This window comes from Carex rostrata, chromosome 13 (assembly GCF_964058835.1).
Source record: "Carex rostrata chromosome 13, lpCarRost1.2, whole genome shotgun sequence".
Lineage (NCBI taxonomy): Eukaryota > Viridiplantae > Streptophyta > Magnoliopsida > Poales > Cyperaceae > Carex > Carex rostrata.
In genome coordinates, this window is record NC_135930.1 from 12268204 (window position 1) to 12340292 (window position 72089).

Here is a 72089-nt window from a genome sequence, read left to right on the forward strand (position 1 = left end):
ATAAATAAAGAGCCGAGACTAATACTTATTAGTGTCAGCTTTTTATTTATAAACCGACACTAATTCTTATACCTTTAGTGTCGGTCTATTATATGTATTAGTATCAGCCCGATTAGTGTCGCATAAAGTCCGATGCTAATACCTAAAAACAACTGATACTAATTCCTAGTTCTCCACTAGTGACATCTAGTTATTTATGAGAGTGACTAAATTATATAAACACTTTGAAAAATGAAAGTTTAATTAAATTTTAATCTACGTAATTAAAATTTTCAAAATTATGAGGTGGCTTGTGAGTACAGTAAAAAACAGACGGCCCGGATTAAATTCGGAAATGCCAAACTGAATCTAGTGAATATGGAAACTATTAGGGTTTTGTTTTAAGATTCGTGCCAGGTTAAAAGAAGGGTTCAAATTTATTTATTGTACCTCAGATTAGAGGTTGGATAACGAGTACCTCAAGTCGGGCACGGGTACAACGGGCACGGATAGACGGGTTTTTTTTTTTTTCAAAAACTCTACCCTACCCGTTTCATACCCGTACCCGTCTCGGGTAGGGGGGGCCGGGTAGGGTTTGATCCGATTTTTTTTTCAGTTTTTTTTTTCTTTGTAAACCAATAAATTATAAATCCAAATTCATTTAAACTAAAATTCATTTGACATAGTTGTATATTTGAACTCAATAATTTTTGTTATAATAAAATATAAATCAAAATTACTAATTATTTTAAAACAAGGTTGCTTAAATCAATTACTTTAAATATAAATCAAAATTACTAATTATTTTAAAACAATGTTGCTTAAATCAATTACTTTAAATTGCATAAATTTAATTAATATATGTATAATATAATGAGTAGAACTAGGGTGTTCTTAAGCTCACCAAAGTGTTTGGTGAGCTTAACTCCAAAATTCATCAAATCGGTTTCAAATAACAAATCTGAATTGTTGAAACCCGCATACCTTACGAGTGATGCGTCTATATGTAAAAATTTTAAACATTTGAATTAATTTAGTATAAAGTCAATTGGTCAAAATTAAAAGGTTAATAAATTAATTTTAGTGTATTCATTTTTTAAATATTTTTTGACCGTTAACGTTGGAGGCCGAATGATATATAGTTCAATTTTAACAATCTCTTGATTTGTTGTGGACTTGACATGCTTCTATCAATTATATATATAACTGTTGGAATCGAATCATTAATTCAGTCTTAGACCGAATCAACGGTTGAGGGCTTGAGGCTCATCAATGCATCATTATTTTTTTCCGCTACTTGAAATGTTTTTAATTTCTAAACAAAAATGATTTGGTACTACTTTGGGCCCGTCCATGCTGCCTTTTGTGAATTAGACAAGATAACGAAATGGGCCCTGGCCCGGTGGGCTCCTCATTGCTTAATTTTGCCTAATTGCATGAATGCCAATTTGCCAAACAAACAAAGCTGACACAACATCTGCTGTACAAACTGAATATTGAATTAGGTGGAGTTGTGCACATCGCATATATCCAACTCAATTATTACAGTACGCATGCAATGTAATATACTAACACTGCTCATCAACTTCTTTAAATATAATTAATTAAATCCATCATATGTTCGCAAAAAAATGGTACATCGTAGTATTGTTGATGATTAATCGAACAGCGGCAGCTGTGGTGATGATGCTCATAAGAGAGAAGAAAATTACAATTGCCATGTGCCATAGTTGTTGTTCCTTTCTACCATCTTTTCCTTTGATCTGCACATGTTATAATAAGTAAGAAACATCCATCTTATTCTCCTTTTAAATTAATCTTGCAGCTACTTTGAACTTTCGAATAGAATAAGAATTGTATGGATTATTTCAGAAATTAATCTTTTCTTAGTCATCATATATACCTTGAGAAAAATCATGCTTGGGAAGACAAATGTTAGTGGAAAAAGTGCGAACGATCCGATGAGGTTGACGAAATCTCCCATAAAAGGAAACAATGCTGCGACAAGTATGTTAACCCCAAAAAATAGCAATCTCACGAAGAAACGACATATCAAATTATATTTGGAGAACATGCCTTCATTCAATCTCTGAAACCTGGTGTCCAGAGCCTCATGTACCGGTGCAACAAACATCTAATATTTGAACCAACAAATTAATTAAGATCATGGAAATTAAGAAACAAATTAAACTTTACAATTGCATGCCACAATTCATATATAACAAAATGGTACGTACATACATAAAAACATAAAACAAACTTACTATAATAATGAAAAATAATTTACTATATATAGCAAGATTGCGACTTACATGTTGAGACATAATACTCTGTAGAAAAGCAGTACCATTGATGAGCACCTTTGCCCATGTGGGCCCGCTGAGCTCTTCGGGTAGATATGTAGAAACAGAGGCCCCGTATGCCCAATAGCCCGCTATGCTGATGCCATAATAGATTGCCAGACCTATTGTGTACTGAGTCGCGAGTGCTTTCCTCATGTTGGTAGTTACAGGCTTGCGCACAGTTGACTACAAATTTACAAGTACTTTCATGAATACTTCTCCTAGCATTAATTTTTCCCTTTTAGTTGTTTTTGTTTTATTTTTGTTTTTAATTTAATTTATCTTGAGGTGCAATAAGTAAAGCTGGACTGTTCTTTTAACTTGGCACGAATCTCAAAGTAGCCTCCTATAGTTTCTATAAATACCAGATTGAGTTTGGCCCGACTAGGATTAATTTTGGTCGTCTGTTTGTTTACATTGCACCTCAGGTACTTGAGGGGATATATACAAACTCATTTGGGGAGGGTGGAGGGGTTCAAACAATGGTTATAAATTTATTCCTTACTATTGATTTCATAAGATACTAATTTATTACTAAAAAGTAAAAACAATGGTTATAACAAAGAGTTGGTTCCCACTTACTTGAATCTCCGGTAAAATGCCTGATGTATTGCAAACAAGAATGGCAGCAATAGCACCAAAAGCATTCAATGCTTTCTCGCCTTTATTCCCAACTATGTTGTAATCCTTCACTTTATTCCTATTACCTTCATTAATTAACAACAAAAACAACAAAAAAAAAAAACTTAATGTCACACTACCTACTTTTTCTAAAAATAACTACACGCTTCCTAGCTATTACAGACCAATTTGCGCATTGCAAAGTACTATATATAGCCTCACTCTAATTATCTCCTTTGGTAAATATACAGATCGATCACTTTCATAATGGTTTACTCATATAGAACTTAGTTAAGAGGTACATACCATCTTTAATTAGGATTACCAGTATAGCTGCATCATAAATGACTGTGAGAATAGCAGAAGAAAATAGCCAATTTCTCATGGAAGATATTGTTGGAACGAAGTATGCGAAGACGAAATAGACAACACCGGTTGCGACAATGTACACTTGTAGCCTCATTGGAGAATCACTGAACTCCGAGTTTATTTCCTTCATCGATGGAAGACTCATATATCATTAATTGCTTATCAACTTGTTTAGTGTTGTAAATGTCAATCAGAAGATTTTAAAGAACATCTTATGTGCTGCGGTTAATTTTCTCTACAAGTATATTTCTTAATTTTTTGGGGAGTAAATTAAGTACTGTTGGAATTTTAAATACATACCTTAAGAGCTCTCCCGCCCAAAAGGATAAACCCCATACTTCCAAGAATTAGGGTTGTAAATTGTAAATACCATGTAACATAGTACATTCTATTTCCTACAAAAGATGCAACAGAAAATAACTTAAGCACCTGAAATATCTATTTCCATTACAAAATTAGCTTAATATAAATGGTGAGGCTCAAATCAGGACTTTCATTATTAAATAAAGCATCAATGATACGGAACTAATTAAATTTCCAACAAATATATTTTGCCATTTTATTCTCTGAAAAAAAAATATTTAGTGAAGAATCCGTAGGGATCACCTGCATGGTTGCATTGTATTTTTTTTTTAAAAAAAGATCACACAAGGCATATTAGAAGATAATTTGGCACCCCTTGTGAAAGGATATTGTCTTTTTCTTCTTTTTAAAAGTCTTTATTGTCAAACAAGTTGGGATATATTAGAAATAAAACTTAACTAGAATCAACAATACAGAGACTTTCTAAGAGGTCACCATCCTAGTAGTACTCCTGCTCAGTTTGTGAGGATTTCATTTCCATAAAGAGACAGTTTTTTACCGTTGGCTCGCTAAAGCCTATTACAAACCCTCATCCTTTTTTCTGTTTTTTGAAAGGATCTTGTTTGTCTTATAAAAAATCATGAACGGATTGTAAATTCTAATTTATTCCCTTCTACTTTATAATAATATTTTTCTTGTGTTTACACCCTAATTAAACCATTTTTTAAGGTTAAGCAGTAGGGACATGATCAAGGCGACTTTTGAACGCCCTCTTTTTTTTTCCTTTTTTATTTTTCTTTTGATGAAGCTACATGGAATTAAAACTGAAATACATGGGAGTTTTAATCAATGTAAACACGTTTTATGTTTAAAATGTATTTATCCTCTGTTTTAATACCATTTTTTCAGAGTACTGATCTGTTTTAATACCCTAATTAGTACCATATTTTCAGAGCACTCTGTTTTATATTTAAACTTTATTTGCTAATTCTATTCTATTGTCCATGGTTTTGTTGCAGATCCACGAGTTTCCAGCCAATGGAGACGTGTCACGTGTCATCCCTTTGATGGAGTTTATTCGATCAAGGTAAATCCATATTTAATTGAAATTAATTTGAACCTGGATTTATATTAAAATACTTAAAGTGCAACGTGAAGTTCTTGACTTGATAACAACAGGAGTTAGCTAGAAACTAACATTTCAATCTCAACCTAGCTAATATACAAATAAATTTTTTTGAAGGTTAATAATATAGAAAATTTTAGTTTTAAGTAAATTACAAGTGTGAATTAATTCTAGATATATATAGAGAGAGAGCTGTCAGATATAGAAATTAATAGAAGAGGATTAACATGACTTTCATTTCATGAGTGCGTGTCAACATACTGAAATTTGCACTGAGATATGAATGGAAAGAAATGAAAGATATGATAATGTAATTGGTTGTCATTCTCAATTCTTGAAAAAGAAGGTATTGGAGATAGATATATATAGAGACATCCAATAATGTATCTGAATAGTGGACTTGTAAAGATTACAATAGCTACATTTGCGGCACCACTTGTTAAAACTTGCTAACTGAGATCATATATATTTTATTCATCAACAAATTAATGTTATGCTAACTGAGATCATATATATTGATATTCTAGCTCTTTTGGTGAGGATAAAGTGATGTACGCGCGTGCACTACACAAAAGAGAGGACTATAAATTTACTTGTATTAATTAAATAAATGATTCTGACTTAATTTTTTAAGTGGAATACGATATTTTGCATTCCGATCCATCGAGTATTAGGTAACTCATTTAATTTTTTTCTAATATTAATTGCGCCAAAACTACAACTCCGATGAATTATATATATTAGTACAACTCTAATATATAAGAGTGAAAGGTAAAATTAAATATATATATATATTCCACAATTTTTCATTCTTCGATCTTTTAGCATCCTAATTAATAATTAAGCTCCTTGCGTAGCTAGGTTTGCACGCTTGCATGCAGCTAGTGTGCATGTACTGTGTGCAATTAATGTATACAATGTTGACATTATGTACAATTAATTAATTAACAAAATAGAAAATAGTAAATTAAAAATGTACATACCGAAGACGTATCCCATGAGGTCCCTGTATCTGATGAAGCGATGGTCACTGATGACATGAAATCCTGCCAGAAGCCAATTGGCGTAAGCCGCAAAAGCTGCAATGATGACTAGGCATGTGAGACCCCAATACCAACCGAGAGGAGCTAACATCAGGCTTGAGAAGCTCAGCACATATGCGCAGTTGAACGATGTTACTAGCAACAGCCCCACCTGTTGCCATGAATCTGCCAATTAAGTAGTAGAGATCTCTCACAACAGTATTATTAGAGCTAGCAATGACCAATATTAATTAATTTGCACCAGTAATTTTACCATTGTCAACTACATGCGCTGTTGCAGCAAAGGTATACTCGTTTTGCTTTTGCTCATGGTCTGATTTACCACCTTCCAGACTCAACACCTCCATTCACTAGAGGAAAATTAATTTTTCTGTGACCGCAAGTGCGACTGTCGTCTTAGCAGGTGATGTACGTACTTTTGTTTTGTTTAAAAAAGTAGCAAACATATATGCTAGCTGGTGACAGGGCACGATTTGCAACCGCAACAGGACCTTTTCTACCGGTACGTTGAGGTAGTAGTAAAGTTTTCTTAGGATCGATCTCAAAGATCGAAGCAACTTCCTTTCTTCGAGTTTCAGCTTCTCTGGAGAGGATTATGAATTTATGATTATGGTGACATATATAGGAAAAGATGAAATAGAAGATGTTACATATATCTATATATAGAGGGAGTGGCGGGGTGGTCCGATGGGGAGCTAGCAGATCAAGATCAAATTCGGTCTGATACCTGATCATAGCTGTATGATCTATTCGCATCAAGATTTGTGTGTACTTAATTCATACAAATCTTAAAGTTGTCCGTGCGAATATTAATGCAAATCAGATGACAAAATATTTGGTCCAACGCCGCTAATTAATTCCTACATATAGAAAATGGTAAAAGGTCTCAACTGAGTCTAATGGTGTCGCTGACCTGGACCAATCACATATGTTGTTATGGCTGCCACGCCGCACCGGCACTGCATAATAATATATATATATATATATACATGTCCCTTATCTACTTCATAATTTATTTGGATTTTACATCATCTTCAACAATGATAATATTTTTGCAATTTTTTTATTTGGATATAAGATTTAAATGCAGTATATGTTGTGGGAAACGTAGATCGTCTATAGTCATATTTCACATCATTGGGATATTGTTTGCAGTATGTATAAATAATTATTAATATTAGACCGTTGAAAAATTCAATTATTTTAATAAATAATAATAAAATACTGTTTTCTATAGTGAAATGAATTGTGTTTAGATTAGACGGTCTGGATCCAAACAAAAATATTCTGTTACCGACAGGCTCTTCCACGCTCAAGTCTTCCCCTGTTGCTATCTTATCCAAAGATGAATTATTCTTGCCGACAAGGCTTTCTTATAATTTACAGTGATAAATTGTGCTGTGTTATTCTCGCAAGGTTGCCGATATAACTTTCTTTTACCTTCTTTTTTTCCCGATTTATCTCCAATTCCGTCAAAAATAATTCCAGATGTTTTGCAACAAAAACTATACAGCCAACTGTGTGGCAATTAAAAACAATTCAAATCTACCCACCAAAGTCCGAGGTAAAACAAAAAATCAAGCTCTGGTAATAAGTAGAACATCTGGTCACGTGTAAAAAATCTGACTAGAAATTCATTATCGAAAATTTTAATTTAAGAGACTTGATTTCATCTTTTACCTCAAAAATAAATAAATGAATATAAACAAGTGGAACAGCTGCTTCCCTTGTAATGTAAAACACCTCAAAAGAATCAAAATATTTTTGATACGTACCAACAAAATTTTTGTACATAAGTTTTGTACTAATATGTATCGGCAATCTCTAAACTATCACATTAAATGACTCATTAATTGAGAATATCTCAAGTAACTATGCACCCACAACCCGGTAAAAGAAATGAAGGTATCTCATATAAAAATTAAAATCCTATTAGTCAGCCTAATACTTTCTTTTTGTATATACCGGAGAAAATTTGCAAAGTTATACGTGAATTAGTAATAAGAGGATGTTACATCAGGTCTTGCTTGCCCTAAGCACCGTCTCGACATAGTAGTAAAGCCTCCATAATGTTGCATTATCCTAAAATGTTTTAACAAGAAAATGAAAATGATAATGAAAAAACATTTATTGTACTACTACTAAACTTCCAATGGTCCATTTTGGTAGACAACCAAGAAATGCCAATATTAGCCTCAAGATATATGTACTGGGAAAATATATCTTACAAACAGGTTTAAGGTCATTTTTTAGAAGTCCACGATGGGAGCAACTGCAAATTAAAGCATGCTCGTCCATCGAGACATCTTGCGAATAACTTCAAAAAAAAACACCCAACCAATACAAATATTTGAATATAATCCGAGAAATCAGCATAAACAAAACTGGCATTCTGACAATCCCATGGGTGTAAAAATTTTACCTAATCAATCATGATTTATTTTTTTTATTATTGAAGGAGCTAAACTCCACTTGCACATGATATATTGTAGGGAAATCGAACCCCAATATCTAATGGCAACCAAAACCAATGAAACCATTTCTTTTAAACAATGCCATCATGATGGATTGACCTGACCTATCTACGTTCTACAGCTTTTCTACAAAAATGATGCAACTTCTAGGAGTATAATCAAGGTAATTCTCTTTTATTTTACCATGCCATAGAACAAGGAGACACACACAACCGTAACCAGACTCTCACAAGTGCACAGAAGGGGGGCACTAGCCCTTCGCTGCTAAAATATTATTGAAAGTATACCTTTAAAACTATACTTCCAAATATGAAAACTTGTAAAATATGCTTAAATTTCAAAGTATTTATGGATTTATGCTTCGTAGCACTAATATTTTGTAAAAATGACTCTATTGTTATACTTTTGTACATAATAAAAATATACTTTATTTACAAAATAATTATCAAATTATGTCCTACCGTAATTTTTTTCTCCCCACTATCCTACGCCCAGCCTCCACCCCTCACACTAAGACAATATTGACAAGCCAGGATCACACAAGCTCAAATTAATTATGCCAAAATAACATTCATAAAATGAACCCAAGACACTGGCCCTAGACCTCACAACACAGGACCTAAACCAATCTCACCTCCAGACCCAATTCAGATGTAAACCAATTTATTAGAGAAGCCACTGATAAAAACCAGACAATATCATATTACAATCAAGTACAACCCAGAGCCAAATGCAACTTGGTGTAAGGTCAACATATCATACAAAGCAACTCAAAACCCATAACAATGACCCTAAAGCCCATCTTGACCCGAAAAAATACGGGAACCCAGATTTAGTTTTTCTAGGGCAATAATCAATATGTTAAAGAGAAGCTTAGGTATAAACCTAACCATAGAACCGAATGATTTAAGACATGGATTCACAACTGAATAAGATGTGGCCTACTCCAGCCAAAATTAAACTGATCTAAGACCCAAAATGACCTGATACAGAGAGTCAGAAACCAACCTAAGCAAACCAATCCAAACCCACCCACCCATCAAATTCCCCAAAAAGCAACCCAAAATCAGACCGATATTAGACCAGAAATGTGCTCATCCAAACAACACAGCATGAACCTGACCTAGTAGCCATCTCTACCAACGAGATACAAACCAACCAAGCCCTGAACATAACCTAACAGGATCCAACCTGCCAAGAGAGAGAGAGAGACCTGTTTTTCCAAGTTGATGAACACAGAATCTGAATTCTGCCTTGAAAAAGGTTTTCGTGACTGGTAAATCTCAATCAAACGACCATAAGCCTTCTCTGGAAGCTTCTGTATCCTCTGGCCAAGCTGTTGCTTCTCAGCACTAGTCATCTCCCTGCATTACATTTATCTTATTTTTAATCTAATCAAATACAGCTGAGAGATAACCTTAACAGAAGCCGAACTGTTTACAACCACCAATCTTTTTTCTTTAGATAATAGACAGCGCTATTTTTTAAAAATATCAATCCTTATGAACTCACATTCATGTTATAGTCTCAAGTAATTTGATCTTGCAAATAACCCTCAACTACACAAATCCAAAAATCCCCAAGGATAATTAAGGGTTATCTATTGCAATCAGCTCATTACATTACCAATTTCATAAGCCAGTTCGCTTATGTCTCTAGTTCAAATAGAGAGTTAGAACGAAACAAGATAGAGTAACAACGTACATTTGGAGTTCAGGTATAGACAACAAGATTGATATTAATACATGTCTTGTTTACTACTGCATGACATAGTTAAAGACAAAACATACCTACAATTAACTACTACTACATTTAGAAACTCTTCCACACCTTGCTCCATCATGCAAAGCTTCCAAAAATATATGAAAAAGATCATTAGCAGTCAGTTGTATTCAATTCAGTATTATACAGCAGTTTGCCGTGAATCCACACTAACAAAGAAATTGCAAAAAATACACCTACAATTCCAATATTTGCAAAAGGAAATAAAAAAATAATAAAATCCACAATGAAAAGAAAAATTAACAATAATCTCTGCAGTCAATTAACCTTTAATCAAGCTTTCAAAAAAAAAAAACACGACTAAGATCCATTTCTGGACTCCCTAGCATTTACTTATTGTAAAATCCATTTCATTAGTCTAACTAGATAAAAAGCTTATATCTAATAATTGCTTAACAAATGTGAAGTAGCCATTTTTCTGATTTATTTACCGCAAACGTGTTTTTGAGTGATTTTAGTAAGTTTTAGAGAAAGTTGCGTATTTAGGCTAAAAACAGAGTAAAAATGTCATATTTCGACGATTCTCAAATAATTGCTGAAATTGGACATCACATGGAGCATGCAACACCCTCCATGTTGTGCGCGACATAGCCCAGAGATCGCACGGTTAGTAGGACGGGCCTTATAGAAGATTTGTTTTTCTGATGGGCCACGCTATTTTAGACAATTCCTGTTAAATCATGGGTGGACCCCACGTCCCCCCATGATCTCCACTACTACTATTATTGTATAGGAAGGCTATAAATACCCCTTTTTCATAGGATTTTGTGTGCTTGTTCAATTGTGTTCAAGTTCATAGTTCTAGCTAGCAATCCTCATTGTTAGGCTAGGTTAGAGAGTTACTTAGAGAGAGAGAGAGAGAGAGAGAGAGAGAGCCATTAGAGGTCAAGTAGTGGAGAAATCAGCTAAGGAGACAAAAGTCAACTCACTAGGAGTGAAGGTTCTTCATCTTCAATTGGGTTGTAATTCATGTTCTCTTTATTTATTTCTTTTGTTGCTATGGCCATGAGAGGCTAAATTTTTTATCTCTAGGGTGAGGGTTGTATTTAAATTCTTAATTATGTTTTAATATATGTTTATGTTTTGTTTTGCATTATGATTTGAATTTCTATTGCACTTTAATATTTTGATAATATCCTTGCATACATAGTTCCGTCCACCATATGCCAATGATCTCTACATGCCTTCGATAAACAATTCAGAGAATGTGTGACGAATTACTAGTAAGTAGTGGTGAGATTATGGCTAACGAGGCTTGGCAGGGGGCTCCCTTGGCAGGATAGTATAAAACGTACTTAGACTAGGTTTAATTCCTCTACGAACAGATTAGGCCTAGTTGGAACAACATTATAAAAGCACTAATTTTAATGGGGTCACTAACTACAGGGTAGTATAGGGAAAACACATATTTCCATACCTAAAATACCTCAGTATTGGTAGCCCAATAGCCGATCAAAAGATCAAAAGATCGAAAAACCTTTCAAAACACATAAACAAACACCCAGTTCACCGTGCGGGTAGTGATAGCGCCGTACGCGGGATACTCGGGGACAGCCTATACCGCACGCGGCCTAGATAAACATCAAAACTTATATTTTACATGATTAAGAAGGATAGGAAACCTGAACCCTAGAGGCTTTCTATCTACTGTTTAACCTTATATTAGCTATATATAATATCTTGATTGCCTTTGTCACTACCAACCCTCATAAAAACTCGATAACCTAGACCAGCAAAAATTGTTAATAACTTAATACACTATCTCTATGGACCGACAACCAAATTATGTTATACGGTAGGATCACGCACTTGTGATCTGAACGCAAGTTGAAATTAGGGTCTATAAATATTTATAAGTAGTCTCATTTCGAGTCATCAACAAGCATAACAATTTTACGTGGAATAAGTTATGACACCATTTCTAACACTACCCCAACTTATCTACCTCAAGATCCATTTTGGTTCAATAGGTTGTGAAGAAGAAGGAAGGTCAAAGAGTAGGAGAGGTTGTAAAGGAATGAAAGGGGAGCTTACCATATTTTTCATTCTTTTATTTGGTTGGTCTTATTTTTTCCATTACACCCCAAATTTGAAAAATATAGTTTTAGGAGGTTACATGAGATTAAAGTATTTACCTCAATTAACCTCAACCCTCTTATTATATTTCCAACCAAACAAGAATAATTTATGAAGCTTCTTTTACTTCTCCTTCCCTCCTTTTCTCTATCCTCCGTACAAACAAGGTGTTAAATATCCATGCTTGGGAGCATAAGAGGAGAAATAAGGGACCTATATTATACTATTGCATTAAAAAAAAATGCAAGGTTAGTACCTTTTGTAATATGTCAGCTGAGTACTGGTCAACCGCTTCCTGATGTACTTCACCGTTGCCTTGTAAGGACTGGATGTCTCTGTACACCTGTCACAAATCAAGAATTTCAATTATATTACAATCTCCAGTTTCAATACCACACTAATCATGTATAACACCACCAAAATTATCTTACAGTATTGAAACTTATCAGTATGGTAAACTAGTCAAATAATACAGAAGTAGAACTGGAAAAAATGGCATCAAATCCAATGCAGCAGGTCAATATTGCAACCCTAACCTTTTCAACAAGCTCTGAACTGTGAAAGCCATTCGCTCTTTGGGAGAAATCAGGGCCACTAGGCATCTTTCTCTTTCTGTTTATAGAAGCTTCTGGAGTGGACTCCTTGTTAGAGTTGCCAGAAAAGAATGGCAACTGTCCCAGATCTGATTCAGCTTCAAGCTTCGCTATGATCTTTTCAAGAAGCTGCATTCAATTTTAGTAAATTGTTAATCACGTTCTCCAAGGACCAAGACATCTAGTTTCTTGCAGAATTGAAACTGCTGCTCATGTTTTTGTTTCTGCTTGTATTTTATGGGGAAGTAAATGGTACCAAGATGTAATTCATGATGCTAATAATTTCATAGGAATCATAAAGGGCTATGGAATGTTTTGGTATGCTTTCCGAAGTATACACCGGTTTGGTTAAAACCAAAATAAAATAGGCAAACCAAAATTTTATTCGGTTTTAAAAAATACAACTGAACCGACCGAAATAAACTTATCAACCGAATTAACTGAACTGAACAACAACAACCACCACCACTAGGGTGTTCAAACGGTTCGGTTTGTTCGGTTTTCAACCGAAACGAAAAATTTCGGTTTAAATGGTTCGGTTTTTCAGTTTAAATGGATCGATTCGTTTGAAATTTTGAATTATTTCGGTTTAAATAGATCGGTTCGGTTTAGACTTTTCAAAACCGACTAAACCGAACCGACCGAATTATATTGGTTCAAGTATGATTTATATTTTGTTTGGTTCAATTATTGCTTCCTTTCTTTCATTTTAGTTTAAATGTTTTAGAACATCTACATATTTTGTATGGAATTCAACTACTTGTGTATGAACATGTATAATTTTCGTTAATAATGGCACCAATAGGTTTACTTCAGTTCAGTTCTTAATCGGTTTATAAGTTTAATCGGTTCGGTTCGGTTTTATTTTTGAAAACTGAAAAAAATATTGGTTTGATTATTTTAGTTCGGTTTCAACCGAACCGACCGTTTGAACACCCGAAACCACCACCAAGACTTTAGTCCCAAACAAGTTGGGGTAGGTTAGAAATGGAACCCATTAGAATTTTGTTCGGTTGAACTGAAATAAGAAGATTAATCATAAAAATAAACATTTTTGTTAATTTTTGAACTTCTTCTATGATGGGTTAAAAAATTTAGTTTGGTTCGATCTAACTTGTTTTAAACCAAATCAAGCAATGTATATTATGTCATAATTTTTTTATTTTTTTTTAAGTTTAGTTCGAACGGAGGACATATTTAAAAATTTTGATCGGTTCAGTCTAATCGGTTTTAAAAATTCTAAACCGAACATAACCAAACAATTTTTCCGGTTTTAAAAAATGAACCAAATCGATCTAATTAATTGGAAAAACCGAACCGTTTAATTTGAACTCTCTCAATGTAGTCGAAACCAATTAAACCAGGCCTGATGAAAAACCCTAATAAGAACCAAATGACTGCATACTATGAAACCTTAAGACTATACTCCACAAACTAAAAAAGAAGGGCATGGGAGGGGAGAAGATGGGTGACTGGATTGCCTAAGCAAATTTACTTGCTCTAGTAATTAAAAATTTGGAGGGGAGCCGAGGGAGAGCAGGGAAAATTTGGAGGGGAACCAAGATAGAAAGATAAAAAAAAACTATTACTCGTTTTAAACATATCACATGGGTGTTGAGTTCTTATTCAATTATTGTTGTCTAGTAAGGAGAGATTAAGCCTCCTTAAGACTCTTTTAGTTTCCTTAGTCGCTTAATCCTTCCAAACATCGGTTCCTTAGGGAGGATTAAGGTCATCATCTCCTTTAGCCTCCTTTTGCCCGAAATCTTAATCCCTTGCCTGAGCCTCAAAGCATCTCTACCCATAGTTTAAGACTCCTTAAGACAACCGAACATGACCTCCTTAGGATGAATTAAAGTTTAATCCTACTATCCTCCGCGAACAACCCGTCAAGCTTAAATTACTAAACAACTTGGTCTCGGAAAATATTGAACATAATGGATCTATGAACAAACCGCCAGATATGAGAATTAAGAATATAAAAGGCAAATGATTGCGTACTTTGGCACTAATAGTTTAAGCTTTTTAAAGCAACTAATGGGTTAACAAAGCCTTTTAATCGATTTAATAAAGACTTTCAATAATGAACTTGTTCCTTCATTTTTAATTTCAAGTCCTATATGGGTCACCACAATACCTCGTTTGTCTCTCTATTGAGAACTGTAGCAGCCTCGTGAAGAACATACCCCAACTTTGCATTATAATCGAAGAAGCCTCCACCGAGACAGTTACTAAAATATCGAACTGACTTTGAAATGGGTTGCTCTTCAATTTTTGAGATTTCCATTGAAAAGAGGTCTCTGTAGTAGCCGATAAAATCAGGTCCATCCTTGTTATTAGATGGATCATTTGACATCTCTTGGGTCTTTGATCCTGCACTTTGAAAGGTAATATTTTAGGCTAAAGCATTTTCTTATATTCTATTTAACATTTAATCAATATTGTCCCGCTCTACTTGGAAAAAAGGTCAATTAATATTGATCCTATTTTGCTATGTGAACAAGCCATCATAAACAAAACAATGGAAGACAACTATAATACGAATTCAAATCATTATTTGTACACTTCTCCGAATCAAGAAAAAAGTTAGTTTAGGATTGACTTGCATAATCACCCCAATGATAGAGCTCAAGTTCAATTTAGGCACAACTAGAAGTCCCCTTTGAGATTGAGAAAAAGAAGGAAGAGATAAAAGAGGGGGACTGTTCCAAGTTCCTCACCTTGTTCTATAACATTAGGATCGTACAAGGAATAATGCAAGATTAGTGTTATTTGGATTAGTGTGTGAAAATTGTGTGAAAAGCATGCTAATTTGAATAGTGTAGAATGAACACTAATTTGTGATATTTGAAATAATGCAGATATTGTTTGGATTGTATTCTCCAAAATAGTGTTAATTCAATCCTATAAAATGTTATGTTAGAAAAATTGCACTAACCTATTCTAAAGAGAAATGTATTTGGATTGCATCCACATGAAAATAACAACATTATTCTCAAGTTAGTGTTATTTAAATGTGTCCAAACAAAACGTAATTAGTTAGTAACATTGAACAGAGAAAGGGGGAGAAGAGAAAAATAGTTCTCCATTCAAATTTGCAAGTTTTTGTGCTTACAGCTTGAGAAGTAACATCCAAAAATCTTCTTTCTTACTCTAGCATCATGTATTACATCTCGCATATACTTTGATATTCGAATCAGACACCATTAAATATTTGAGTTGCTTTTGTAAACCTAATAAAATTGATTTTGGAGTAGCAATTGAATTTGTCATGAAGAAAATCATATTATAAACCATGTTAAGAGGGTTGAAATATTGTGTTGATCGCATTGACTTTGATATTCGAATCCTGTCCAAGATGGTCAACCTTTTAGCGAATCAATTTGATCTACTCATTTTAAGGTAGAGATTAATCGAGTTCAGGCCAGATTTTTTCGGTTAAGTTAAAATTTTCAAATTATCAAATCAAAGGATTTGATGAATTTGGACTTTGAAAAAAATGTTGAAAACACCTATTAATGTCCAAAACCTTAATCCTAAATTAAAGCTAAAAGAAAGACCAATTAGCAAATGAAAGAAAACTAATAACTACTTTTGAAGATAACGCTGGTTCACGAGAAGTTAAAAGACGATAAAAGATAAAAAGAGGAGAAGGCAGGAGTAAGGTTTTGGACAACTAATAACATCTAACCTTGCTTTTGAGTTCAAACTTCACGAAGTAAATGAAAAAGAATGAAGAAAAATAAAGTAAAGGAAAAAAAGACAAGGCAAGAGTACAACAAACATGGGAAACTACAAGCCCATGTTTGGTTCAAGGACTAGATTGTGCAATAATAGGGTTTAGTTCTCACTTTGACCATCAAACGTGAAATAGTTAGGATGCCCTAAGATGGTGTAAACCTAACTTAATATCGGATTAAGTTATATAATTTATCTAAGTGATTTAACTCATTCCACTCAAGGATTCACTTTCAATGATATAAATTTTTTTAATATTTTTCCTTTTATTTAACTTAGGCATCCTTAACATTTAAGCATCCACCAAACGAAATTGATTAGACTGATCTAACTTGGACATCATTAACTATAAACCTCCACCAATCATCCCTTGAAAGGGAGCTACAATACAACAAATATCCAAAAGATTGTTCCCTAAAAAAGGACTAGAGCAAAATATATTAAAGTACATTATTACAATCTTATTATTTTGGTTTAAATGTAAATTTTTCCGGAGGCCACTAAACTCTATCATTTATTACGAATTGGTCACTTAAGTTTAAATTATTCATCTACGGTCATCTAACTTTTCATTTGTTCCAATTAAGCCACTTCATTCCTTTTTTTTTATCCAAAATACTAACATAAAATAAAGTGACATGGAGATAGACAAGCATCTTATGCGTTTGGATGCAACCCCGGGAATAGCAAGAATAATGCTAACCTGAGGTTAGCACTATTCCATCATTTGGATAGGTTAGCAAGAACAACACTAATCCCAGGAACAACTCTATTCTATAGTGGAGACTAACCCAAGAACAGTGCTAACCCCATGCTATTCTTGACGATCCAAATGCATCCAAATACGTTTGGATGAACAAAGAATATAGCAAAAATAGAGCTAATCTCAAGTTTGAGAATAGTAATTAACCTAACTTTTGATTGGGTTAGTAGAATAGTGAGCTAACCCATTAAGACAAACAAAAAAACAAAAAATAGTGGGGTAGTGCTATTCTTGCTCTATCCAAAAAACATTGAATAACTCAAAAGAATAGTGTCATTCTCGGATTAGTGTTATTCTTGCTTGAGTGACTTAATTGAAACAATTAAAAAGTTCAATGACTACATAGGCACAAATCAAACTTGAGTGACCAATTCGTGATAAATGACAAAATTTAGTGACTCCGACAAAATTGACCCTTGATTTAATGAAAAAATAATTATACTTTAAAATCAATTTCATAACAAATATACTTTTAATAATGATGTCTTATAAGGTCCAACAATAAGGTCATGTTTGGTTGTGGAGTAAAATTAAACCGGATTAAATTTCTTACTCCAAGCTAAACCGGAATAAGTTAATCATGTTTGGTGGAGTAAGCTAAACCACCTCTCTAGGTGGTGTAAGTTACTCCGGTTTAGCTCAAATCTTACTCCATCTTAAACCGCCTATGTTACTCCTCGTTTAGACTCCTTAAGCGTGGAGCAAGGGGTTTACTCCACCTCTTACTCCACAACCAAACATGGCCTAAATGTATAATTATATTTACATCTTCCTTTGATTCTATCACGCTCGAACTATATCAAAAAAAAAATGAACAATATATTTAAGAAGAGATTGGAATCAAAGAAATAACTCCCAATAAAAGAAAGTACTATCATTTCAATATTAACAACAACAACCAAGCTTTTATTCTCAAACAAATTAGAGTAGTCTAGAAATGTTGGAGTTACAACTCATTTCATGAAAACAATTTACAAAAATCTGGTTGATTTGAAAAAAAAAATGGATTTGTTCTCATTATCCATTGCCTCTCTCCCACAAACAAAACTTGCATCGAACTAAAAAATTCACAAATTCACAAAAATATACTTCCCCAAATCATAAAGAACAAACTTACATCTAACTCAAAAGGCTAGATCTACTAAATACCAAATATAATAGGCAAGAAATCTACATGTCACTATTTTCTTATTCAACAAATCAAGAAAAAAAATATAAAAAAGAAACGCGAGAAGGTTTACAAATTGAGAAGGAACAAAAAATTTCAACTCAAGAAGGCTAGATCTACTAAACCCTAAACCCTAAAATCAACTCAAGAAGGCTTACAAATTGAGAGGTGTTTTCAAGAAATTGAGCTCACCGATACGAGATGGAGGGAACAAGAAATAACTACAGCAGCACCAAGTTAAGATATCTAGTGAACTTCATGTAATTGGGGCTCCCGCGGATTAGATCGCGCTATGCTGGAGTTCGAGTTCCCGGCCGCTACGACCCTACGACTCGATCTGAGTGAAGAAGTCTCTCTCCGTTTTTTTTCCACCTTTTCGACAATGGTGATGGGGAAGTAGGAAAGATAAAGAGTTAGGGTTTGTTACAACAAAAGTTCTTTAGTTGAAATTTTTATTTTTAGAAAAGGGCTTTGGAGTAGTTGATTTAGTGCTCTCATTATTCATTTTTTTTTTAAATAGATAATTCAAATCACTTAATATTAATATGATTTTTATATTAAAATGTATTTAAAGTTTAAATTTTATATTTAAAAAAAAGTAACTTTTTAAATTAGTATAAAATTATTGTTTTTGAAATAGGCACAAATAGTGTATTTGAATACTCTTTTTAGAAAACAAAAAAAATTATTTATCAAAAAGTAAATTGATTTGTTTTTTAAATTATAAGCACTCAATTAATATTTTAATCGTGTCGACATGGGATCAAAGTAACAATATATGTGAATAATTTGTGTTTTATTTGTTTTACTTTTTTTTTGACGTTTTTAAACCGAACTCCGAATAAAAAGCAAAAAAACGTATAATACGTTTTATTCGCAGATAAAATGCGGCTCACGAATTATTCACGCGAAAAACGTGATTTTTTTAATTTTTTTAGATTTTTTTTATTTCTTTATTGTATCAAACCATTTCCAAATTATAACCGAATCACGAATTTTTGACTCCACCAAACAGAACCTGAACTATTTATTTGTCACTATGCATGGGATAACTTTTTTCTAATTATAACAACACACGATATGGAATACATAAAATCTCATTTAAAGATTTACTTTTCAGTCATAGAATCTTTTATTTTTTTAGTAGAATTATTATTAAATAATTTAAGAAAACAGAAAATGTGGTTGAAATTATTGATTATAATAAATAGATTCTAAAAAAAATCTGCTCCAAACTTCAAAGAGTCGATTTCTTTTCGAATCCAAAGTTTATTGAAGAGTGGTTCATATTTCTAGAATAGAAAAAGTGGCTACAATTTTTAAAATAGTGGTTAGAATTTTTAAAACAGAAACAATGGCTAATTTTTTTTTAAAAATAAAAGGAGTGAGGGTGGGGGAAAAAAACAACATTTTCCAGATCCATTTATACCGTCGAAAATTCAAATTACCCTTTCTAACTTCTATATTATTTAATAATCAATTCAATAAATAAAAACAATTGTTCGGTCATCCTCCAAAATTTTGTTCTAATCACTGTTCAAACGGATCGGATATTACGTATCCGGATTTGATTTTAAATTTGTATCTGAAAATTAAATACAGATATTTAATATTTGAAAATCTGTACCAATACGGATACGAATATAATTTTAAATTTTTACATCTTTATCTAAATAGTAAATATACCATATAATTAATATATATTATGAAAATATGTATGTACATATCTGCGAATACCCGTATTCATCAAATATTTAATCTGTATCTCAAGAATGAAAACAGATACATACATCTGACTCGTATCTAATCGGTTTGCACTCCTATAATCAGATATCCTTGCAAACCCCCCCTCTAAGCATCTGTGCTCCTCATAGTGACAAATGAATTATTCAGGTTTAGTTCGGCGAGATCAAAAATTCGTGATTCGGAAATAATTCGGATCATATATCTCAATCCTGCAAGAGAGCAAAAAAAAATGTCCTGAAAAAAATTCGGAAAAAAATCGCGAATAATTCGTACGAAAAAAGTTTGTAAAATTTGCAAATTATTCTGATTTAATTCAGTTAAAATTGGATCAACCGAATAATTCGACGTTCAGTTCAACATCACCAAAACAACGAATTATTCAAATTTAATTTGAATTTAATTTGTGAATCTTGTGACTGTGGTGCTCCTTCCTCACTATTTGTATTTCAAAAAGCGCATCCTTTTTTCCTTGGGCAATTATAATCCTTATTCTCATTCTCACTATTATAATATTACGCATATTTTTTTTGACATCCAATTCTGAAGATCTGAGCCGTTCATTCTATAAATCTCAGCTACTCATCTCATCAAAACAAACATGTTGATCTCAATCTCAGATAGAACGTGCTTTTTTTCTCTCCTTCCCCCACGTGATCTCCTGAGATTGAATCGTTTGTTCCCTTAGGAGTAGGAATTTTCTGCCTCCAGTTCATACTCTAAATTTTAAATTCTAAACTTCTAAATCCTAAACCGGCCCCACCCCGTCACTGGATTTTCCTCCACCGGGGGCCACGTGATCTGCTTCCCGATCTCCTTCTTCTTTTTCTCCATTCTCCTTCCCAATGCGACCGAGTCTCTCACCGACTCTTGTCACCTAGGCTAGGCTAGCTCGCGATTGGTCGTCTCTTCCGCCTTCCGCTTACTCACGCCCCTACTTCTCTTTTCCTTCCTTGAGAAGGAACCACTGACTTCTTCTTCCCGATGTCCTTTACCGACTCTTCTCTCTCTTCTTTCCTTATAGATCTTTTCTCTCTTACCCTAAGAGAAACACACCTCTCCTTTCTGACCCAAACGACCTATCCAAGAGAGCTGCACGAGATCGTCGGATATCTTGTGAAATGACGATGACGGTGTGGAGCTGAAGAAGCAGGTGGTGAACGAAGGGTAGAAGGAGAGGGGAGCTGCCGGAGGCGGTGGCGAGGGGTTCAGGCAGTATTATTTGACACATATATACGATTTAACACTTCAGGTCAGGTGAAAGACGCACATGACATGAAGAAGAAGACGGAGAGGAAGAGGAAGTACAACTAGGGTTTGTAGAAAAGCAAAGAAACCCTCATCATTGCTCTGCCACTTATTCCCTAGCAAAGCTGGAGACGTTCCTGTAAATTATTTCATTATTAAATTTTTTGCTGTGAAGTTCGTGTGTTGAAATTGATAGATTTAATCTCAAATTTGAGCTTAATTATAGGTATGGCTAGATCCAGTGAACTCGTGTCACACACGGCGGAATTGGGGATAATTAAGCCCAATTTTGACTTGGTCAACCAGCTCAGCGAAGAGGAAAGGGGCAGAACGGGCAGAAGATTTAAAGGTTCTGTATCGCTGCAAGTGGGGCCACAAGGAATTAACGGGACGTCGACCGTTAAAGAGAACAGTAGAGGTTCTAGTCACTGGAATGAGGGACCTACGTTGTCAGTACCGGAGATTAGTAAAATAGACAAGGGACGAGTGAAATTAGTTAATAACTCGTTAGAACAGCTCAGCTGTTCTTCCTCCACGCAAGCGCCAGATGGCAAATGAATATGCAATTAAGAGCTCGGATCGATGGATTGGATTGATTCCAACTTGTATAGTGTCGCCTATAAATAGAGAATAGATCTGTATACTAGGATTATGTATCAAGATAATAGATTCTTCCAATTTTACATTTAACCAGTTCACTGTACTTTGTATTCCGTTTACCAATTCAATAAAATTAGTTCTTCTTTCTTGTTCAATTCGATTCTTTCAATTCTTTTGTTCTTTTTCGAGTTGTGGGTCGTTACAACTCGCCATCAGAGAAATCTCAGATATGTGAATTTTCTGGAGAGCCTCTACAGTTTTTTCTTCAGGTAATTTGGAGTTAATATCATCTAAAATTTTGAACTTTTGATCCTGTAGTATCTGTTCCCTTTATAGTTGAAATATTTTCTCTTTTGGGGATTAGTCAGCAGGGTTAGTTGCTATGCATTTTTCTTAGAAGGGAGATTTGAATAATTCCGCGTGCTCAAGTATGATGTGTAGACTGATCCATTGGTATGCGATCTAAATTATTTTCATTCCAGCATCGTATCAGCAGCACTGATCTGGAGTGCTCTAAGAACCCAAACAAGGTCAATTACACAAACACAAATACATACATATACATCCTTCATGAGTCATGATCTAGAATGAAACCCATTAAGCCTAATCTGGACCCACTAAGAGATTAGTGCCCATCAACAATCTTTTATCACCATTACAGTATTTTAACCACATCTTCCCCTCTTGTACCACTCTGTCAGCGAGCAGCTGTGCCGGAATTGTCCTTGCAGCGAAAATTTTCTCATTTCTTAGCTTTCAAATATGCCAACATGCACACCAGAAAAGTGAGGTGAATTGTCTGTAACGCCGTTTTCCCTTAATCTTGCGTACTCTCCAGATTGCAGGCAGATGTTCTCTACAGTGGTGTCCGGTAGCGACAGTATGTAACCAATAGTTATTGAAATTTCACACCATAGTGCAACAGAGTTCGGGCAGAGGAACATTAAGTGCAAAGCCAACTCTGAGGGGCAGTTTTGACACATTTGCATCTCTCATCTCTTCCCATTATTTCTTCTCTTCATAACATCTTGCGTCAGAATTCTTCCCTTGATAAGTAGATATCCAGTAGGAGTGCTCTTAACCTGTTAGATAAGACCTTGGAGATTAACTTCGGGATTATATTAATGACGCTAATTGGTCGTCTCTCTATCTCTCTTTTGTATTTTTTCTTTAAATTATTACAGCAATTCTGTGTTATTTCTTTCAAGTTAACCTTTTTTTATGTGCAGCCAGTTTTTTTTTTTCTCTTTTTGTGTTTTCCTTGGTTGATGCTGTTGGATACAGTGGATGATATCTATGTGGTGCATTGAAAGTTAAATGCACAAAGTGTATTTACATCAAGCTCATGCAATATAGTTTATTACTTTCCTTATTTTTATTTTGCCAGCCTTATTCATTTATTTCCCTCTCTCTATTTATTCTGTGTACTTCCATGAAGGATCAGAACATGCGGCTGAGTATATGGTGGAGATAATTGAGGCATTTGAGTTTGCTATCAAGGTCAGGATCAGATTTTCGTTGTGAGACGTCTACTTTTTCTTTATATTACCACTTCCATTATCAACTGATAAAGTTATTCCACTTCCATTAGCCTAGAAAGAAGGATTTGGAGAATTATATATATGGCAGTGGCATAGAAAGAAGAATTTGGAGGCACGTTGTAAAAATTATGCAAAATTTGAATTTATGTGGCAAGAAGTTAATTATAAACCTTGGCTCAAACTAATTCAATTACCAATTTGCCCTTTTATATATCTGATATATTTTATTGCTTCTCATGACAGGCATGGTTCTTAGATCAGTATGGGGGTACTTCATGACAAGAAGAAACCATATCCTGGTGCTCATCAATGCATGTATGTTCATTTATTTTATTATGATTTTCTTTTTAGGTAATTTCTGAAATACCCTACATAAACAGCAATAACATCTTTTATCCAAAGAGAAGTTTTGATATAGACTGATAAAGGGGTAAATTTTCCAAAAAGGTTAAGAAGGGCTAACTTGACATTTCGATTTTTACTTTTTAGTAAAAGCATACAATGTAGTATCTTATATTTTGTTAATTTAGATAGTTATGTTTTTTTTCAATATTTTCTGAATTTTGCGCCAAACATTCTTGTGATAACTTGCTTGCTGATATTGTCTTGGTAGTAGACTAGCAGTCTAGCAGCAACATGGACAAAAATGGTAATTATAAGCAATTCATCAAAAAGAGCAGTTCTTACCGATGATAAGCTTAAATTTCTGGGGTTCGACATGTCTCTCTTCCTTGGGGCTAATACCAGTGGGGCTTATATTTTATTTCATATAGTTTAGTAAGAAAATTTACCTTTTGTTAGATCTAGCTCTTAATGTATAATTATAATAATAAAAATAAATTAGGAGAGATGATCCTGGTTTGCTGCTCTAGGAAGAAGATGCATCCACATGAGTACATGACATGGAATGATCGAGGGGCAATCTCTCGAGGTAGTCTAATTTTGTTGTATTCTATATTAAATTTCTATTTTAGCTTAACGTTTGTAATAATGTGAATTATTGCAAATGCTTTCATGTGTAAATTATATATATAGGATTAGGTTTAGATGTGGTGAGTAGAGTGGATATTGCTGAGTTTATACTGGCACATGGCACTGAAGCACTAAGTTTACCATCTGGCGGTTCAAAACCTATGGGTTTGGAGGGTCTTAAGCAGATTTAAGAACTATGTGCAAAGAGAACGAAACCGATACCTATGGTGGTTGCTAATCCAGATTATATCACGGTCGAGCACGTTACTTGCGTCTGATGCCTAGTACTTTACTATAATTCTATTATTTCTTTTGGCTAGTCCATATAAAATAGTATAATACCAACCAGAGTGAGGCGCTACGACACTATGCATAGCACACAATTGTCCGTACTATTGCTCCATATATATGTTTTCAGATTTCAAACGGTCGATCGAATTCGCTCAACATGATCTCCAGATGAAAATGTACCTGGTGATTAAATTATATTTTTTTTAGAATTTTTATACTTCTATTTTTAGATAGGTAAAAAATCACCAAATTTTAATGGTCAAGAATCTTGACTCCAAATCCTTTGAGGTAATAGAATATTTGAGTTTTAATCTGGATTGTCCGATCAGAATTCGGGTCAATCTGGCTTGAGGTGGAATGCACGTGCCCTTTTAATATTCATGCCAAAGCAGATCTGACGGTCTGAATCTAAATTCAAAATTTCTGTTACCTCAGGGATATGAGTTCTAGAATCTTTAGATCAAGTGATTTCCTAGCTATCTAAAAAAATAGTAAAAAAAAATCTGAAAAATGTAAAATTTGGGTCTTCAAGTTCATTTTCATATAGAGGTAATGTTGAGCGGTTCGGATCAACTGTTTGGACTTTGAAAACGGCGATAGTACGGGTTTTGTTGTGACTGTATTGACAAATCCATGTGTTTAATATATGCTGTATTATTTAGCAAAGTGTATATCCTACAAGGGTAAAATGGTCAACGTGAGACATACAAGTTTACTCTGGTACAAATGCATTACCAAGCTGGTATATACCCAAATATGTAAATAATAATCATCCTTTTTTGGTACTGGCATGTGGTACCTTAATTTTTTTTTTCTTGGTACTTAGGGGACGAGTTTCTTGTTTTGAGTTGTAATAGCTGTATGTTAAGGGTAAAATGGTCAATGTGAAGACATATAAGTATACTCTGGTTCAAATACAAACTGTTATATACACAAATAGAAAAAAAATATGAAAATTATAAATCAGCCACGTTAAACTTAAGTCTGATAAACTTAGATCTCTCAGCGGTATGTTTTTACTTTAAGTGTGTCAATTTGCAAGTTATTTTCAATATTTTTCAAGGAGAACACTTGCCATTTTTTATGGTCTATAGGATTATGTGTGTCCATTTTACAATTATTTTCAAAAAATTTCAAGGAGAACACTTAGGATTTTAGGTTAAAGAACATAACCGAGTACGAAGGTGGTATTGCCAACCTCATAAAGCACCTGAGCTAAGCTACAGGTCCCTCTTTCTCAATACACCTTTCATTTTATTTTTTTCTTCTCTTTTTTATTCTTTTATATGTATTCATAACTTAGGGATGTTATTTTATATAGGAGAAGATCACGTGATCATTTTCAGGTATATGTTGCCAATTAAAAAAAATGACCTATTAGTTGTTCATTTCTTATAAGCTGTAATGGATTTTGGTTTGATGTTTAAACTGTATTGTGTTTCTAATATGCAGCATTCAACCCTATTAAAGCAATTGGAGACAAGACAAGAATTGAAGAGCAACTCTTAAAAGCACTAGATATAATAAATGATATTACTCAAAAAAATTATTAGATTGAAAAGAAAATTGTGTTTTCAAATTGAAATCTTAAATGATTTCTTAATACAGGCAAATGCCTCTCAGTCACTTCCATCCATTTCGCTTTGGGTATGATTTGCATTTTTTGTTCTGATGTTAGATTGTGTATATATTAGGTTTTCAAAGTAGTTCCTAAAAAATCATTTTATTCATTCATGTTGTTCTACAAAAAATATTTTATTCATTCTTAGTTCTTAAAAATTCATGTTGTTTATTCTATGTTGCTCAAAAATTATTTTCTTCATTTCATATCACGCTGTAAAGTACGGGTACTCACGGAAAGGGTGCTCAACCCCATGGTTTTTTTTTTTTTTTCTGCATTTCTAACGGATATTTTTTTTCTTGTTTTGTTTATTCATGTGATTTGTGATATAGATATAAATCAATATATGGAGTGGAATGAGAAAAGAAAGAAATTGGTGAATTAGCAAAGGCAATGGCATGTTGTCCATTGCAAGCTGATGCAACAACATTTAGAGAGGCTATCTCAAAGGTGTTGAGAACAAGGATATTAGTGTGTTACTTCTACATTGACAACAAATTTTGGAATTACGAGGGGTTTACATACCTGCTGTTTAAGGATTATGATAGTTTTTAAATGAATTTTAGGTGACCTTTTATATTTACAATCAAATATGTATATTCAAAATAGATGCAAGTCTGCGGTCATTTGAATGCAAAAAAAAAAGAAGAAAAAGAAAAATCTTATGAATGTTTACAAGGTCTGTCATGATTTATATATAATGGGATACAATTATCGATTTATGAGATTATAATTAGTTAAGATTAATTACTGTGATTTAATAATATCAGTTCTCACTGCAACGCGTGGGTATTTGACTAGTTGATTTTAAAAGCCTTGACCGCATCTAATAATTTCATACTTCATGACATTTTGACCTCATGTTGCAGAAACTATTGTTAACTGTTAGAGATTTTTAGTTAGAAAAATGCAATTACTGATAAATGAGGGTTCTGTCGAGGCACTTAATTTTGTGGGCCTTCTCCCTTCTGTTCTGCGGATCATCTCGAGCGTTTACATTTCTGTTGGGAGAGCATATTGTTTGATTATAGCGATCGTTTACATCCCACCGTTAATTACCAAAACCTCCTATTAATTAATGTGCCTATATATAGGATGCAAAGACAAAATAATGATTAGAAAATTAAGTTATAAAAAAAAATACCATTATATACATTTGATGGAATTAGTGTAAATGTGTTCATTGATCAACACGGAGGGATTTGATCAAATTGGCGTAAAAACCCGAGTTACTATGTAATCTAAAATGTTATATATTGCCGCATTTCCACACAAACGGCATATCAATTGACCGATTTTTTTTTTTTTTATCCATAACACACAAAAATATTTTCATAAATATCATAATCGCTGAATTATTCTGCAATTTGTGTGGAATGAAGTGCTACTGCCCCCAGTAGTACAGAAAACGCTATTAATCATGGTTAAAATTTATACTGTTTTTGAATCATATCTACAGTAGTCATGTGCAATAGAGTCGCTAAATTGTGCATGATATTTCAACCGTGTATAAAAATGCTAATTCTATACGGTTTTCACTAAAAAAAATGTGTATATATAATTCATATTTTTTTCGTCAAAACACATCATACACAGTTTTTAAAGTAAAGCCGTGTATAAAAACACGCATCCTACACAGATTTTTATTAAAATTGTGTATAATTCATAATTAAAAAAAAAAAAATACTAGAATCCTGAATTCAAATCAAGGTCTAGATTTGAATTTAAATTAAATCCTAGATCCAAATACTAAAAACACTAAACTAAATTTAAACACAGCACATACATTTACCAATATAAACAACAATTACAATAACATCACATATTATGAGAGATCCAATTACACTCTTTTTTGGTGACACCGAATTACATTCTATATTTTCCAAGTCCAAACAGTCGATCCAAACCGTTCAACATGATGGATATATTAAAATGTGCTTGCAGATCAAATTTTACATTTTTTTGAATTTTTTACTATTTATTAAGATGTGTACAAAAATTCAACGGTCTAAATATATATATTTTGTTAAATACTTAATAAATAGTAAAAAAAAATTTAAAAATGTAAAATTTGATCTGCAGGCACATTTTAATATATTCATTATGTTGAACGGTTTGGATCGACTATTTGAACTTTGAAAACTTTAAAAATCGAGAATGTAATTCAATGTTACCAAAAAAGATGTAATTGAATCCCTCCTCTATTATTAGTTACATGAATAACATTATAACTAAAAATAATGAAAATACTCTCCAAAACCCTATATTGAGACTTCATACATTTATGAACAATGCCTATGAAAAAGTATTGTAAATAACCAAAAAAATTGAAAATTAGAAAGAAAAAAATATAATCAAAAAGTTCAACTCAAGTTTTGAGACTCTTCCCTTTGTTTTTTTTTGCAATTCTAAAATTCCGATGAACGCTACGATTTTTAATTTTTTTTTAATTATGTATATTGGAATTTAATGAATTTTTAGTTATGTTGTTATATAATTGAGTCTTGCTCATAAAATGTTAGGCGTCTAATTGTCCACAGTCTTTTGTCCACCATTTGTCCACAGCTTTGACTTACGCGAATACTGTAAAATTACTTCTACATGATGTATAATTATGCAATATATCACATACAATATATCAGTTAATCATAAAATATCCAGCAACTATTTGAAGTGGTCCCATGATAGTTACAAAAAGATTGCAACTTGCACAACATGACAAAATAAATGTACTTTCAAACTGTACTTTCGGAAATTACAGTTATAGGAAGTTATTGGCAGTTAGAGTTAGTTATTAGCGGCTAGCTATTATTGGCAGTTAGAGTTAATTATTAGCGTTCGCACTAGGTTGAATCTTGTATACTGTAAAATTGAATCTTGTATATAGTAAAATTTTCAATTGAATCTTGTATACTGTAAAATTGAATCTTCTACACAGTAAAATTTACAATTGAATCTGTATACTGTAAAATTGAATCAGCAGAACTGTAAAATTGAATCTTGTATAGAGTAGAATTTTCAATTGGATCTTGTATACTGTAAAAATTAAATCTTGTATACTGTAAAAATTAAATCTTGTATACAGTAGAATTTTCAATTGAATCTTGCATACTGTAAAATATATAATGTAAAATTGAATCTTGTATACTGTAAAATTTTCAAATAATATTGTAAATTTTCAATTGAATCTTGTATACTGTAAAATTTTCACATAATACTGTAAATTTTCAATTGAATCTTGTATACAAGATGAACACTGTAAAATTACAAGATGAATACTGTAAAATTACAAGATAAATACTGTAAAATTACAAGATAAATACTGTAAAATTAACAAATCAATACTCCATATCGCCTATCTATCATCTCTTTCCTCCAGATTTTCACAAGATGAATACTGTAAAATGACAAGATGAATACTGTAAAATTAACGGGGCAATACTATAAAATTAACAGATCAATACTCCATATCGCCTCTATCATCTCTTTCTTCTAGATTTCCACAAGATGAATACTGTAAAATTAACAAGGCAATACTGTAAAATTAACATATTAATACTCCATATCGCCTCTCTATCATCTATTTCCTTCAAATTTCCACAAGATGAATACTGTAAAATGACAAGATGAATACTGTAAAATTAATGGGACAATACAGTAAAATTAACAGATCAATACTCCATATCGCCTCTCTATCATCTCTTTCCTCCAGATTTCATTTGAAATGCTAGATCTGTTACTGCATACAACGAAAAACAACAAATTCAACATAAATAACTTACTATATTTGAATTTTGCCGTGCTCTTCAACAAAAACAACTTCTATTCGATCGCACTCCACAATTGAAGGTTCCATTGCGATCATGTATAAAAAACGAGATCGAGTCAGTAATCTCAATTAAAATCGACATTGCAAAGGAAAAATGAATCAGAGAAGGTAAATAAAAAAAAAACAACAATTACGATTTCGTTTGAATCAGCAAAATTAATTTGAATGAACTCTCTTAGATTCATATATTTATTTGAATGAACTCAGCAAGGAAGAAAATCAATTTATTTGAATGAACTCACGCAGATTCTTTTTCATATCGCCTCCAGATTCTTCTTACGACAAGGAAGAAAATCAATTTATTTGAATGAACTCACGCAGATTCTTTTTCATATCGCCTCCAGATTCTTCTTACGACAAGGAAGAAAATCAATTTATTTGAATGAACTTACGACATGGTGAATGAACTCACGCATATTCTTCTTCAGTAGCGAAATCAATTTATGGATCGGTGAACGACTTTACAGTTCAAATTTGAATGAAATCGATGGATCGGTGAACTCACGCATATTCTTCTTCATATCGCCTCCAGATCCATCTATAAAGTCGTTCACCGATCCATCTGTAAAACGTAGCGAAATCAATTTGAATGAACTAGCGAAATTGATTTGAATGAAATCGTGCAGATCAGGGAAGGAAGAAAATCGCCTCAGCAAGGAAGAAAATCGCCTAAGAAAGGAAATGAATAATCGGGAAGGAAAGATTCAAAAAATAAAATGAATAATCGGAGAAGGTTTAAATAGGCGGAGATGAGAGCCCAAGGTGGGACCGGTTCGTTAAAATTAGTTAAAGAGACGGTGGATAAGAGTTTGTGGACAGATGGTGGACATAAACATTTTTCTCTAAATGTATATATATTGTAACTTAGTAGTTAGAAATTTGAGTTGAAATTGTAATTGTTAGCTCCTATAATTAAAATTTTTGAATTTTGTGCTGACAACTTGCATGCTTAATGGGTTTGTGTACGCCACGCCCAGACCCGAGAGAACTGAAAGGTTTAAAATCTGAAGATACAATTAATGCTTGTCCTTGTCATATCGCCTAACAATGTCATATCGGCCCTCTGATATTTCTCTTTTAATTGCATCATTTTTAAACAGAAATATTTTTTCAGTTAAAGCAGTAGAACGAACAATCAAAATCTCATATATATATATATATATATACAATATTGAATACGACAATAGTTTCATTCAGAGCCCTAACGAATTGTCGATCGCAATGATAGCTAGCTAGCTGTAACAGAGGAAACCAACATTTTTTTTTTTTTTTTTTTTTTGAGAATGGCTAATTAATGATCAAATTCTCAGTTACATATTGATATTTACAAGAACTACTTATCTGAATTTCAATCTTACGATCTCTTACCGATCGATAAATGCAAAATATATACATATTTTCATAAGATTTTACTTAGAACTTTGACCAAAAATTAATCTTATATATTTTTAGTAATTCGACCAACATCACCTCCCGCACCGCAGGAAGAGCATTCTTGAAAACGACCATAGTTGTTTAATTTTCATAAAGTATTATTCCTAATTCTTTAGTTTCTAAAATATCCTTAGCTTATTTACAAAACTTGTGTTTCAGTTTTAATTAATTTTTTACAACTTTTATTTTTGCAAACAGTTTGAAAGACCATTTCTTAAATATATCAGTGCTGGAAGTGATAAATTTTGAGTACTTTATAAAATAATTTCTAGCATAATTAACCAGTGTTTTAAAATGCGGTTTTGTTCATGCATGCAGAAGGCCACTGGATACCGCATATGCGGATTTTCATGCGGATTTATATATGCGGATTTTAAAATAAAAATTCACGTGTGTGTATATATATAGGAATATGCTAGCATGCTATGCATAGCATAGAGCCCCTCCATGCAACGGCTCGGATTTCGAGTTTTCAAAATCCTAAAGGTCGATCCGAACTGTTCATCTTGTTCTCCATATTAATATGTGTTTGGAGACCAAATTTTACATTTTTTGAAATTTTTTTACTATTTCTTTAGATTTATTGAAAATCGCTGTTTTCAGCAAATCTGGACCATAAAAAAATAGCGATTTTCAATAAATCTAAAGAAATAGTAAAAAAATTTCAAAAAATGTAAAATTTGGTCCCCAAACACATATTAATATGGAGAACAAGATGAACGGTTTGGATCGACCGTTAGAATTTTGAAAACTCGAAATCCAAGGCGTTGCATGGAAGGGCTCTATGCTATGCAATTTTTCTCCGGACCATCATGTTTATTATATCAAGCGCCGTATCATTAACTAAAATAACTCAGAATCCTAATCACCTTCCTCTATCATGCATTAAATCATCCCCGAACCAATCCTCTAAGTCTTAACTCGGGAGGTTCTATGTGTTATGAATAACAATTAAATTATTGAGCGGAGAAAGAGAAAATTGTCTCTTTATACCCAATTTACACTTCTTTAGAATCTATAGGAACTTAATTAAGTTTGTATCAAATATGTAAATAAAATTATTAAATGTTACTTAAAAGAGAATGAAAGAATGACTTGGCTTCTTGCCTTTTTTTATTTTTATTTGGGACACTACTATTTTGAGAATAGATTGCCCAATGCAATTTTTTTATATTTTTTTATATCAAATTTATCATTGATGAATATCTTCCTATTTTGATAAGTCTTGTGCATCAGCACATTGTCCAAAAAAAGAAATAAAATATGGTACGCTATAAAATACCTTTTGACATTAATAAAAAGAAGAGAGTACCTAGCTATCCCTTCGTAATCTTCTCTTATTTCATTCTCCAATCATTAAATCAATATTTCTAGCGATTTATGAGAAATTTTGCAAATCTAAAATCACGAACGTTTTTTATACAATTTTCTCTTTCAAATGAGATTTATGATAACATACTTTCGAGTTGTCCGTTGCACAATTATTTATATCTCGTCATACATTGTTAAGAAAGTATTCATGCACCATTGAGAAAATAATCATCCGCATCGTGCAAGTGTAAATAAAAAAGCTGGACACATCACTCATCCATCTTTTATACGTTTTTAGAGGTGAGTTTTTTTTTCTCCGTTCAATCTAACCAATATTTCTGATGATTTGTGAGGAATTTTGCAAATCTAAAATGACAAACGTCTTCTACACAATTTTATCTTTCAAATGAGATTCATGCTGACATACTTTCGAGTTGTCCGTTGCACAAGTATTCATATCTCGTAATGCAAGTATTCATACATCCGAGAAAGTATTCATATATCATCGAGAAAGTATTCATTCGCATCGTGTAAGTGTAAATAAAAAAACTGGACACATCACTCATCCATCTTTTACACATTTTTAGAGGTGACTTTTTTTCTCCGTCCAATCTAACTATTATTTCTGACGATATGTGAAGAATTTTGCAAATCTAAAATCACAAATATTTTCTACACAATTTTATCTTTCGAATGAGATCCATGATGACATACTTTCGAGTTGTCTGTTGCACAAGTATTAATATTTTGTCATGCAAATATTCATTCCTAAGATAGCAAGTATTCATTCATACACGTTGAAGTATTCATATTTAAGACATCAAGTATTCATTAATATACCTCTATTTTGCAAAATTTATTTTTATGTCATTTACTTAGTATGCAGTGGCCTAATTCACCATTAATAAAGCTTTGTTCTTTGCAAATAACTCGCTGCTTCATGAAGAATGAGAACATAGACATAAAATGGATTAATTGTATCCACATATACAAAATTATTTTAATACGGTCGACAGTGATAGATCTGACCTGGTAGAGGCATGCTCTAGTATTCATTCATATACGTTGAAATATTCATTTCCGGCAAAGGCGTGCTTGATTGGGATGGAGTGACAGATGATCTCCGGTAGAACATCCACTAGAGTGGGAGCAGTAGTCATAGACAAAAAAAACAGAGGTGGAGGTGTAAGAGGGAGAGTGCTTATCATATTTATCATTTCGAGATGAGAGAGGGTGGGAGGGAGAGGGAGCTTATTGATGGAAAAACGGAGGCAGAGGCAGAGGTGGGATATGGAGGTGGGAGAGGGAGATAGAGGTTGAGGTGAGGTGGGAGACGGAGGTGGGAGTCAAAGGTGAGAGAGGAAGGTGGAGGCGGAGGCGGAGGTGGGAGAGAAAGGTGAAAGAGGAAGATGGAGATGAAAAATGAAGGAAGAAAGAAGAAATAAATAAAGGTAGTTATAATTAAAATATAAAGTTAGTTAGTTTAGAAAAAAAATGGAGATAGGTGGAGAAAATTATAATTACTCTAAAAAAAATATGTGAAAATTGTTTTCTGATTTAAGTTTTGATAATGACCGTTAAGTTTCAAGAGAAAAATGTAACACTAGTGTGAAAATATGAACTATTATTGCTACAAGATATCAATAAAATTTATTATGTGAGGTGAGACTTTTACATCGATCTAAAGTTCATACATAAAGTCATGCTTTTAACATAGACAATATTTTCACTATTTGCAACAAAATTCATTCAATTTATTCTTTTTTAAAGTTACATATTATTATTTTCAATTCATATATGGTTTTTGTTTCCAAAATTTTAATTTGTTTCCTCAAACTTTTTCGTAGCGAGCATATGAATCAATTATAATAAACAAACATAATACATTGAATGAATTATAAAATTGTGCAAACAAAAAAAAAGACATGAATTGAAAAAAATAATAAGATATCTACGTACTGTAATGAAAGAATAAATTGAATGAATTTTGTTGAAAATAGTAAAATAATTTTCTATGCCAAAATGTGATTTTATTTATAAAATTATAATATCAAATTCTAGCCTTGTAAAATAAATTTTATTGAAATTTATAACATAACAAAATAAATTGAATGAGCATTTAACTTCCCTTTATCTATTTTGAGACAATTGCCTTTTTTACGTCCTCTCAGTCAGTGCAAGTAATGCTACTTGATATGTGCGTTGGAGTAATTGTGTTCGTCCAAAAAATTTGGTTCAATTAATATTTGTACATTCACAAGTCATGAGCTCCGAAACAAAAATATATATTTAAAGAAAAAATTTAAATACTAAATGAGACAAATTTTATAAAAAAATTATAATCAACTAATTTTGAACACAAATAAATATCTTTATATAAAACGATAAATTAACTTATTTATAACAAAACATAACATGATAATTTTGAACACAAATAAATATCTTTATATAAAACGATAAATTAACTTATTTATAACAAAACATAACATGATAATTCACACGAGAATTCTAAAATAATAGCCCAAAATAAGTTTGTATTTTTTTAAGTGTTTTGTTGCATCTTGGTACATCATACAATACTTCTCTTTCAATGAGGAAAGAAATATGTAAGTGTTAATTAATGGATAAAAATTACAAATTACTCTGTTAATATTCGTGCGGAAGCGGATCTTGCGAGCGTAGCAGTATCACTAGTTCTGCAAGGAACCACAAACTGAAGCCGGAAGCTCTATGTTTTCCACAACCTAAGACCTTCAACTATTAACAGAGTATCTTGATGCTCTGTAACTTTTTTCTCTTTCAGTCACTATTTCGTTTTTTATCTGATTGAGAGAGAGACAGATATGGATGGTTTATATAAAACCAATGCACTTTTTCATAATGAGTTGGAATCTATTCATAACGGGTTAGATTTTGAATTTAGGTTTCCCATAACGGTGTACCATTTAATAAATCAAACAGTAAGAATTAAGAATATGAACCGTGCAATCATAAGGATATATAAGGAAAGGAAACGAGTATTATTTTATATTGGACACATAATATTTTTATTGTGGCTATATTACTTAGCATGGTAACTCATTCCTAATGAAAACAAAATTGAAAAGTAGGTGAGGAAGCAAATTATTTGAAATTTTATAGTAACCTGCATTAAATATTCCACCCTCTTCCAGCCCCTGTTTGCTATTTTACTGCTCCGTCTCCTATAAAACCCTGGCAAGTCTCAGTTGAGGAACCTCACACTGGAACTCACATCCCAATTGCCTTAGCTTCCAACGTATACCTAATGGACAAGCTTCCTTTTTTGGCTATTTTACTTGCCTTTTCCTTGCAATTGGTTCCTCACATTTTTTCCATATCATTTGATGAGAGAGACCTCGAGTCGGACGAGAAGTTGTGGGACCTATATGAGCGATGGCAGCGCCACCATGTTGTGCCGCATGAGCACCATGAGAAACACAAACGGTTTGGTGTGTTCAAGGAAAATACCAAGTTCATACATGAGTTTAACAAACAAGGAAAGCCTTACAAGCTCGCACTGAACAAGTTCGATGATCTGACGGAGGAGGAATTTAAGGGCCGCTATGCTGGTACCCGTGTTCAAGAACATAGGATGTTTGTGCCTCACACTAGCAATGATAAGTTCATGTATGATGGTGTTAAACTTCACGATCTACCAGTAGCCGTCGATTGGCGGCTGAAGGGGGCTGTTACTGATGTGAAAGATCAAAAAACTTGTGGTAAGTTGATCTCTAACTTTCTTCTTAATTCAAATGTTATTCTCAGTGAGATTTGATAAATTGAAAAAAGAATCTTACAAAAGGATATTTCATAAAGAGCTTAAAGTATATAAAGGAGTTTAACACTTTGACTTAATTGAAACTCATGTCATATGAAAGCTTTATGAACAAGGCAAAGAATATTATTAATTTCCAAATTTTTATAAACCTCTAATGAAGATGCCAATCATCTTTAACGTGTATAATATATTTCATGACTTCTGCCGATAAGTATTACTATATAGTCTATATGTCATGAAAATTCAGGAACAAATAATAATGTGATTTTGCTGGCTGATTATTCAGGTAGCTGCTGGGCCTTCTCGACTGTTGTGTCAGTAGAGGGTATAAACCAGATCAAGACAGGCAACCTTGTTTCCTTGTCAGAACAAGAGCTTGTTGACTGTGATACCAGTGACAATAGAGGATGTAATGGAGGTCTGATGGATGATGCTTTCAAATTTATCAAGAAATCTGGAGGCATAACGACCGAGTCTAACTATCCATACCGAGCCGTAAATGGAACATGCAATTCCATAAAGGTAAATACTTAGCTCATGGTTTACTCCTAACAGAATTGAATTAATTGGCATGATACGTTTTTTTATATTATTAATTATGTCATCATTGTTCAAATACTGGTAACTATACATCTACTAAATTAAGAACTGAAGTTAATCTAAAATTCAACATTTCTGATGATGAACCGGAAATACAAATGAACTAACAAATGAAACATATTTTGAGTATTATCCTACGAATGACTGAATGAAAAGTATTTAGTTAAATTATTGCGGTTTGTCTATCTTGTGTGGATCAGATGAAATCTCCAGTGGTAGTGATAGATGGGTATGAGGATGTGCCAGAGAACAATGAGGTGGATCTGCTGAAAGCTGTTGTTAATCAGCCAGTTTCTGTAGCCATTGAGGCCTCTAGCAAGGCATTCCAGTTCTACTCTGAGGTAATTAACAAGGTTATCATTTTTACCTATTAATCAACAGAACCAACCAAAAGATGCATCGTCACCGAGATATGTACAAATTAAGTAGGGTGCCGTTTGATATATATATATATATATATATATATATAGGGGGTCTTCACTGGTGATTGCAACACTGAATTAAGCCATGGAGTTGCTGTCGTGGGGTATGGCGTAGACAAAGATAAAAACAATACCAAGTATTGGATTGTGAAGAACTCATGGGGTGTCGAGTGGGGCGAGCAAGGCTACATCAGAATGCAACGTGATGTGAAGGCGAAGGAAGGGCTTTGTGGGATTGCAATGGCAGCCTCATACCCAATCAAAACTTCAGCTCACCCTCAAAAAAAGGGTAATATTAATTTCTCTCTAAAATAGACTCTCTTTTAGCCATTTGGTATACCATGACATGCTTTAGGGAAATGTAATTATTATTTACCAAGCTATATCCATTAGAGATCGATCTGATCTTAATTTAATTTCCATTGTTGTGATGATCTGATGCAGGAAGATTATATTGTAGAGAGTTGAACATAGCTGGCACACAGAAGTGATCAATTTGGAAAATCATCAAGGAAGAGAAGTTTGAAACACAAGACCAAACTTATTCAAAACTGATAGCATATCTGATACATTGCATTGAGTGCTTGGTCAAAGTTGCAGGATCGAAAATACCAGTATAATTGTTCTTTCCAAATATCTAGTAGCTTGTACAAGTAATCTTTTTCAGTTAAACAAAGAGAAGATCACTTGCTTTATTTCATAAAATCTCTGCCTTTTCAGTTATATTTTGTTATTTACATGTCAACAATGATGCAAATCAGATCTGTTCTCAGGCCTTATAAAAGATTATAAAAAATAAATTATATATGGAGTAAAATCTGCAGCATCGCCTTAGAAAAAGTAAAAATTGATTGAAACAATTTAGATTAGAAGGAAAAAGTTTCAGCGGGTGCACGTGTGTATAAAAGCATATGAAACTTTATTTTTTTCATAAGCAGCTTAATTATTAATTAGAAGTTACTACTTTTCAGAATGAGAATTGAGTAAAAGCATATTAGTTTGAAAATAGATAGCTCCGATAAAAAATTATTTACTCCAACACAATTTAAAAAACAAAAAAGTAGAGTGCACGCGCTTGCTTAGTTGATGAACTCCAAATCTACTGATATCGGCCTCTGACGACATTGCCGATTGGTAAAAGATATTGAATTCGTATCGTCTGAGTTAACTCAAATTTGATCGGACGGTCCAAACGGTGCGTTGATGCAGATAAATGCGGATTCAAAGATCTTCGGCTATTGGGTTTACTGACAGAAACAAAAGGCCTCAATTAGTTTTAAGGCCCATTGTTTGGCAAATGATCCGTGCGAAATATGAATTAAATTTATAAAGACATTTAATTCTCCTCAATTCACAACAACATTTGATGGCCCACAATCAATTGATTCATTGTTCACTTGTATAAGTATAACACATCAATTCATTTGTTTCCCCAAGATAATAATTAACTTATAATTCAAATTTAATTCCCAAAAAACATTAAGAGGGTAATTTAGTTCTTACATTTATCCTACACCTCAATATTAACATATTAACATATTAACAAGACTGGACAAGGACAATCAATGAGGATTTATCACGTGTGTAAATTATGTAACAAGTATTTAGAAAACTGAACAGTGTTCAAAACCTTTTATTAAATATTCAGAAAAATGCGAACCATGTGTGTTTCGAATAGTACCAGTGTTGTAAAAAATGTCCGTTTTAATTGGTCCATTAGTCGTTGGCGGTGATCAAATTGTCACGATTTATTTTTATTAATTGGCTCATTATTTCTGACTATATATATCTAATTATTCTCAATTAATCACTTGACGGTACTCTATCCGTCCAACGAGCGCATACCGTTATTGACGTTCATACTATCATGGTTATTTGATACAAAATTCAAACATCTCCCATTAGTGAACGAGCTTGAGACGATTTTGCATAATGAGATAAAAATGTATTTTCCCAATATTAGTGTGTAACTTGTTCATACGTACCAAACGTGTGAATATTAGCAAAAAATTAAGTATTCATGCGTATGTAATTAATTAAATAATTAATAATGTTGACGAGTGCTGCTTAAAAAAATTAGTTTTATATTTAACATTTTCTCGCAAATGTTGATTGATTTTTTTTAGCTCTCTTTGTTATCTAAATTATAGATTAACATTAAATTTTAAAATTTTAAACTTCAATAACCTTAAAAATAATTAAAAATTAGATTACAAGACCTGTCGATTTTGTTATATATATATATATATATATAGAGAGAGATGGGCTATGGTGCATTGCAATGCATAGGCTATGGTGTGCATTGGATCATAAATCACCGATTCAAAGTCCAAATGACCGATCCAAACCGTTCATCTTGTTCTCCATATTAATATGTGTTTGGAGACCAAATTTTACATTTTTTGGAATTTTTTTACTATTTATTAAGCCACTTTGAAAATCGCTGATCCAACGGTGGCTTCTGATTTTACTGTTCCAAACAGTCACCGTTGGATCAGCGATTTTCAAAGTGGCTTAATAAATAGTAAAAAAATTCCAAAAAATGTAAAATTTGGTCTCCAAGCACATATTAATATGGAGAACAAGATGAACGGTTTGGATCGGTCATTTGAACTTTGAATCGGTAATTTATGGTCCAATGCACACCATAGCCTATGCATTGCAATGCACCATAGCCCATCTCTATACACACACACACACACACACACACACACACACACACATATATCATTGTCACACCCCGAGACAACCCGCCACGTTTACACGTAAGGCGTGTTCACATCATATACATTATCAATAATATCTTATGCAACTTGTCTTAAATCAAACAAAGTATTTCAACACCATAATTAGATCAAGCACATAACATATATTTAACATGAGTTCAAGACAAACATGGCAAACAAACTGATAATTGTCATGTTAGTCAATGTATCCACTTTCAAAGATAATTAAATTTTAACTAAAAAGAAAATAAAAAGATACTTGAGCCGTCTGCTCTTTGACTTCCTGATCCGCATCCTTTGTATTCGTGCTCCTTGTCGGCTTCATCATTTCCTGGAACCCACATAAAAGTGAAACGGGTGAGAGATCGAACAGTCTCTCAATACGGGATTCAGTTCCAGTCTCGGATTTTGTAAAATTGACTTATTAACACAAATATGATATTGAAAATAAATCCTCACATGCAATCTTACTAATGCATTTTTAAATCTCACACACACACACACATCTTTAATTATCTTTCATGTTTTCTGTTAATCCATTCGTTTGCCAATCCAATGAAAAATCCATCCAATATTGGAAGACTGCTAATCCGCTAGAAAATCCAACCAACTGGAAAATCCAACCAACAACGGGAGGCTTTCTCATTAGACGAGGAATCCATCCTACCCTAGATATTGGCTGTCTCACTAGAAGGGAAATTCACCCTACGCTAGATCTTGATCCGTGACAGGACCGCTTTCGCATACAGTCACGTTAACGAGGGGTCTAGTCGAACCCAGACCCAATGTATACATTCCAACATGAGTTCAACCCATGTTGGCCCCTTTCCTTTAACTTATCCGTTACATTCCATGTTTGTTTTATTTAACACTACACAATGCCATGTTCAACACATCCTATTTATAAATCTCATGATCGATATGAATAACCCTGTTCTATCTCTAAACAAACCAAAGGGATCATTTGATTCAACATGCACAATTCCAAAACTAAATAAATAAGATGCACACAAAATGGGAAGTAACAATTTAACAATATCCAGGAAACCCATACTTGCTATTGTGGTGTAGTTCGATATTGCTTCTTCGTCACTCTTTATTTCAGAACTCAGACTTAGATCATGTAACACGGTCCCAAATTAATATCTATGTACACTTTATTTTTCATTTGTCTGTTACCAGACTGATAGTTATGGAGTACATATGGTCCGAATATACCACTAGATATAATTAATCGGTATAATTTTATCTAAGATCATACATATATTAAAATTTATTTTGATCTGAACGTCTGTACATATATAAATATAATGGAATTTATTTCTCATGATATATTAAAGTATATATAATGAAATTTATTGACCAGAACGTCTGTACATATATTAAAGTTTGATTAAGATCATACATATAATGAAATTTATTTCTCATGATAAAAAGTGGATGTGTGTGTGTATATATATATATATATATATTAGTTATAAGTTCTAGGGTTATCGGTGAAAATTTTCATCAAATAGAATAGTAGATGTAAATCAAAATAGTTATTTATAATAAAAATAATTTTAGGATTATCGACGAAAAATTACAATCCAATAAAATAATAGATATTACTTTATAAAGTTTGATGCAATCCGATTTTAGGAAAATCTGAACAATCAAAACTTCTGACTATCTTTAACTATCAATATAATATACTAATTATCATTCCATCTGATAAAGTAATAAGTGAAATTGAAAGGAACTTTGACAATAGAAACTCAATTTATCTACCGATTGGAACTTATTATCAAGCATCCAACAGTTTACTTAAATAAAATAAATAAAATATAAGAATTGATCTTCATCAAAATAAATTAAGTTTTTGGAAATTTATTGGTGAATCTAAGAATTTATACAAACGTTAGTTCAATTTATAATATTACCAAAGAACTAGTCGATAATCAATTAAACTTTTATTAAAAAAATACTTTTAACTAATTGAACAAGTTTATAAAATTTCAGAAATCTAACATTAACCCAACAAAACAAATATATGTAATTTTCAGAAATCTTATCAATTAAATTAAGATCATAAATTATTTAATCTACTAAACATAAAATTTGAATACCTTAATATTTGAACGGCTTGGCTTGGGTTTCCTATGGGAGTTATGAAGGAAAGGGAATAAAATATGTAGAGGTCTCTTTTCTTTTTCTTCGCTTCAGTGAAGAAAGCAGAGAGATAGAGGTAGGGGTGGCAACGAACCGAACCGAACCGAACTTACCTTAGGTTTGGGTTTGATTTGAATTAATTTCGAACCGAACGTGGTTTGATTCGTTTCGAACCGAACCCATTTCGAATCGAATTAATTGCGAAATACACATTTTTCGAATCGAACCCGAATCGAATCACAAACTAAATTATTTTTTAGCAGTCCTAGTTATACCGGTAGTTTATACATTAATTTTTTCTCGCGGGACAATTCACATGGCTTTCTTTTACCGGTATGAACTATGAAATGAGTGTTTTTAAGTTGAAAAATTATTTATGAAAAAATACATCAGAGACGGCTTTCCTGGTATAAACTATGAGAGACGACCGAAGAGAGAGGAGAGACAGTCATTTAGGCCAGAGAGACAGCCAGTCGCCGAGAGCGTCGGCTAGATTTTAGAGCTAGAGGGAGAGTGAGTTAGGGAGAGGTGGAGAGAGAACTAGGTTATTGAGATTTGAGAGCGAGGGAGGGTCAGCTAAGTTAAATTATGACTCTCTATCTTGGATTTTAATTTCATCAAGTAAATGGACGGCCGATGTTATTATGAGATTCGAACCATAAAAATGATCGAACCCATTTCGATCAAACCAGGCTAGGTTTGGGTTTGGTTTGAATTAATTCCGAACCGAACCTGGTTTGGTTCGTTTTAATTCGAACCCATTTCGAACCGAATTAAACTCGAATCAAACCCGAATCGAATCACGAACCTCGAATTTTTTTGCCAGCCCTAGATAGAGGGATGGTAACTTCTGTGAGAAAGTTATTCAAGCAGTTATTTTATAAGAGGAGGGTTCAAATGTCTCCATTTTTTTTGTCTTTATCATGCCTCTATTTTTTAAAACTTTAATAACTCAAAATTTAAAACTTAAAAGTTAAAATAAAACCGTTGGATATGATCTAGATCATTTTCTCTATGTGCTCATAAAAAATTATGACATTTCAATTTTATTTTAATTGTCATCAAGAGCTTGTAAAAAACGTACTAATGTGGATAATTTATAGACGTTGATTTTTCAACTTATTAATTCACATAAAAACAAAATTGAAATGTGATCATTTTTTATGAGTATATAGAGAAAATAACATATATCACATCTAACGGTTTTATTTTGACTTTTAAAGTTTAAATTTTGAATTATTAAAGTTCTAAAAAATGGAGGCATGATAGAGGCACAAAAAATGGAGGCATTTGAACCCTCCTCATTTTATAATGGGAGAAGTTGTTATTTCGGAGGGAACAGACGCCATTTACACAGTGGTTAGTTTTGTAGAGATCTCATTATATTCTGAACACATTCAAATTTTTGGGCTGCCCAAATAATTATATTAAGAAATATATAATATTTTAATTCCTAACGAATTTTTGGACTACACAAATTCTATTCAATAAATTAAGAAAAGAAAAGAAAAATATATCTTAAGTTAGTATCTCAATTATGAGGCGTTACATTTTAAAATATAATTATTGATCAATTAGATCGTAACTCAAATTATAAGGCATTACATTCTTCCTCTCTTCAAAAAGAATTTTGTCCTCAAAATTCAAATATAATAAAATCTTTCACATAAAACATATAATTTTAATTAATTATACCATAAACATAAATAACTATGACTAAATATTTTTATGTAACAATCATCATAGCTAGCACATAATTCAGTGCAATTAATATTTGCATCTGCCATATATATATATGAGGACGGTTCAAATGCCTCCATGTTTTTGTGCCTCCATCATGCCTCCATCTCTCTTCATCATTTTCAAAGTTCAAACAGTCGATCCGAACCGCTCAACCTAACCTCCATACTAAAATATGTTTGGAGACCAAATTTTATATTTTTAGGAATTTTTTTACTATTTTTTTAGATAGGTACAAAATCAGTAAATCTGAACCATCTAAAAACAGTATTTTTGTACCTATCTAAAAAAATAGTAAAAAAATTCCTAAAAATATAAAATTTGGTCTCCAAACATATTTTAGTATGGAGGTTAGGTTGAGCGGTTCGGATCGACTGTTTGAACTTTGAAAATAATGGAGAGAGATGGAGGCATGATGGAGGCATGATGGAGGCATTTGAACCCTCCTCTATATATATATATATATATATGCATATATTTAATTATTTATGAAGATACACGTACAGCCGACAAATTCCAGGTGAGAAGGCCCATTTAATTTGTGTCTTTGTTAAACGGCGGCTCCGTTGGCTTCTTCCAAAACCGAAAGCTACATGTATTACAAAAGATTCAAACTAAAATGTTCTTTAACTGGTTTTTGTTTGCGCCTTTAATTGGTTTTTGTCTATCCAATTTTGTGCGATCCATATACATTGAATAATTAGTAGTTTTCGACATATCCCGGCCGGCCTCCTGATTTCATTCTATGATCATGAATTAATTAATGAATTAATTGTACTAGCTAGATATGCCCACCTGAAGAATTAAATTGTTTCTTTTAATTTTGTTTTATTCAGTTAGAAATCTGAATATCCCCCAACTATCTTCATCGAAACGTAACTACATACGTACGTAAGATCCTCGTGATTTGGGTATGGCCTAACTACGCCCAAATCTCCCAACCCCTTTTCTAAGAATCTTTTCGTTTCTCATGGAATTATACGGGATAAGATTTGATGGAGATCGATGGAAATCCACTTTTGAAAGGGAATTGATCGATTATGAGAATGTGGTAATTAAAATGAATGTTCGGTGGTATCGTGAAATTATTTGTGAAAATTCTATTTTTCTTTCTAAACTACTGATACAGGAACGGAGCTGCCGAATAGGACCTAATTAAGACTGTGAATCCCTGTGGGCACAAAAATTTTGTTTCAATTTGAACAGTTATAATTAATTAAAGTATAAGTTTGTCTTAATTTTTAAAATTCAAATATTCTTAATTCGTACTTCAAGTATGACTGTCCAAATACATACATACATATAGAGATGGGCTATGGTGCATTGCAATGCATAGGCCATGGTGTGCATTGGACCATAAATCACCGATTCAAAGTCCAAATGACCGATCCAAACCGTTCATCTTGTTCTCCATATTAATATGTGCTTGGAGACCAAATTTTATATTTTTTGGAATTTTTTTACTATTTATTAAGCCACTTTGAAAATCGCTGATCCAACGGTGACTGTTTGGAACAGTAAAATCAGAAGCCACCGTTGAATCAGCGATTTTCAAAGTGGCTTAATAAATAGTAAAAAAATTCCAAAAAATATAAAATTTGGTCTCCAAGCACATATTAATATGGAGAACAAGATAAACGGTTTGGATCGGTCATTTGGACTTTGAATCGGTGATTTATGGTCCAATGCACACCATGGCCTATGCATTGCAATGCACCATAGCCCATCTCCATACATACATATATATATATATATATATATATATATATATATATATATATATATATATATATAGGAATATGCTAGCATGCTATGCATAGCATAGAGCCCCTCCATGCAACGCCTTGAATTTTGACTTTTCAAAATCCTAACGGTCGATCCGAACCGTTCATCTTGTTCTCCATATTAATATGTATTTGGGGACCAAATTTTACATTTTTTGGAATTTTTTACTATTTTTTTAGATTTATTGAAAATCACTGTTTTCAGCAAATCTGGACCATAAAAAAACAGCGATTTTCAATAAATCTAAAGAAATAGTAAAAAAATTCCAAAAAATGTAAAATTTGGTCCCCAAATACATATTAATATGGAGAACAAGATGAACGGTTCGGATCGACCGTTAGGATTTTGAAAAGTCAAAATTCAAGGCGTTGCATGGAGGGGCTCTATGCTATGCATAGCATGCTAGCATATTCCTATATATATATATATATATATATATATATATATATATATATATATATATATATATATATATATTTCTATATTATAGAGGTTATATATATATTTCTATATTATAGAGGTTATATATATATTTCTATATTATAGAGGTTGGCTAAGATCAAAGTGGTAGTTCCTGAGCTTTGGTGCTACAAATTCGTTTTTTAATTTTTAAAGTTTAAAACGTCGATCCGATCCGTTCAAGTTGTTCTCCATATTAAATTGTGTTTGGAGACCAAATTTTATATTTTTCTAAATTTTTTTACTATTTATTAAGCCACTTTGAAAACAGCTGATCCAACGGTGGCTTCTGATTTTACTGTTTTGTTAAGCCACCGTTGGATCAGTGATTTTCAAAGTGGCTTAATAAATAGTAAAAAAATTCAAAAAAAAAATGTAAAATTTGGTCTCCAAGCACAATTTAATATAGATATCAACTTGAACGGTTCAGATCGACGTTTTGAACTTTGAAAATTGAAAAACGAATTGGTAGCACCAAAACTCAGAAACTACCACTTTGATCTTAGCCAACCTCTATATATGGACGGATGGATCCAATGATCGAGCAATAAGACTTAATTTCTTAATTTCTTGCCCCCAGCTACGTGGAACGGATCGAGACCCATCAGTTCCTTATTAATTTACAGCCTATTAATTACGTACTGTAAAAAAATATTCAATAAAAACTTCAAAACTGTACGTAGGATGGATGGAAAAGAGGAAATTACGTACAGGTACTAAAATTTCTATGTATTGCTCAATATTGACAAATATGATTCTCATGATGGACCATCTAATGGTTGGAGGCAAAAGAGAAAAAAAGGTCAACAGATAAATTATAATTTCTTGTCAAATAAACACAACTTTATGAGTACGTAGTCAAATATATATGAATAAAGTATAAAATAACTAACAAGAAAAGGAAAGGAACTTTTTTCAACAAACTTAGTTCTAGGGGTGGTATGGCCATGCATGCATATATGGCATCATCATCATGGCATTGGCTCTCATGAACAAATTAATAATTAAGCTTCTCTTTCATCTACAGTATACACCACCTTTCTCCTATAAATACCATGGCTTGTCTCACTTGAGAACCTCACACTAAAACTTAAATTCCCAGCACAGTCCCCTTCCAACATATTTCTAATGGAGAAGCTTTTCCTATTAGCTATAATACTAGCCTTTTCCTTTGTTCCTCACATAATGTCCATACCATTTGATGAAAGAGATCTCGAGTCAGACGAGAAGGTGTGGGACCTATATGAGCGGTGGCAGCGCCACCATGCAGTGCCACGTAACCACCATGAGAAACAGAAACGGTTTGGTGTGTTCAAGGAAAATGCCAAGTTCATACATGAGTTTAACAAAAAGGCGAAGCATTATAAACTTGCACTGAACAAGTTTGGTGATCTGACAAAGGAGGAATTCAAGGGCAGTTACGCTAGTGCCCGGGTTCAAGAACATAAAATGTTTCAATCTCATGCGAACACTGGTAAATTCATGTATGGTGGTGTTAGTGTTCATGATCTTCCAATCTCCGTCGATTGGCGGTCGAAGGGGGCTGTCACTGGTGTGAAAGATCAAGGCAAATGCGGTAAGTAGTTTGATTTTGTTTAATACCAGAAACTTGTGGTCCCTGAGAATTTGAAAACTAAAACAAGAGTTGATGCTAAAAGTATTTTGCATGTAATTAATTACATAAACAATTTTTCAAATTTGAAAGAAAAAAATTATATTCAAAAGCTAACTAAGCTTCCTAGTTACTACATTCATTCACATCAGAAACCTGGTTCGCATAACCAACATTTTTTATCAGCTAGAAACGGAGAGAATTATGCTTTTTCTTGTGGATATTTCAGGTAGCTGTTGGGCCTTCTCGACTGTCGTGTCAGTAGAGGGAATAAACCAGATCAAGACAGGTAACCTTATTTCGTTGTCAGAGCAAGAGCTTGTTGACTGTGATACCAGTGACAATAGTGGATGCAATGGAGGTCTTATGGAGAATGCTTTTGAATTTATCAAGAAATCTGGGGGCATAACGACCGAGTCTGACTATCCCTACAAGGCCGCAAACGGGACATGCAATGCCGAAAAGGTAACTACGTACTGAGAGATAATTAAACATTTTTTATTAACCAGCAATCAAAATGTCCTGAGTTTTATTTTGATCTTGTGTGCGGGACCTATATATTATGCAGTTGAACTCGCCGGTTGTAGTGATAGATGGGCATGGGAATGTGGCAGTCAACAGTGAGGTAGATCTGATGAAAGCTGCTGCTAATCAGCCAGTTTCTGTAGCCATGGACGCCTCTAGCCAGGCATTTCAGTTTTACTCTGAGGTAACTAGAAATTAAATCAACAGAAGTAGAACCAATTACCAAAAGTAGAGGGTGTGATTTAATTTGCTGTATTTAATTTGTAGGGGGTGTTCACTGGTGATTGCAACACAGAGTTGAACCATGGAGTTGCAGTTGTGGGGTACGGCGTTGATGAAGAAAGTGGTATCAAGTATTGGATTGTGAAGAACTCGTGGGGTGCCGACTGGGGAGAGCAAGGCTACATCAGAATGCAGAGAGAGGTGCAAGCAAAGGAAGGACTTTGTGGGATTGCAATGGAAGCCTCATACCCTGTCAAAACCTCCTCTAACCCTTCAAAAAAGGGTAAAGTAATATATATGAAAATTAATTCATTCATTCATTAATTCATTAATTCATTTCTGACAACACAACTACAACTTACTGGTAAAATTTTGGATGGTGCACTTGTTCAATACTTGTAGCATGCATGTGTACTAAATGATATATATGCTTGGCAGGAAGCTAGACAGTGTAAAAATTGCTCATGCATGTCATTCATATTTTTTACCTTATAATATATTAACAAAGGATCGAACATCACATTAAAAAACATAATCTATCTGAATGTCGTTAATATGTTTCTGATGATGTAATTAATGCAGGAAGGACAAATCGCAGACAGTTGAACAGGGCTGGCCCACAGAATTTATGAAGAAAAAAAAAATATATTATTTGTTTTGCTGCATGCAGTACTGTTTTAATTAGCCGAAGTTGCAGGATATATATTATGAATAATTGAAAACAAAAATAAAACTCTGTTTCCACTTATGTAATAGAACTTGTAGCAGTAATTTGTTTTAATCAAAAGAAGAATAATTTTCTTCATTTCATGTGTTCTCTGAGGCATTTTTTTCTTCTACACAAGTCACCGCTAATTAAGCTACGTAAGATTTGAAATCTACCCGAATAACTTGTATATATATATTGACAGTGCAATTTTGTCCTTAGGGTAGTTAGGTTTTTTATGGTCAATATATGACTTTGCTGTAAGATGAATTTATATACGCAATATAAGCAATAGTGCATATTGATAATTTTAGAAAGACGGACAACCTTCGTCCCTCCAACTATACCTCACATCTGTATCGATCCTATCTCGTTGCTCTCTTGATCGACTTTTCTATTCTTTATTTATTACTCGTTCCCTTCCAATTTTCAAACAAATTAATCGATCTGTAAAAAATAAAAATAAAACAAGCACAATTAATTTAAATCATGCCAACTTCTCAAAGCAACAAATTAGCGAGGCGCCAGTAATTTAATTAATTCTTGTAACTATCAAGATCATTGAACGTAGGTACGTAACACCTAGCTAGCTAGTTAAGTGTCCAACTTTGAATCGATGATTTATGGTCCAATGCACAAGGGGCCTATGCATTGCAATGCACAATAGCCCATCTATCTCTCTATATATATGCACTAGTGGAAAAACTAGAATCAGGATCGGCCTATCTAGATCAGTTATATGAAACAACTGATCCTAATAACTATCTAGATCGGTTTTTACAAACAACTGATCCTGATACTATTAGGATCGGTTCTAACAAACAACCGATCCTGATAGTTATACTATCAAGATCGGTTGTTTGTAAACAACTGATCCTGATACTATCAGGATCGGTTTTTTCGAAACAACCGATCCTGATAACTCCCTAGGGTTCTTATTTTCATTCCGCGCCTCTCATTTTCAACTTAGCGAAAATCAAACCCGCCTCTCAACTCCTCCGTCTCTCTCTCTGTCTCAGTCTCTCCCTCTTCTAGGGTTCTTATTTTCATTTCGGGCATCTCATTTTCAACTTAGCAAAAATCAAACCCGCCTCTCAACTCCTCCGACGTCTCTCTCTCTCTGTCTCCGGCGCCTCTCAACTTAGTGATCTCTGTCTCGATCATGTCAAAAAAGGGTAATTTTACCAGGTTTGTATTTTGTAATCCTCCTTTTTTTCCAATAGCTTATTTATTTCCTTCTTGCGCTTCTTATTTATTCCCCTCCTTCTCTTCGCCTACTTTCCTCGTTTTTCTACCAATACGACTTCTCCTCCCAACCAAATTGGTACGTAGCGGGCTAGCAACAAGTTGAGCTGGTAAAATTATTCACTGCTGGTTCTATTATTGATAGATTTATTTTCACCCTTTTTAGTTACTTTTTTATTACAAATTAGTCATGGTAATTTCTCAAGTATGGACTAATATTTACGTAGCCAAAATAGGGTACTGGGACAATCGGGAATCAACAAACTTGGATATAGTTCATTGATTTTGAGCTCCAATAAATTAATGGTAAATAAAAAAAAATTATGCTGGCCAGCAAATATATATGGAAGCTGGCCAAATAAAAAAAAAAAATTTTTTAGATCCAATATAACATCAGGATCGGTTGTTTGTAAACAACTGATCCTGATAGTACTATCAGGATCAGTTGCTTACAAACAATCGATCCTGATAGTACTATCAGGATCGGTTATTTAACCGATCCAGATTAGTGTAGTATCAGTATCGCCTTTATCAGGATCGGTTGTATTCCGATACTAATATGCGTATATAACCAATCCTGATTCCATATTTTCCACTAGTGATGCTAGGAGTCCAAATCCGGATCCTCAGAATTACCTGAATGTTTCATGAGTTTGAATTACCATCCGATCAGAATTAGAGCCAACCTCACTCAAGTGCATGTGCAATGTACATTAATTGCAGGGGCGGAACTAAAAAAAATTAGTTAAGGGAGACTGAAACTTCAAATGTATAATTATTATTTGTTAGTGGCATTTGAATCTAACACCTCCCTAGTATAAAATAGAGCTTTAAAATTCAATCTACCAATTAATTAGAGTTCTATGACCTAAAATTCAATCTAACAATCAATCAGGTTCGAAGACCTAAATTCATTTTAAAATTCTAAACACTAATTTAAAATTTCATAAGACCAGAAAATTAAAAAAATTAGGATTCTAACTTACTGGAGAGAGCAATGACCAGTGGTGTCAGTGGACTGGAGGAGGCGAGCAGTTGCAGTCAGCGGCGGAGAAGCGGAGAGCCTCTCTCTATCGTTGTTTTTTAAGGTCAGATCAGAATTGACAGCATCTTTGTGTCACTGAGATGCTGATAGCGATTTTTTTGTGTTCCTTTTATGATTTGTTTTGTTGAGGAGCCATAAGCCCATAACCCACTAATTTGAGAATTCGTATCCTTTGCATTAACTTAAAAGAGAATCTCACTAGTGGAAAAACAAGAATCAGGATCGGCTTATCTGGATCGGGTGTACGAACCAACCGATACTAATACCTATCTGGATCAGTTCTATCACTAAAACCGATACTAAAAGCTAATGAAAGAACAGTACATGCACTATCAGGATCGGTTCTAAGCTAAGAACCGATCCTAATTATCAAGTATCAGGATCGGTTCTAAGCTTAGAACCGATCCTGATAGTGCATATTTAGCTTTATCCCGAAGTCTGATTCTTCACAGAATCATTTTTCTTTCTTCTTCCTCCATTGCTTGGCGCAGCAGCTATCTCACTCTTCGTTCTCAGGTTCATTAACTGATTAATCATCTCTTTTCTCAAGTTTGATGTTAGATCTAGCACAATTTAGGCTCTAATTCGGCTCATTTTATAAACCCTAATCTATCTTTTAGGTTTTAATACATTTTTATATTTTAAGCTTTTCTTTATATGTGAAGATGAGCAAATTCATGATATATATGAATTTTTGATATAACTATATTTGCACATGCATGCTATATTTGAGCTTTTGATATATACCCATATATACCCTAGCATGCATCATACATATGTTATATAGTATTTGGCTAATATGCTATGGGTTGCATAGAGGCCTCCCGTGCTACGGCTCAATATTTGAGTTTTCAAAATACTAACGGTCGATCCGAACCATTCATCTTGTTCTCCATATTAATATGTGTCTGGAGACCAAATTTTACATTTTTTGGAAATTGTTTACTATTTTTTTATGGTCCAGATTTGTCTGAAAAACAACGATTTTCAATAAATCTAAAACAATAGTAAAAAATTTCCAAAAAATGTAAAATTTGGTCTCCAAACACATATTAATATGGAGAACAAGATGAACAGTTCGGATTGACCGTTAGGATTTTGAAAACTCAAATATTGAGCCGTAGCACGGGAGGCCTCTATGCAACCCATATATAGCACCGTAGCCAAGTCCATGTTATATATATATACATCTCTTATTTAGGTTCCGATGGTTTAATTTTGTAGTTTGGCTATTATTGAGAGATTTGGTGCAGCGATCTCCATCTCACTCGGTACGGCATCTAAAAAAGTTGTAAGTAAAACATAAAACTCATGTTTAACTAGTTTTGTGCATAAATGTGTATTTCGATAGCTAGACTAAATAGATTTGTAGTAAGTATGTAGCTAGAGTATTGTCTTAAGAGCCAAAACCACATGATTAATGCCTTTAAGTCATGATACCCGTTCAAAATTAATCCATTAGGGATTAATTTTGAATAGTCTCCGTTTTGGGACTGCTCTTTGAATACTTTGTCTCAATTAGGATGTGATCACTTGTTAGTCGTGTTTTAGTATTTAAGAAAATTTCGGCAGCATTTCTCCTTATTAGTTCCCCGAATACTCGGGGAACTAAGGGGAAATGCTGCCGAAATTTTCTTAAATACTAAAACACGACTAACAAGTGGTCACTATTGAGACGAAGTATTCAAAGAGTGGGATAGGATGGTAACCAGGCCCCATGTAAGCCTTACTGTAAATAGAATTTAGTACCCCAAGCTTGTTCTAAATTAATTGTGTTCTACTATAATTGCAGATGGACCGCAGTTGGATGTACGAAACATCACGTCCATCAGATGAATATACGACAGGTGTCGAGGAATTTATCAGAGTTGCTATGGAAGATATGGCGAATAAGGGGAGTACAATGATGTCGTGTCCTTGTCGTGATTGTAACAATGGCCAAAAATTTTCCAACCCGAACCAAGTGAGGAGCCATTTAATCCGTTGTGGATTCAAGCAAGGATATAAGTGTTGGATATGGCATGGTGAGAGTTTTCCAACCGACATAGGTACTGGTACTGAGCATCAGGAATACCATACCGTTGGAGATGAGGGGAATGACTTACGGGGATTGGAAACCGACGTAGGTACTCGTACTGAGCAACAAGAGTACCATATCGAAGAAAATGATGATATAGTGGTAGATAAATGTGATAATTTTGATCAAATGTTACGTGATATAGAAGAGGATTTTGATAATGATAAGCAGTATTGTTTGTTTGAGAATTTGTACGAAGATTCCAATAAGGAATTGTATCCTGGTTGTTCTAAATTTTCAAAATTGAAAGGTGTATTAAAATTGTATAACCTTAAAGCATCTAACGGTTGGAGTGATAAAAGTTTTACTGAGTTATTACAAACTTTAAAAGAAATGCTTCCAGAAGGAAACGAGATACCACCCAATGTTTACGAAGCGAAGAAAATATTGTGCCCAGTGGATTTAGAAGTTCAAAGAATACACGCGTGCCCAAATGATTGTATATTATATCGAAATGAGTATTAAGACCTTTGTCCAAAATGTGGTGCATCACGTTACAAACCAAAGCAGATTGCCAGTGATAAAAGTGATGATTGTAAACCGAATAAAGGACCTCCTGCAAAAGCATTGTGGTACCTCCCCGTAAAACCGAGATTCAAACGTTTGTTCTCAAATGCTAAAGATGCGAAATTAGTGCGTTGGCATGCCGAAAACGGAAAGAAAGACGGGAAATTACGGCACCCCGCTGATTCTCCTCAGTGGAGGAATATTGACAGAGAGTTTTCTGAATTCGGACGTGACCCTAGAAATCTAAAGATTGGGCTGAGTGCAGATGGAATAAATCCGCACAGTAGCATGAGCAGCAAGCATAGCAGTTGGCCGGTTCTATTGTGCATTTATAATCTTCCGCCTTGGTTATGTATAAGCGCAAATACATCATGCTGACCTTGCTCATATCAGTACCCAAACAGTCCGGGAACGACATAGATGTGTATCTAGCGCCATTGATTGAGGATTTAAAGGAATTATGGCAACCCGGAGTGAAAATATTTGATGCATACAGCAAGGAGAAATTCACTTTACGGGCCATGCTTTTCTGCACCATTAATGATTTTCCGGCTTATGAAAATTTGTCGGGTTATAGTGTCAAAGGAGAGAAAGCGTGCCCTGTTTGCCTGGATGATACAGTCGATGTGTGGCTACCCAACTCCTCTAAAAATGTGTACATGGGTCATCGTAGATTTCTTCCTGCCAACCACGCACACCGAAAGAGAAAAAAAGAATTCAATGGAAAGACCGAGAATACCAAAGCAAATTATCCATTGACCGGTAAGCAAGTTTATTCGCGAGTGAAAGATTTGAAAGTTCAATTGGGTAAATTTAAAAAGAAGGTGGTGAGAAAGAAAGGGGCTCTGAAAATATGTTGGAAGAAGAGGTCAATATTCTGGGATTTACCATACTGGGAGCACTTAGAGGTTCGACACTGTCTCGATGTGATGCATGTGGTTAAAAATGTGTGTGATAGCATAGTTGGAACATTATTGAATATTCCGGGCAAAACTAAGGACGGTATCAATGCTCGGAAAGACATGCAATTCTTGAACATAAGGCCAGATCTACAACCAGCAGAGAAGGAAAGACAAAAAGGAAAAACTTGTACATATCTAAAACCCGCAATGCATACGCTATCGAAAGCAGAGAAAAAAAGCTTACTGGAATGCCTTCATGGTGTCAAAGTTTCATCCGGATATTCTTCGAATTTTAAAAACCTAGTTTCACTGGATGATTTAAAATTGACAGGAATGAAGTCTCACGACTGTCATGTTTTAATGACACAGCTTCTTCCTGTTGCAATTCGGGGCATATTGCCAAAGTGTGTTAGGCAGACCATTACGAAGCTTTGCTTTTTCTTTAACGCCATCTGTTGCAAAGTAAATGATCCTGATACGCTAGATGCTCTGCAGAAGGAGGTTGTTGTCACTCTTTGTCACCTTGAAATGTATTTTCCGCCGTCTTTTTTTGACATCATGGTTCATTTAATCGTTCACCTAATTAGAGAAATTAAGATGTGTGGACCTGTTTTCTTGCGGTACATGTATCCGTTCGAGAGATACATGGGATTGTTAAAGGGATATGTCAGGAACCGATATCGTCCTGAGAGCAGCATCGTAAGAGCTTACACTGCCGAAGAGGTTATTGAGTTTTGTACTAATTATATGGATGATGTCAAAGCCATCGGCATCCCTGTAACACGGCATGAGGGTAGACTTCACGAGGTAGGCACAATCGGTGCGAAATTATTCGTGCCTGATAGTACAACAATGTCACTAGCACATTTTCATGTTTTGCAACACCTCACTGACGTTCATCCTTTTTGGGACGAGCATATGACTCTCTTGCGGCAACAGAATCCTAAGAAATCTGACAAGTGGTTAATCGGCGAACACAATAAAAAGTTTGAAAGATGGTTTACACGTAGAGTCATGCAAGCTCCGGAGGGAGAAAACATTAAATAAATTGTCAAATTGTTGGTTCTTGGTCCAGTCCATGTCGTGAGGACCTTCCAAGGATATGACATCAACGGGTACACATTTTACCCAAGAAATCAAGATTCAAAGAGTACCGTGCAAAACAGTGGAGTGACGTTAGTAGCTGTTTCGAGTGATTTGTCAGATCCTAAAGGTGCCGGACCATCGCATGCATCGATGTCATATTACGGGTTTATTGAAGAAATTTGGGAGCTCGATTACATAAGATTTAATATCCCGTTATTTATGTGTAAATGGGTCGATAACCGTAGGGGGGTTAAAGTCGACGAAGATGGTTTTATTCTGGTGGATTTCAGTAAAGCTGGATATAAGGATGATCCATTTATACTTGCAAGACAAGCCACGCAAGTGTTCTACGTAACTGATCCCGCCGATCGTTCAAGACATGTTGTCCTCTCTGGTAAAAGACGTATAATCGGGATTGATAATGTGGAAGACGAAGAAGCGTACGATCATTTTGATGAGATACCACCGTTTTCTACTGGCATGACATCTCTACCGGGCGATGAGGATAATGAAACATGTCACATGCGCATCGATCATAATGAAGGAGAATGGGTTGAAGAAGTTTCCATTGGCAAGTCAGAAAATAAAAAAATGTGATTTAATTAATTTTCTTCAATATTGCTAACTTAAAAAATTTAATATTTTTTTTTTCAGGATGCAATGAAACACCAGACGATGGGAAGCATGCAAGTTATTCGGAAAACACCTATTGTAATTTATTAGTAGCTTATTTCTAATTTATTAACTTATTTCTAATTTTCTAATGTTAATTTTTTAGTAGCTTATTTTATACCATGTTATAAGTAATTTTGAAGGTATTAAGGTTTTTAAAATAACTTATGTACTAAAGTAATTTTCAAATTTATTATTATACTAAAGTAATTTTTAAAAAATAAAAAAACACAAATATCAAATAAGCTACTAATAAAAAATAAAAATATAATAAACCGACAGAAAATAAAATACACTATCAGGAATGGTTCCTAGCTTAAGAACCATTCCTGATAGGTCCTGAGCGTTTTCACATATAAAAAAATAATTAAATCAACTACCAGGAACGAATCTGAATCTAGGAACCGTTCCTGATAGTTATTTTAATTATTTTAAATAATTTATATACTATCAGGAATGGTTCCTAGCTTAAGAACCGTTCCTGATAGTTAATTTAATTATTTTTTTATAATTAAAATAACTATCAGGAACGGTTCTTAAGCTAGGAACCGTTCCTGATAGTGTTATGTTATATCCCTAAAACCGAAATTCAAATCTCTCCTCCTAAAACCCTTCTCCTTCCTTAGCCGTGACCTCTTTCTCCGTGACCCCTCCTCCGCCGTGTCCCCTCCTTCCTTTGCTCTCCTCCTCCTTCTCTTCCGTGACCTCTTTCACTCCTCCTCCGTTGGCTCCGTCGGCTCGTTGGCTCCGCCGCCCTCTCCCTCTCAACTCGGGTAAGATCTCTAAATTCTTGTTAAATTCGGGTACCAATTGTTTTAAGAATAATTTGAGAGAAATTCTTGTTAAACTCGAATGTTAGACATTTGAGAGAAATTCGGGTACCAATTGTTTTAAATTCTTGTTAAACTCGGATGTTAGACATTTGAGAGAAATTTGTTAGAAATTTGTTAGAAATAATTTGTTAAATTCGGGTACCAATTGTTTTAAGAATACACTTGTTAGCAATTTGTTAAACTTTTGATAGATTAGGGTACCAATTTGAGAAATAATTCGGGTACCAATTTAATTGTTGTTGGTACATTAGAATTTGGGTTAATAATGTTAGTTTGTAATAATCTAGAAGTCAATAATACGATAAATTAATCATAAAGCTTTGTTCATGAATTGAATGTTTATTTATATATCATTTTGTTGCCGTGAGTATTATTGCATTTATGGATCATTTCGAGTTCATGACTGAAATTGTGAAACTCCATAATATAGATGATATATACTCTTAAAAGGTCACTGACCAAGGTAATTAGCAGGAACACTAATTACCGCTATAAGGTTAGTATGTGGATTAAAAGATGGTTAAGTTTTACAAACCACTTGACACGAGATGTCATTTTAATCACATAGATACATGTTCTAGGAACATGGTATTTGACAGACCCCGAATGAAACATTAAATAGAATTGTGTTCGTGTCATTAATGTTTTTATTCAGTGTCAAAGTTCTACAGTATGAGGTATTTATCGTTTCCACTAAGAAATATATATGAGTAAGTGTTATCTAACGCTGTCCGTAAAAAGCAGCCATAACGGTAGCATTTCCATATGTATAACTTAGCTGAGGAAGTGATAGTCTGCCAAGAATACTACTTGTCCCTCGTATCTCTATACGAGCTATAGCATCACTGGGCCCCTTGGTAGAGTTAGATTATCTGCATGTGGTATAATTACAAGAGTAATTATATTTGATAATCTACTCAAGATCAAGAAAAGAAACAGTTAACAAGGATGACACATATCTACCTTGAAACTGATCTGATAGCTATGAGACAGAAGAACTGACACAAATAAATTGTTTACTGTATCGTGATATTGTACAGTACAGCATCATCTGTGTAATTAGATGATCATGATGTGTTGCCAGATGCCGCTCATGATTACAGAAGTTAAAACAGTTTTAACTCTGTTTACCAACATAACACAGATCCTATTGGGTCACACCATATAGGAGCTACTCGGAGAATCTTACTGATTAATTATAAATTGATTATAATTAATATTAAGATGGTTATAATTAATTATACGTGATATAATTAAATTATAAATGTCATATAAAATTGACAAGCAGAAACAACGGTTAATTTATAAACGTACACGTTACGTTGTATAAAAGTTACCGAACAACAACCGAAACCGAACCGTGAGAAATATAATTGTTTAGAACAATTATATATATATTTGATTTAGATTTTAAATATTAATTATGGTTTTAAATTTTGAGCTAACAATAATTAGCAAATTAAAACCTTAATTAAAAATTAAATCCAAAATCAAAATGTATATATACAAATCAATATGCATGTCGGCCATGTATGAAAAATCAAAATATAAAATATATATATATATGTATATATATATATATTAGATGTACATGTCGGCCAAACAAATGACAAAATCAATTTTGATTTTTCATCTCATAACCGCCATATAATGGCATTTTGGTAATTTTGCCAACCGACTCTAATAGGTGTCATGCAAGGTGTTGAGGGCATTTTGGTAATTTCATGCATATTGATGCCTATAAATAGAAGGGTAGGGGTAGAGAGAAAATCACTAATTCACATATATCGTATCTGATCTGTCTGATCGATTCGAGTTTCTATTTTCTCTCTTTCTCGGTTTTGGTGAATAGTGTTTCTGCAGAATTCCCCAGTTTACGGTATTTCTGGCAGAAGAAATAAATCGCTCTCCGGTTAGTCCTGGTGGATAACCAATAGAGGTATCACACGTGTGATACTGCGAGTCAATTCCATCCCTGGTGAGGCTCTACTTGCTCGGTCTGCATTCCAACTGAGATTTGGAATCAAGGTATAAATTGTTATATTAATCTATTTAATTTGTAAATAGATTTAATGCTTTAGAAAATCAATTATGGAGTAGATCTGTAAATGAATTAAATGAGGTTTTGATGCCGAAGGAATACTGAAGGTGGACCGCCTTGGAAGGTTTCCTGACATACCTCGTTTAATTTTTAGCTTAACTTAACCGTAAAATTTTTGTTTTACACACTTCCGCTGTTAAGCTAAACTAATGGGTTTGAACCGTTCCACAAAAACCCAACAAATAATTGGTTTAGTTACCAAACCAAAATAATTGGTTTGGATTTATTTGTTGATTTAATTTGAATTGGTTTGAAGTTGGTTTGGATTTATTTGGACTTGGAACGATAAAGTTGCAAGTTAAGTAATTTGCTTTGTGAGGATTAGGGACTTGTTTGTAATTTTTGGGGATTTATGGTGAAACTGTTTGATACTTGTTATATTGTTAACCTATTTGCAAATTCAGATATGGAAAGCAATAGTGAGACAGCCTCGGCTAAGAAACGAGGAAGAGGGCCTAATGCAATTAAGGAGAAGTTTAACGAGAAAGGAAAAAAGCTGGAACTTGACAAGTTTAACAGGCCGGTTGTTATTAAGGATACAACGTCTTTTCCAACTGAATTCGGTATTTTGGTGAGAAGGAGTATTCCTATAAGTTTTCAATTCTGGAAAGATGTTCCAGAAGAGAACAAGCTGAAAGTATGGGAAACACTGAAGGTAAATAACATAGTACTAAGTTCACAAGCTTTCATTTGATATTAACTAACTCTAAATTTTGATTTCTATTTGTTTGGCAGCTGAAGTGGGGTATAAAAGATGATGTAAAAGTGAGGGACTATTATTATCAGAAAATGGCTACTTGTCACCGGAAGTGGCGAAACGACATGACTAAAGTGTGGCGCGCGGGTGAGACTCCCGATTTTGCCAAGCAAAATATGGAAGAAAAAGACTGGGAGGTATTTGTCAAGTACCGAGAGACGGAGGAGTTTCAGGTATGTTTATTTCTGCGGATCACCTACCTTATCTCTAAGTAAGAATTTAAATTTTCTTATAATTAAGGCCTACAATAACTTTCTTGACATTGTAGAATGCCAGCAAGATTGGAAAGGAGAATCAGGCCAAAAACGAGTATCGGCATTTCTTAGGATCTAGAGGTTACATGGGTGAGGGTTTTCGGAGTAGGCTTACAGATGCTATGCAGGCGATTGCAGACGAGAAAGCATCTAGTGATCCATCTTCGCAAGGCTCAACAAGTGCATTGAAACCAGAAGAGGTCCTTGATATGTCGATTGAGCATAGGCACGTCACCTGGAGACTAGGAAGACAAAAGCTCTATAAGGAGACCAAGGAACGCTTTTATCCAGAAACATATGTACCGGTCATCAAGAAAATTGTGAGAATTTTAGATATTGTCATTCATTGAAACCTCAACTTTAATTTATTAGTTTATAACATGTTGTCATTCCAGGAAGAACAAGAGGCGGCTCTGAAACAAGGCTTGTTGGCCGTCGAACGATACGACGATGTTCTCGGAAAATCTCTGCCAAATCCGAAACATCCTGGGAGGGTGAGAGGAGTGGGATGTTTGGTTCCTATTAGAAAAACATACGAGAAGAGCTCAATAAGGAGGAGACGCGCTCCCTCGAGTTCCGAAGAAAAAATTAGGGAAGAAATGAGGGAAGAAATGAGGGAAGAAATGGAGGAGAAAGTAAGAGAAATAGAGGAGAGATTATAAGCAAAAATGAGGGAAGAAATGAGGTCTGAACTTGCACTTTTGCTTCAGCAGTCAATGGGCCAACAAGTTCAGACGTTTACCCCAACAGTCATTCAGAGCAGCAGCCAGTCAGTCAAACCAATTGCAAATCTTTTCGGGTATACTGAGGTAATGCAAATTCAAATTCAATAATATTCAGATTTCACAATTTATTTTCCATTACATGTTCTAGTGTTCATACGTTTTAGTTTATTCGAGTAAATACATATATCTGAACAAGAGGCAGAAATAAGCTGCAAACTCCAGGCAGTTGTCAATGGGAACACTATTCAAGTAGCCATGGGGACAATTCATGTTCCAGTTGCACCCGGTGGAACAATTCACAGCAGGCCGATGCCGCTCGACCATGCAAGAGTAATGGTTGATGGTATTTTCGATGCGGACTTCATAGATCACCCATTACCTGTACCAAATGGCGAGTAGGAAACCCTAAAGGATGCCCTCGGCAGTTTCACTGCATGGCCGATGTCCATGATAGTGATAGGTTCAGATGAGGTATATTATTATTACAAGTTCTTATACTTCCGAATTAGTATTTATGTGATACAGTTATAGTTGATTTTGGATTTTACTTCAATTTATTATGAAATTTTGCAGGAAACAGGAAAAGAAATGATTATTCCTGGAGGTCCGAAAGCAACGAGTCACTGCAAGGCATTTGATGGTATCAATTTTGACAAGCTGGGACAGACATTCAAGCATATTCGTGATCGGTTTTTGGAGCTAGATGGCAGTCCAATCGAAATCGATTCCCCAGCTGATCTTTTATGTTCAGATGACTCCGTACGCGTCTATGCAGATGATTATGCGGCCTTGCTTACACCACGGGAGTGGCTCACTGTACCAGTTGTTCAGATCTAGATGTTGTGAGTTAATATTTGTAATAATTGCAGAATTTTAGTACTTGTAATTCAAATTTCACAAAATTGAGATCACCTTTGTGTCTTTATTTTGTAGGTATTGGCACAAATACCTCAAGGAGGAATATCCCGATGAGCAGGTTGGTTTCATGGACCCCAATCAAACGAATGCCACCCTGTTGAATGATGACCGAGGACGTGTTCTTCAATACATAGGGAAAGCACTCCGAGAAAATCGGGACAAGAAATTAATCTTCATACCATACCATCAGATGTTAGTGTTATATATATATATATTCTAATTTTATTATATTTCTTTCAATTCATATAAATTGAATAATATGACATGCTACAAACCTAACATGCAGAAATCATTGGATATTGGTCGTGCTTATGCCAAGAGAACGTGCATTGTACGTGTACGATTCCGATAAGAAGTCTAAAAGAATGCTGATGATCAGTGCTGCTATCGAGGAGTAAGTGTCTTTCCTAAATTTTACGTTTCCTTAGAATACTAATGATTTTATTATTATATTATCATTTCAAAAATGTCTCGTAAGTACTGATTGTTCAATGTTTTCATATTTCAACAGCGTCTTCATGAGGGAAATGGGTGCTTCTTTAACGGTTCGTAACGATTGCAAGGTAATAGTTTCTATTGCGATATGATTATAATGACCTAGATGCACACATTTGTGAATATACATATAAGCCATTTGTATGCTCGTAATACAAACATTTTATTTTTTTTGAAACTTGTTATATAGTGCCCACAACAACCGGCCGGCTGGGAATGTGCATATTATACCATGTTGCTCATGCAAGACATAATAAAGCACTGTCTCGATGTTTTTCCGCAATTGAAGGTATATATGCATTTATAAATTTTTCAAAAATAAGCATTGTTGCTTCAAATATAATAAAATACACATTTTAATTGTATATATATGCTCTTCACAAATTCTAAAAATGCAGGATATTCCCGCTAAATATACGGTACAACGCTTGGCCGACTTTCGCCAAATGTGGGCCCAATTTTTGCTGAAAGAAATTAAGTCGAGAAGAAGTACAACAATTTAGGGTGTTTTATCCGAATTTCCATGCATATATGAACATGAATTTTTTGTAATAAGTTAGGATGTGTATGATATATAATTAATTTAGGATGTGTTTTATTGATAATTAATTTAGGATTTGTGATAATTTGAAATTTTGGCCAGCTAAATAAATATGGAAGCTGGCCATTTAATAAAAATTATTTTTTAAAAATTCAATAAAGTATCAGGAACGGTTCTTACGTAAGAACCGATCCAGATAGAATTTTTTACAAAAAAAAATTCAGAAAATAATTATCAGGATCGGTTCATACGTAAGAACCGATCCTGATAGTAACTATCAGGATCGGTTCTTACGTATGAACCGATCCTGATAATTATTTTCTGAATTTTAAAAAAAATCTAATTTAAAATATTCATCTGGATCGGTTCTACAGTACAACCGATCCTGATTCTATTTTTTCTGAATTTTAAAAAAATCTAATTTAAAATATACATCTGGATCGGTTCTACAGTACAACCGATCCAGATAGTAACTATTAGGATCGGTTGTAACAACCGATACAGATTTGTTTGGTATCTGTAACGCCCTGATCAGGATCGGTTGTGAACCGATACTGATATCCGTACATAACCGATCCTGATTCTATTTACTCCACTAGTGTCTTGTGAGTTAATGTATTTCAATTATTTAATATGTTTTAAAATTTGTGCGGACTAGATCCGCACTATTATTAAAAGATCTCTATGTTATAGACAAGAGCTAGATTTACACAGTTTAAAATAAGACAGTTGAGATTTATGAACTCAAAACATTTCCTTTTCCTTTTGAGTTAATGCAGAGGATACACATTGCTATTCGCTGAGGCACGGGTGGCAGGAGCATTTTTTTTTAATAATTCTTTTCTTATTTATTTGGGCTAAAATTTGGACTACGCGCGCAGCAAAATCATAGAGGTAATTGGGACTAAACTGTTGCACAACTTTTATCAACAAAAACTGTTGCAAAACTATGGACTCACAGAATAGAGTATTTTTTTTTTTCTTTCTAGAGGCAAGAGTCCAAAATCAAATTCTTGAAAACTAATTAAATTTTTTTTAAAATAGAGCAACTATCCTATGCTTGCTAGAAAGTTTGGTTGATGTCTTCTATTTTAAAATATTAATAACTTGTAAAATTAAATTTTTATGTTAAAATAAAATTTATTAAATATTATATATATATATCATTTTTCTTATGTATAGTAAAAAATTATAATATTTAAATTTATTTTAATCGTTATGAAGAGTTTTAAAAGAATACACTAATGTAGATAACTTTTTTTATGTTGTTTTTAACTTATTGTTTCACATAACAAAACTAAAAAAAAAATTATGTGTATGTAGAAAAAATAATATAGATTATACCTAACCATTTTATTTGAGCATATAAATTTTAAAAAAAATGTTAATAGAAAATTAATGGATTATGATATAATACTTGCTCAAAAATAGAAATATTTGAACTCTTGATTTACATTATGTGTATTGTTTATCCGCGGCTGTAGACTTTAGTGAGTAGTATATATATAAGAATAATTATATTCATCTCCACACTCCTATCCTCCCTCTTGTTCCCGCAGCTACAATTTATGAAGATTGTACTATGATACCCACTAAAATATATGACAAAAAATATTCACCACGATAAACTTATACGAGGTGATTATTCAAGTATTTTTTACATATGTATAAATACTCTAGTGTATAGGTATAAATACTTGTAATACTTGATATTAATAATTTCATATGTCAGTCAGTATCATATGTAAAAAATACTTGCAAGTATAGGTATAAATACTTGCACGACGAGATATAAATATTTGTGTGACGACGATCCTGAAAGTACGTCATCATGGATCTCATTTGAAAAAGAAAATTCCATAGAAGACATTCGTGATTTTAGATTGATAAAATTCTTCATAGATCATCAGAAATGTGGACGAGAATAAACAAAGAAAAAAATTCACCTCTAAAAACATGTATAGTCCCCATATAGTTTGAGATGTGGTTGGAGAGAGTTATTTATGTAAAAATGATTTATCTTATAGATATAAATACTTTCGTTCTTAGAGATAAATAATTCCGTACATAAGTATTAATATTTTAGGAAAAAAAAATCAGTGCTAAAGTTTTTATAGCCCTCTCATGGTAGTTATAGAAATTAATACGGAGAAAAATACAGGAATGAAAGTGCGGAGATAATTAGGAGAATCTTATATCTAAGGTTACACATTAACGGATCAATTTTTAATTGGACAGTGATAACAATCCCCGCAGGTTTATTCCCGCATTTATCCCCGCAGATACTGCCAAAAAAAACATGGGGGGACCACTCAATCATTAATGAGCATTTAAAAAACTGCGGGTATTTAACTTGAAGCATTAAAGTATTTACCTTGAATTTGTCAGGTATTAAACCCTATGAAATGATCTCTATTTATGAAAGAATAAATCAATCCATTAATTATCCCCGCACAAAATTTCTCTTTTTTTTGAATCGTCCCCGCACAACTGGGGACCATTAAACATGGGGGACCGCTCAATCATTAATGAGCGTTTAAAAAACTGTTAGTATTTAACTTGAATCATCAAAGTATTTAACTTGAATTTATCAGGTATTAAACCCTATGCAATGATCTCTATTTATGAAAGAATAAATCAATCCATTAATTGTTCCCGCACAAAATTTCTTTTTTTTTTGAATCGTCCCCGCACAACTGGAGACCATTAAATAAACAATCATCTCACCCAATAATAAATACTCTAAGACATAATGATAAATACTTTATGTTACATGGGTAAATACTTTACATTATATGGATAAATACTTTATGTTACATGGATAAATACTTCTCAGGCATACTTGCAACTTTCAGTAAAACATCAATAATAAATACTCTCATGCATAATGATAAATACTTTATGTTACATGGATAAATACTCTATGTTACAAGGGTAAATACTTCTCAGAAATAATGATAAATAATTTTTTGAACATCAATTAACAGATAAGCATTTATTAACAGTGTTTGTTATTAGATAACAGTATAATTAATGCGCAAATTGTTTTTAAAGCAATAATTAACGTGGGAATTGTTATTAGAGAAATGCATAATTAATGCGGGGATGTGAGTGGGGGGGTTTTCTTATAATTAGTGGGGGGATAAAAGGAAACTTTTAGAGAAATTAGTGGGAGGATATATGACAGTTAAGGAAGAGAGAGAGAGTGCGGGAAAAATGGGGGGATGGGAGTGGGGGATTTGTTATAATTATTCTTTTTAATTCAGGCCTATACGGACGAATTTTACAACACTACTAATTTGTACCCCTCTGCACCACTTTGCACCGGTTGTAGCTTTTGGTTTGAGACCGTTTAACAAAGGCACAAAAAGACCTTCCCACGTCCCACCTGATGGAGGCGAGTCGTACCGTTATGCCGTGTATATATGGCCTAACAGCACCAAATTAAAACCATGCTAAAAGCTCCGGGTTCTCGGTCTGATGTTTCTCTTCTCTACACCTTTATGTTAGATGCCTAGCTAGCTAGCTCTTCCAAATTAAGACTTGTCTAGCAAGCATTTGCCAAAGGGAATAAATTAAACCTCCTGCCCACATAAATTAATTAAATTCCTGCTAATTAATATGGTCCATATATTCATCCATTGATCGCTGAAATTAAGTACCGAAACCGTCAAGAGATCAAATAAAAAAAAAATTATAAACATTAAAATGATCGAATATTGAGAAAAGATAAAGTAGTGGAGAAGGAAACAATTTTCAACAAAATTAGTTTAGAGATGACATGGGCATGCATAGATAGCATGGCCCTGGCCTGTATGACCATAAAAAGTACCACAGTTTTCTTTTAGCGCTAAAGTATGTCGTTAATTCTAATTAGTACTTACATTCAACCTCATTAGAACGTAACGTACTCTATATATATATCTTTGATTGTCTATCATTAATGATTTAGATGGGTCACTTGCAATATACGTACATGCAATTAATTAGTTCACTACATGCAGCGTATAAGCAACATATATATGTGATAAAATGTGTGGATCCATATATCTACATATTTATTTTTTTAAACTAGAAATTTTAAAATTACGAACTACATATATACAATATTAATAGGAAATTTCCATTTAGAACAAAGAACATGCATGCATGCATGCAGTAATCATTTTTAGATTCAATAAATGATAGACCAATACTTAAATTTTATAATGTCTAATCAGATAAAAACTTAAAAAAATTAAGTAACCAAGTCATGCATGCAGATCTAGATCACATTTTAAGAAACTGCTAATCGCACCTCAAGTGAGTATCTCCTTCGGTATCAAAGGCAATAGGATACTCACCGTCAGGCCAATATCAATTTGCATTGGTTCCTATTTGGAATACAGGGGGTTATGCTTTGATATTCGTGCCACATTAGAACGAACGACTCATATCTCGATCATTCTACACGCGCGGTCAGGTATTTCACTGGATCTGAATTTATCACGCGCGCCTCTCCCTCTATAAAACCCAACTCAGTGTCACTTCAAGATCCTCACACTCAAAACTCAAATACAATCATCTTCCAAAACATTCATTCCCAATGGAAAAGATTCTCTTTCTAGCCATTATATTAGCTTTATCCTTGGTCCCTCTTATAACATCCATACCATTTAATGACAAAGACCTTGAGTCAGAAGAGAGTTTGTGGGACTTATATGAGCGATGGCAACACCACCATGCGGTGCCACGTGACCACCACGAGAAGCACAAACGGTTCGGTGTTTTCAAAGAAAATGCAAAGTTCATTCATGAGTTCAACAAGAAGGGAAAGCCGTATAAGCTCGCGCTAAACAAATTCGGTGATTTGACAAAGGAGGAATTTAAAGGCAGCTATGCTGGTTCCAGGGTTCAAGAACATAGAATGTTTCATCCTCGTGCTAGGATGGATTATTTCCTATATGAAAATGTTAATGTTCACGATCTACCGGTGTCTATCGATTGGAGGCAGAAAGGAGCTGTTACTGGTGTGAAAGATCAAGGAAAATGCGGTTAGTGAAGGAAATTTATTTATGCATTTATCAAAAACTTATAATTGCGCAATTTTTGAAACAGAAATGAGACTAAACAAAATTGTGCTCAAGTATAATGTGTGTGTGTGCGCACACGCGCGTGCTGTAGGCCTTGTCCATACAATTTCATGCACTTTAGCATATGCGGCTAACAGGAGTTATTTGGTACTGTAAATAAAACTTTTCAGGTTCATCATATAGAAAATTTTCTGAATTCAACTAAATATCATTCATCATTTAAAGTCTGAAATCAAGCTCAAGCTATCCGAGGACTATTTTTATCATAAAATGCAAGAATCTGGTATTAATATGCTTTGACTGATGGAAATTTCAGGTAGCTGTTGGGCCTTTTCGACTGTTGTGTCAGTGGAGGGAATAAATCAGATCAAGACAGGGAACCTTGTTTCCTTGTCGGAACAAGAACTCATTGACTGTGATACCAGTGACGACAATGGGTGCAATGGAGGTCTGATGGAGAACGCTTTCGGATTTATCAAGACTGCTGGGGGCATCACAACGGAATCTGCCTATCCGTACATGGCCCAAAATGGAACATGCAATTCCTCGAAGGTAATTAAACCACCAAGCAATGTTTGAATTTTCAAAACATTGCCACTGAGAGTAATATGTATGATACATTAACTTGGGGATATATATTATGCATCACTTAAATTTCACTAATTGGCCCAATGAATTTTTTAACCATTGGTCCAGTGCTTAGTATTTCATAGTGAGCGTACCTTGATAATAATGCCTCTGTTAATATTAGAATTTTGAAGTTGATCTAAAATGTAGCATTAATTTGTGGTCATCTGGAAGCAATAGTGATAGATGAACTCTCCAGCATGATAAACTCAATTTAAACATGTCTGAATATTACTTGATGCTCTTGAATTGTCCGACTGAATTTTTTTTGTGTCCTTTTTCCATCTTGTGTTGGTGGGACCCATTATGCAGATGAACTCACCAGCAGTAGTGATAGATGGATATGAAAATGTACCAGAGAATGATGAGGCGGCTCTGCTCAAAGCTGTTGCCAATCAGCCTGTTTCTGTATCTATTGAAGCTTCTAGCAAGCAATTCCAGTTCTACTCTGAGGTTACAAGCAAATCACTTTTAGTAATTAAACAACAGGGTCAATCAACGATCGATAGATCATCATTGGACCACTGAACTGATTGGTGGAGTATGAACAACTATATAATATCAATTGATTGATTTCTATGGCCCAAAAAATTAAGAGGCTCCTATCATCCCAAAAATTGTTAATAAATAAACACAGGCCTAAATAAGCCCAAATAATGATGAAATTATCCAATTGAGATCCTATTTGATATTGATGTTGATGGAGTTTGATATAGATGACGTTCTGAATGTAGAACGATTGATATAATTTATGTTTAATTAATGACAATTATACTTGACAACTACTGTCAAGGTTTCAAAAAAAAAGAGATCCTATTTGTTACCTCTGCAACTTGCCAACTTCTCACATACTAACAATGGAAGCGAGAAAGGAGTAGGAAAAAAAAACATTAATTCTGACAATTTTAAAAATTAATTAGTGTTTTATTTGCTGCATAGGGGGTGTTCACTGGCAATTGCACCACAGATCTAAACCATGGAGTTGCTGTGGTGGGTTATGGTGTAGAAGCAGATGGTACCAAGTATTGGATTGTGAAAAACTCGTGGGGTCCCAGTTGGGGAGAGCAGGGCTACATCAGGATGCAGCGCGGTATTGACGCAAAGGAAGGACTTTGCGGGATTGCAATGGATTCCTCATATCCATTCAAAACCTCCCCTAACCCGTCACCAAAGGGTAATCCTTCTGACATACTTGCATGCTCATAGATTTCATGGTAAAAAATGATGTGGATTAAAGGAATGGATTAATTTATTTGTTTCAGGCAAAAAGTTGAATATTAATGAATATGGTACTCAGTAAATATAAATTGGATTAAGTAGTATAATTAATCAGGTGAATACATTTCATGGTTCAAATCTATCAGCTTGAGTGTTAAATTTCCGAAATAATACCAATTCTAAGTTCACATGACAAGAACTAGTGAACTGTTAGCATTAATTAAATCTATTGTTACAATTGCGTGCCCATTAATTCTCTCTTCAAATAGAGACCTAATCAGAATATTTATCTGAATGGTTCTGATGCTATGATGCAGGAAGAACATATCGGAGACAGTTGCGTAAAACTGTCTTACAAGAGTCGTAAAGAAAGAAAAAGCTCAGAGAAGAGAAGAGAAGCTTGGTTTGAGGAAAACAGAGGAGAGAGTAACATAATGATAGTATTTGGTGTGCTGCAAGGAGTGCTTAATTAAATTGCCCAATTAATGTAGTGAATTATAGAAAATAATTTTAAAGGATTCAGAAGAAAAGAAATAATATGGTTCATTCAATATCTGAATTGCTTTCTCCTTAATTTGTTTTATTATATATATGGTTCCAATAAGCAACAATTTAAAATATATCAAAATCATTTTTGAGTTTGTTTGGTGAATTATTTCACGGGTGAAGTACAAAGTTGAACAGTTTGCCGGACCTGTCAAGTGTCAACAGGGGCGGAACCAAGGCCTGGGCCAGCCCGGGCCCTGGCCCCCCCTTGGCCCAAAATTTTTACAGAGTCTTTTTAATCAAAAGAAAAGCTGGGCACCCCCTTTAGCACCGAAGGCCTCTCTAAGCAGGCCTTAAGGTAGAGGAGAAAAACGTAGGCCCAATTCAAGGAACATGTTGGTTTGCTAAATCAAACATAGGCCTTAAGGCAAAGGAGGAAAACGTGATCTCTCTCAAGCGGCAAACGCAATCTCTGAAAAACGCAAATACGCAAATATGCGAACCATCCCAAACGGCAAATGCGAATACGCGATCTCTCTCTCGATCTCAAGTGAAAATTGATGCCCTTCTCTTCACGCGATCAGGATTGAGAAAGGTAATAATTTAGCAATTTTCAGTTTTAAATAACTGCCTGATTCAAGAGAAGACTTTGTGGTAATTATCTTGAAATTAGAGTTTGATTAAAAAGTCACATCATAAGGATTGCAATATGAAATTGTGCTAGTTTTTGATTGAAATTGCTAAATGTTTTTATTCTGAAAAATAGCTAGGTACCAGGATATAACAAAATATGGTGCTTTCTTTATAGTTTCAT

General features: G+C 33.7%; 5 protein-coding genes and 1 long non-coding RNA gene across 10 annotated transcripts; 4 read left to right on the plus strand and 2 right to left on the minus strand.

Annotated features, from left to right (window-relative positions):
• Positions 1-1457: 1457 nt before the first annotated feature.
• Positions 1458-6413, minus strand: LOC144564344 (proline transporter 2-like). Its single transcript, XM_078313947.1, has 8 exons — positions 6037-6413; positions 5724-5948; positions 3612-3706; positions 3249-3435; positions 2904-3028; positions 2292-2507; positions 1883-2113; positions 1458-1742 (listed from the first exon to the last, which is right to left on the minus strand). The coding sequence occupies exons 1-8, from the start codon at positions 6128-6130 to the stop codon at positions 1593-1595; spliced, it is 1323 nt and encodes a 440-aa protein (XP_078170073.1). The 5' UTR covers positions 6131-6413; the 3' UTR covers positions 1458-1592.
• A 1120-nt stretch (positions 6414-7533) lies between these two features.
• Positions 7534-18767, minus strand: LOC144564653 (uncharacterized). 2 transcript variants are annotated; one of them, XM_078314257.1, is made up of 7 exons: positions 18570-18767; positions 14846-15081; positions 12652-12837; positions 12372-12458; positions 10048-10106; positions 9471-9621; positions 7534-7865 (listed from the first exon to the last, which is right to left on the minus strand). In XM_078314257.1, the coding sequence occupies exons 2-7, from the start codon at positions 15062-15064 to the stop codon at positions 7800-7802; spliced, it is 768 nt and encodes a 255-aa protein (XP_078170383.1). In that variant the 5' UTR covers positions 15065-15081; positions 18570-18767; the 3' UTR covers positions 7534-7799. The 2 variants fall into 2 exon arrangements, with proteins under 2 accessions (XP_078170383.1, XP_078170384.1); XM_078314258.1 differs by having other exon boundaries at positions 14846-15086; positions 18570-18721.
• A 2109-nt stretch (positions 18768-20876) lies between these two features.
• Positions 20877-24302, plus strand: LOC144564751 (uncharacterized). Of its 4 annotated transcripts, XR_013514736.1 has the most exons (4): positions 20877-22237; positions 22333-22421; positions 22807-23468; positions 23560-24290. It is a non-coding gene; the product is annotated as an uncharacterized LOC144564751 (long non-coding RNA). The 4 variants fall into 4 exon arrangements; XR_013514735.1 differs by having other exon boundaries at positions 20877-22421; positions 23560-24283; XR_013514734.1 differs by having other exon boundaries at positions 20878-22237; positions 22337-23468; positions 23560-24302.
• Positions 24303-34190: 9888 nt separating this feature from the next.
• LOC144563933 (vignain-like) lies at positions 34191-38279 on the plus strand. The gene is made up of 6 exons (XM_078313390.1): positions 34191-34263; positions 36141-36707; positions 37053-37288; positions 37567-37707; positions 37837-38077; positions 38233-38279. The coding sequence occupies exons 1-6, from the start codon at positions 34191-34193 to the stop codon at positions 38277-38279; spliced, it is 1305 nt and encodes a 434-aa protein (XP_078169516.1).
• A 9455-nt stretch (positions 38280-47734) lies between these two features.
• Positions 47735-49819, plus strand: LOC144564107 (thiol protease SEN102-like). Its single transcript, XM_078313630.1, has 5 exons — positions 47735-48225; positions 48491-48726; positions 48830-48970; positions 49054-49291; positions 49591-49819. Exons 1-5 carry the CDS (start codon positions 47778-47780, stop codon positions 49638-49640), a joined length of 1113 nt encoding a protein of 370 aa, XP_078169756.1. The 5' UTR covers positions 47735-47777; the 3' UTR covers positions 49641-49819.
• An 18553-nt stretch (positions 49820-68372) lies between these two features.
• On the plus strand, positions 68373-70777 carry LOC144563935 (vignain-like). Its single transcript, XM_078313391.1, has 4 exons — positions 68373-68905; positions 69261-69496; positions 69884-70024; positions 70511-70777. Exons 1-4 carry the CDS (start codon positions 68458-68460, stop codon positions 70775-70777), a joined length of 1092 nt encoding a protein of 363 aa, XP_078169517.1. The 5' UTR covers positions 68373-68457.
• The last annotated feature ends 1312 nt before the right edge of the window (positions 70778-72089 follow it).

Coding starts and splice junctions, on each gene's coding strand:
- LOC144564344 (XM_078313947.1), bottom strand. CDS start 6,130: ATGGAGGTGTTGAGTCTGGAAGGTGGTAAATCAGACCATGAGCAAAAG. Junction 3,707..5,723: donor CCTCATGGGATACGTCTTCG/GTATGTACATTT, acceptor CATCTTTTGTAG/GAAATAGAATGTACTATGTT. Junction 2,508..2,903: donor GCATTTTACCGGAGATTCAA/GTAAGTGGGAAC, acceptor GTAAATTTGTAG/TCAACTGTGCGCAAGCCTGT.
- LOC144564653 (XM_078314257.1), bottom strand. CDS start 15,064: ATGTCAAATGATCCATCTAATAACAAGGATGGACCTGATTTTATCGGC. Junction 12,459..12,651: donor GTTCAGAGCTTGTTGAAAAG/GTTAGGGTTGCA, acceptor GATTTGTGACAG/GTGTACAGAGACATCCAGTC. Junction 10,107..12,371: donor CAGCTGACATATTACAAAAG/GTACTAACCTTG, acceptor TATTTTTGGAAG/CTTTGCATGATGGAGCAAGG.
- LOC144563933 (XM_078313390.1), top strand. CDS start 34,191: ATGAGAGAGGGTGGGAGGGAGAGGGAGCTTATTGATGGAAAAACGGAG. Junction 36,708..37,052: donor GAAAGATCAAAAAACTTGTG/GTAAGTTGATCT, acceptor CTGATTATTCAG/GTAGCTGCTGGGCCTTCTCG. Junction 37,289..37,566: donor GAACATGCAATTCCATAAAG/GTAAATACTTAG, acceptor TGTGTGGATCAG/ATGAAATCTCCAGTGGTAGT.
- LOC144564107 (XM_078313630.1), top strand. CDS start 47,778: ATGGAGAAGCTTTTCCTATTAGCTATAATACTAGCCTTTTCCTTTGTT. Junction 48,727..48,829: donor GGACATGCAATGCCGAAAAG/GTAACTACGTAC, acceptor TATATTATGCAG/TTGAACTCGCCGGTTGTAGT. Junction 48,971..49,053: donor CATTTCAGTTTTACTCTGAG/GTAACTAGAAAT, acceptor TTTAATTTGTAG/GGGGTGTTCACTGGTGATTG.
- LOC144563935 (XM_078313391.1), top strand. CDS start 68,458: ATGGAAAAGATTCTCTTTCTAGCCATTATATTAGCTTTATCCTTGGTC. Junction 68,906..69,260: donor GAAAGATCAAGGAAAATGCG/GTTAGTGAAGGA, acceptor TGGAAATTTCAG/GTAGCTGTTGGGCCTTTTCG. Junction 69,497..69,883: donor GAACATGCAATTCCTCGAAG/GTAATTAAACCA, acceptor CCCATTATGCAG/ATGAACTCACCAGCAGTAGT.